This window comes from Netta rufina (assembly GCF_964035555.1).
Source record: "Netta rufina genome assembly, chromosome: Z".
NCBI classification, from domain to species: domain Eukaryota; kingdom Metazoa; phylum Chordata; class Aves; order Anseriformes; family Anatidae; genus Netta; species Netta rufina.
The window spans coordinates 11,092,515-11,144,105 of record NC_140126.1 but is presented as its reverse complement, the minus strand read 5'-3'; the positions used below and the strand labels follow the sequence as shown (position 1 = coordinate 11,144,105).

Below are 51,591 nucleotides of genomic sequence, written 5' to 3'. Positions count from 1 at the left end.
CGAGTACTGTGTTCAGTTTTGGGCCCCTCGCTACAAGAAGGACATGGAGGTGCTTGAGCGGGTGCAGAGAAGGGCGACGAAGCTGGTGAGGGGCCTGGAGAACAAGTCCTACGAGGAGCGGCTGAGGGAGCTGGGCTTGTTCAGCCTGGAGAAGAGGAGGCTCAGGGGTGACCTTATCGCTCTTTTTAGGTACCTCAAGGGAGGCTGTAGCGAGGTGGGGGTTGGCCTGTTCTCCCACGTGCCTGGTGACAGGACGAGGGGGAATGGGCTTAAGTTGAGCCAGGGGAGTTTTAGGTTAGATGTTAGGAAGAACTTCTTCACTGAAAGGGTTGTTAGGCATTGGAACAGGCTGCCCAGGGAAGTGGTGGAGTCACCATCCCTGGAAGTCTTCAAAAGACGTTTAGATGTAGAGCTTAGGGATATGGTTTAGTGGAGGGCTGTTAGCGTTAGGTTGGAGGTTGGACTCGATGACCTTGAGGTCTCTTCCAACCTAGAAATTCTGTGATTCTGTAAATGCTGCTCTGTACCCACAAAGCCATTTAGGAGCCGAGGCTGTATTGACTTGAGCCTTACATTCATTCCAAAGCCTTGAGGCGTCTGAACATCCACATGGAGGCTGGCTGGTGATGTACAGCTAAAACTAGGACGACCAGAGAGTTTCACAGCACAGCCTGACACTGCCATTAACATCTCTGTGCACAGATGTGACAGCAATGCAGGTGTTTTTTCTCCACTTTGGGCAGAAGGAGGAAGAAGAACTGAAGGTGTATGGGGCAAAGGGTTAGCAGCCATGCCTGGTCAGACAGTCCTGCTGTATATTCCAACATCTGAGCTGCAGCTCTGAATGTTACCTGTCTGTCTCTGAGTCACTGCCAAGTGCTGTCAGGAGCATCTGATCCTGATTTGCTAAAGAAAAACAAGCTGTTTGTTCTCCCAGCTCTGCAATGTACTTCAGATTTGACCTAGCAGTTTCGTAGCTGATGGAGAAAAACTCATTCAGCACCTGTCATTTGTCTCTTTTTGTCGTGATAGAGATACCAATCATACAGAAACTGGGGAAAAATAGCCACCAGTTGCAGAGATGAATCAGCAGGGAGCTTGATGGGTATCAACTTACCGACCTTGACCAGTGGTCAAATAAATTAAAATATCTTGCCCCATTACTCCTGATTTATCTATTTTCTTAATGGGCAGTTAAAAAAATAAAAGAGTTTTAAAATGTTTAGTGTCAGTGTCAGTGTTAAATGCAATCTGTATTTTATGGTTGTAGTGAAAAGCTCTAAAATACTTTGTCTGCTGGTGCTCCCTGCTGGTGAGGTTTGCCTGCAGTAAAACTACAGAAATTTTGCTAATGATCATGCAATTCCACATCTTAATTGCTTTAAATAAAAGTCCTGCAAAAAGCCTGTTTGGGGTTGCAAGGTCATTCATGCATACAGTGCTTGAAGGACTGAGCATTTATGCAGCACAGTGCTGCATAAAAATTGGAAAAATGCTCACACCAGCTAGGAAAATCTTTTTTCCTTCTAAACCTTTGTTCCTTTCTATCCTTAGTAGTGACATGACCCAGAAAGCTTTCCCAATGAGATAAGAGACTCTTGTTTCTTTCCCCTTTCTGTATCAGACAAAAGCCAGGTGCTAACACAGCTGGGCAGACTCACAAGCACGGAGGCACAAGGAGTATTTCTGCTCTTAAAACACCCCCTGGGTCGGACCCCTGCAGCAAGTGGAGGAGTTGCCAATGGGGAGGTCACTCCTGCAGTGGGCTTGGTGACTCCTGGCCCATTAACGTGCCAGGCTGGGGACAGGCCATTGCTCAAAAGGACCTTGATGCCTTTCTCTTGGGGTGAACTATCCCAAAATGAGAAACACCTGAGAGAGGAGAGACAACAGCCACAAGTCTACTCCTGCCTGCAAAATACCCATGTGCAGGCCAGCATTACAGGTCCTAAGTGCAGATACACACATGTAGCTGGAGCCAAACATGACCACACTGTCCCTGAGCAAGAGATGTTAAGCCAAAAAAGAGTTTCTTCTGCCCTCATCCACTGCCAGCTGTGCTGCAGGAATTGTTCTGACCCTGAGCCCATGGACAAAGCCTAGCTGAACTAGTAAATCCACACTATCTACATCTCCTCCAGCATGAAAACCCTAAAGCCTTTGGGTTTCCCCAGCACACGCTGGGATTTACACCCACACAAAGCAATGAAAGAATGAAAGAGGAAGTTGGTACAATCTGTAAATCAAGATTTCGTACCTTTTAAATAGATGTATGTTATATATATATATATATAAAGACATACATACCTTTTAAATTACACCAAATAGCACTACTCTCAAACACTAAAGCACAGTGCAATGGTATTGGCGATGGTCCATTAGTCTCCCTTTTTGCAAAAGGCTGATAGCACCCCTGTTATCCTAGAAACTGATGCACCACAAGAAGCCCTCCTGTCCCAGACTGACTTCTGGGTTTGTGGGCGATGCTGCCCTGTCAGCACGGCCTCATGCCTGAGCACAAGTAGGCACAGAGGTCTGATAGTGCAGTATTACTTAAGCCAAGCTGCATTTCTGAGCCTCTTTGGAAGGATCCTGTTTTCTGCTGTGACTCCTTCATCTATCCACAGATGCAGACCAAGTTTCCCAGGAATGCCTCAGCTCTATTCTGGAACACACAGCAATCTAGCAAATTAGCTCTCAGCCTGCAGGACAGACACTAGGGCAGATGTACTTCTGTTGCAAAGCTGATGTGACTGTTTAGATTGTAGTTTTCTTGTTGTTCAGACAGGGCTGGAATGGAAAGCTACCTCTTAGAAGTTCAGTATTGTTGCTGCTCAGCTGTGGGTAACACCACAGCAGTTTCCATTTCATGCTGCCTTCCAGAGACATTTCCTGGTCTTAAAACTGCAGTGACACCTGTCCCATTGCTCCCAACTAATGCAGCTGCACCAGTTCTGAAGCAGCCTAAGAAAAGAAAGGTTGCATTAAACATGATAGCAGATAAAAGTTCTGCTTGGGAATGCTTGGCAAAAGTAATGAAGATTTATCAAAGGGAGATTCATAAGAATCACTTTTAATTAACTGTACTGTAACTAATTTATTTATAATATAATTTAAAGTAATCTCAGCCATATTCTCTCTCTGCTCTCCTGCCTTTTCAGGCAGGATGGCTTTCTCTCCTGTAGCACTCCATATTTCCTGTCCAAATGGATGGAATAATAGGCCAGCAGTTGAGTTCCTTCTTTTGCCTCATTTCAAGTGAAACTCAATTTATGATACGGTAAGCACAAAAACATATTTCTATCCCATCAATTGCTGCAAAAGCCCACAGACATCTCTCTGCCCATGTAATCACATTGCATTTAGACATCTTGATAGTGCAGCTCTGTACTGACTTGTCTTGCAGCGCTCAAGCTAGAAAATTTTATTACTGGATCTTAACTATATAGGAGCTCAGCTGAAATCAAATCAAAACTCAGCACACAAATGACCTGCCTGCATCTCAAATGCATAGCACATGTGTAGGGCGCTTTCAAGTGAAGCACATGCACACGTCATGCCGTCAGCATTATAAGCTGTGAAATGCTCACCAGCCCCTGGTGCTCCCACTGCAGTGCACCATGTCTGCGGGAAAGTGCCACTCTCTTTCACACATACTGCTGAGTTTTCCTCTAAAGAAATAAAATTCACCTTCTTTTCATTACTGTGAAGTGATGGTATCAGAGGATAGAGGCAGCACCAGAGATGAAAGACAGGCTTGTACTGTGGGAGCACCCTGACAGTCACTGTGACTGCCAGGCTGAAAGGAGCTTTGTGGTGGGAGTTGTTCACAGACATCTTCTGTGGAAACACTGCTGGAGGAAAGGCACTGAACGGGTGGGGGATGTTCTGCAGCCTCCACATCACCACCAGGGCCAGGGGGCTGGCCCTCCTGTCTCTCAGGAAGGAAGAAAGGTGGCGGTTCAAACATCACTCCCACCACATCAGCACCTTGTGAGACAGAGGCCCTGCCACTGACCCTGTGAGCAGCTGAACTGTTCCTAGTGCTGACCATATTTTAATCTTTTCTTGCCATATTCTCTGGTGGAATCAGTGCCAGGCCCCCCACATCCTCCACCTTATTCTGTGTTTCAGAGGTGATGGATGACTCCATGTTAAAATTTCTAAAAAGAAAAAAAAAAAAAAAAAGAAAAAAAGAAAAGAGAAAAAAAAAACAGCAAGACATCTGGAAGGACAAGTTTAATTTTTGCAGCTCTGACTCTCAACATCTAAATCTGCCCAGAGTTTCTGGTCATGCAGGGAGGCCCTACTGGGGTTCGCTTCCTACAACTACCTCAAAGGAGGTTGTTGTAGCGGGTTGGGGGTCATCTCTTCCAAGTGACAAGTGATAGGACAGGAGGCAATGGCCTCAAGTTGCACCAGGGGAGGTTTAGGTTGGATATTAGGAAAAATGCCTTCAGTGAAAGGGTTGTGAGACATTGAAACAGGCTGGCCAGGGAAGTGCTTGAGTCACCATTCCTGGAGGTACTCAAAAGACATATAGGGGCATAGGTGCTTAGGAACATGGTTTAGTGGTAGACTTGGCAGTGCCAGGTTAATGGTTGGACTTGATCTTAGAGGTCTTTTCCAACCTAAATGATGTCGTGATTCTATTATGAGCTTTTGTCTGAGGGTAAACATCTGTGTCTCCCCTGATCTTGGGGCTCCAGAGAAGAGAGAAATGTGGTGCTTCACTTCATGGCAGATGAGCTAGAAGCACAAGGAAGCCATGGAAAAGACTTCTGGTTTATTTGGAAAGCAAGTCAATGAAGAAGTTAGAATTTACTGGTGACAGATCTGGAAAGTTTCTGGCCACCTCTATTTAGACTAGAAATAATGCAAAGGGAAGAGTGGAGGATGGGCATGAGAGTGAACCAGCTTAGCTTGTGCAAAACAGAGGGAGCTGTGCCATTTCTTCTCAATTTGAAGTACCTGGTTAAAAAAAAAAAAAAAAAAAAAAAAAAAAAAAAAAAAAGTTTAATTTTGGCATAGAAACACATGGAACAAAGGAAACCAAGACTCATGGAGATGCAGGGAGCTACCTTCTGTGTGTTTAACCACACTTGGCAGAACTTCTCTGGTTAAATAAAGGTGTACCATGGCAAAGCTGTGGGGCTGTCATTCCAGTGGCTATGTTGGAGTGGATTCCTGGTGAAGGAGAGCACAAGTGACGGGTGCCCATCCACTGGCGATGCCGCATGCCGCACCATGCCGCAGGGAATGCCACACTTGTCATCGGGAGGCCGGCGACGGACAGAATAAATGAGATATTTTACAGTTCACTTTCCTTATTGCCAGAGGATCTGTCAAAACAGCTCAGTATTGAAGCTGTTCAGATGGCCTTTTCTGCTTAAAGGTACCTTCATTTTTCTGTTTGTTTCTTTCAGTGTCCCTTCTCATGGGGGACATACAGGGTGATAAAAGTTTAAAGAGGAGGAAAAATACCTACCTGAATTATTGAATGAACTACTAGGTGTGTTTTTGTCCAAGTCCAGACAGATATAAATCTTTAATTTGCCACATAGGGATGAGAGATTTCTTTTGTTTTTCATTTTCAGGAAGATTTTGATTTTTGTCCAGTGAAGTGCCAGTTTATTCTCTTAAAACTCCAGGCTTTGTCAACAGTGAAGGTGAGGGTAGAGAGCTGCAAACACATCTACAATGTCTGTGTGAGATGATGTGTGCTGCTCAGTAAACTGTGGTTCATCACCCAAAGAGCTGGAGGTATGTGGTAACCACCTGCAGTTGTGAATTTTATGGGACAAAATAGTTTTTCCTGTCTCTGCATCTGAGATATCTGGAGAGCACAAGGAGATGACGTTTAAATTTGTGAGGTTTTGACTTCTGCTTTGCTTACCTCCCAGAAGCTCCTGTGGTGCTTTCTTCCTTCCTTCTGCTTTTTCCCCTTTACAGTTTCAGGTTTTCTCCCTTCAGCAGATCTTTAGGGTAAGCCTGTAAGCTGCTCTTGCTCAAGTTAGAGGTTAACTTGGGTGGATAATGTGTTATTTTTTGGAGCAGGAGGAATTAGATAGAGGAAGAAATAGATGAGGTGTGACCCTGTGAAACCCAGCTAGAAACACGACAACCTCAGGCAGAATATTCACTGGCTTTCTCAGCTCCATTTAGGAAACATTTCCCCTTTCTTTGAAAAATTATCTTTTGTAAACACACTGGCAGAGATGAAGGAGTGCTATCTTTGTTTTGCATGAGAAGTATTTCTTGTAGGAATAATGAAATTGAGGTCATTGATAAGTGCATAGGCTACTGTACACTCTCCCAAAGTCTGTATGCTGTAAAATGTCATGGATCTATACACTGACCTCTCTGGGTACTCCCTGCTTTCTTCCAGTTACAGTACTTTGGTCTTCAGGGACTGCTACATCAGCACTCAAGACCAGAGACTTGGTAAGGAGCAGCATCAGATGGATGTGAAAATTGTGAGACTGCAGTCCAGGGGGAAAGTACCTTTGGTGGTGATATATTTCCCCACGAAACTCAGCTCCAGAAGCTGAGTTTCAGCTCACAGTTAGCTTTTTTTCTGTAAGGCTGGAGAAGCCAGACAGCTCCTGTTGGGGGAGCCCACCAGTGCTGCAGGAGCTGCCCTCAGAAAGCTGGAGGTGCTAGGTGTTAGAGGATGCTTTCTGGGAGGCAGAAGCCAGTATTTTTCACACAGCTTTACAAATTCCACCCTGTAGCATCCATGGAGCCAGTGACTATTATTTATTTTGATTTCTTATGACAAGTTTACTTGATGTAATAAGGATCTGGCTGAACATAAGTTCACTAGTTGTCCTCAAGTTGTGCAACAACACTTTCTTGGCCAGAATCAAAAAATGCAACGGCATCTGGAAGCCATCGTGCAGCAGACAGGCTACGACTTGGTTGCCATCACGGAGACGTGGTGGGACCAGTCTCATGACTGGAGTGCTGCAATGCCTGGCTATAAGCTCTATAGAAGGGACAGGCAGCACAGAAGGGGTGGTGGTGTGGCTCTCTATATTAGAGAGTCTTTCAAGGTTGTAGAACTCGAGGCTGGGAATGACAAGGTCAAGTCCCTTTGGGTTAGGATCGGCAGGGACAACAAGGCTAGTGTCCTGGTCGGGGTCTGCTATAGACCGCCGAACCAGGATGAGGAGACGGATGAGGAATTCTACAGGCAGCTGACAGAAGTTGCGAAATCATCAGCTCTTGTACTCGTGGGGGACTTCAACTTCCCTGACATATCCTGGAAGCACAACACAGCCCTGAGAAAGCAGTCTAGGAGGTTTCTGGAGAGTGTGGAAGATAGCTTCCTGATGCAGCTGGTTAGTGAACCTACCAGGGGTGGTGCCCCGCTAGACCTTCTCTTCACAAACAGAGAAGGACTGGTGGAGGATGTGATTGTCGGGAGCTGTCTTGGGCAGAGTGACCACGCAATGGTGGAGTTCACTATTCTTGGCGAGGCCAGGAAGGGGACCAGTAAAACCGCTGTATTGGACTTTCGGAGGGCTGACTTTGAGCTGCTCAGGACACTAGTTGGTGGAGTCCTTTGGGAGGTGGTTCTGAAGGGCAGAGGGGTCCAGGAAGGCTGGGCGCTCTTCAAGAGGGAAATCTTAATGGCGCAGGAACGGTCTGTCCCCACGTGCCCAAAGACAAGCTGGCGGGGAAGAAGACCAGCCTGGCTCAACAGAGAATTGTGGCTTGATCTTAGGAGAAAAAAGAGGGTTTATAATCTTTGGAAAAGTGGGCAGGCCACTAGGGAGGACTTTAAGGATGTAGCGAGGCTGTGCAGGGACAAAATTAGGAAGGCCAAAGCTCATCTGGAGCTCAATCTGGCTACTGCCGTTAAAGATAACAAAAAACGTTTCTATAAATACATCTACACAAAAAGGAGGACTAAGGAGAATCTCCATCTTTTACTGGATGCGGGGGGAAACTTAGTTACAAGAGATGAGGAAAAGGCGGAGGTGCTCAATGCCTTCTTAGCCTCAGTCTTTAGCAGCAATACCGGTTGTTCTCTGGATACTCAGTACCCTGAGCTGGTGGAAGGGGATGGGGAGCAGGATGTGGCCCTCACTATCCATGAAGAACTGGTTGGTGACCTGCTATGGCACTTGGATGTGCACAAGTCGATGGGGCCGGATGGGATCCACCCAAGGGTACTGAGAGAACTGGCAGAGGAGCTGGCCAAGCCACTGTCCATCATTTATCAGCAGTCCTGGCTATTGGGGGAGGTCCCAGTTGACTGGCGGCTAGCAAATGTGACGCCCATCTACAAGAAGGGCCGGAGGGCAGACCCGGGAAACTACAGGCCTGTCAGTTTGACCTCAGTGCCAGGGAAGCTCATGGAGCAGATCCTCCTGAGAGTCATCATGCAGCACTTGCAGGGCAAGCAGGCGATCAGGCCCAGTCAGCATGGGTTTATGAAAGGCAGATCCTGCTTGACGAACCTGATCTCCTTCCATGACAAAGTGACACGCTGGGTGGATGAGGGAAAGGCTGTGGATGTGGTCTACCTTGACTTCAGCAAGGCTTTTGGCACTGTCTCCCACAGCATTCTCCTCAAGAAACTGGCTGCTCATGGCTTGGACTGGCGCACGCTTCGTTGGGTTAGAAACTGGCTGGATAGCCAGGCCCAAAGAGTCGTGGTGAATGGAGCCAAGTCCAGTTGGAGGCCAGTCACTAGTGGTGTCCCCCAGGGCTTGGTGCTGGGGCCGGTCCTCTTTAATATCTTCATCGATGATCTGGACGAGGGCATCGAGTGCACCCTTAGTAAGTTCGCAGATGACACCAAGTTAGGTGCGTGTGTCGATCTGCTTGAGGGTAGGAAAGCTCTGCAGGAGGATCTGGATAGGCTGCACCGATTTGCTGAGGCCAACTGCATGAAGTTCAACAAGGCCAAGTGCTGGGTCCTACACCTGGGGCGCAATAACCCCAAGCAGAGCTACAGGCTGGGAGAGGAATGGTTGGAGAACTGCCAGGCAGAGAAGGACCTGGGAGTGATGGTGGATAGTTGGCTGAATATGAGCCAGCAGTGTGCTCAGGTGGCCAAGACGGCCAACGGCATCCTGGCTTGTATCAGAAACAGTGTGACCAGCAGGGCTAGGGAGGTGATCGTCCCCCTGTACTCAGCTCTGGTGAGGCCGCACCTCGAGTACTGTGTTCAGTTTTGGGCCCCTTGCTACAAGAAGGACATGGAGGTGCTTGAGCGGGTGCAGAGAAGGGCGACGAAGCTGGTGAGGGGCCTGGAGAACAAGTCCTACGAGGAGAGGCTGAGGGAGCTGGGCTTGTTCAGCCTGGAGAAGAGGAGGCTCAGGGGCGAGCTTATCGCTCTCTATAGGTACCTCAAGGGAGGCTGTAGCGAGGTGGGGGTTGGCCTGTTCTCCCACGTGCCTGGTGACAGGACGAGAGGGAATGGGCTTAAGTTGAGCCAGGGGAGTTTTAGGTTAGATGTTAGGAAGAACTTCTTTACTGAAAGGGTTGTGAGGCATTGGAACAGGCTGCCCAGGGAAGTGGTGGAGTCACCATCCCTGGAAGTCTTCAAAAGACATTTAGATGTAGAGCTTAGGGATATGGTTTAGTGGGGACTGCTAGCGTTAGGTCAGAGGTTGGACTCGATGATCCTGAGGTCTCTTCCAACCTAGAAATTCTGTGATTCTGTGATTCTGTGATCTGGAAAAACAGCTTGACTGTTTCTCCTTTTCAAGGATATATATGATGTTGGGTCCCAGAAAATGAACATTGGGTTCCATCCCACGAAGATGATCAGAGAGCTGGAGCTCCTCTCATGTTAAGAAAGGCTGAGAGAGATGGGGTATTCAGCCTGCAGAAGAGAAGGCTCCTGGGAGATCTCTCTGCAGTCTTTCAATACTTAAAGAGGGTCTTATAAAAAAGATGGAGAGCATCTTTTTTCTTGGGCAGATAATGACAGGACAAGGGGGAATAATTTTAAACAAAAAGAGGGGAGATTTTGATTAGACATTAAGAAGAAATTCTTCACTCAAAGGGAGGTGAGGCACTGGCACAGTCTGCCCAGAGAAGCTGTGGATGCCCCATCCCTGGTGGTGCTCAAGGCCAGGCTGGATGGGGCTTTAGGCAACCTGGTCTGGTGGGAGGTGTCCCTGCCCATGGCAGGGGGGTTGGAACCAGTTATCTTTAAGGCCCCTTCCAACCCAAGCTATTTTGTGATTCTGTGAAACAGTGGAATGTGTTTTGAGGACTCTGACTTCTTGACACGTTTCTGCCAGCCTGCTGAGATGAAGCAGGATTCAGTACACTGCTCCCCAGGTGGGTCACATGTCAGTTATCTGGGAGGCTTTGGGTTCTGTTCCAGGCTTTACTTGTTTCTTCAAGGCACACGGCATCCTCTGTGCTGGTCACGGCTGTGTCTGCTCTCTATGGGTCTCAGGTTGGTGCCCATGTGGCCAAGCAGAAGCACTCAACACAGAGCTAACTGTGGGTGGCAAAAGACAAGGAGGCATAAATGACCACAAATGTATTTGGATTTTTGCTTTCTCTCAGAAACCAGCTTTCTCCCCCTAAGAGAGGATGCAGCGTCAGACAGGTATTTTTACCCTGGCCTATTCAGGCTCTCGTTTCCTAGTGAAAGCAATAATGAATTACCAGCATGTGCCAGCTTAACAGATTCTCACTCTTTTGCCTTCAAACTAAGAGCAGAGAGGTGGTACACCTCTATCAGGCTCTGCAAGGAGACTGCAGTGCACTGAGCCATTGTGGCCTAATGCAAACATCTGTATTTCTTCTCATGTTGGGTAGCTAGGAGTGAGGAGAGATGTTCCTGAAATTCTCCAGAAAACACCTGCTGCTGAGGGTCTCGCTGATGGAGAGGCTACTTTGTGCCAACCATTCTCATCACCAGGCTGGATCCGCCCTCAACACCTGCTGCTGAGGGTCTCGCTGATGGAGAGGCTGCTTTGTGCCAACCATTCCCATCACCAGGGTGGATCTGCCCTCATTAACGAGTAACCAAATCAAACAAAACCTCCAACCTTTCATTTTAGAGCCTGCAGCAAACCACACCAACGTTGTGCCAGTCTGCAAAGTTGTCTGGCTTTGCAGCCAGCAGTCTTACAGTAAGTTGATAAGGAAACTTTTAAATAGCTTCAATGCATGCAGTTTAAAGTATGGAGAAGCTTCTGAGGTTTTGATTTGTTTTGTTTATTTGTTTGTTTTCATTAAAAAGTTGAATTTATCTCTACATGCACTTACTTTTATATAGTTGCTGACAGATTTCTCATGTACTGTTTGGCTGGAGCTTTGCTAACAGATGAGAATAAACTTTTTTTTTTTTTTTTTTTTTTTTTTTTTTTTATGTAAGGCACAGTGAAGGAATGAACACAGTACTGGAGAGAGTGTTGTAGGGCTTCTTCATCTCTCTTCTAAGTTGGCACTGTTGGTGTGAGGAGCCAGGAACCCAGGTAAGGAAAAAGATCTTCTACCTGCTCTCCTCTTGGTTCATTGGAAAGATTGTTGATTTCTCTGTATTCAGTTCTATTATACTCTGCTGATTATACTTAAATCTCTGAGAAGCTTTTTAATTGAATGACTGCATAAAAAGTGCAGAGTTCTCACTGCTACAGCTGTGTGGAGTTTTACTGGCTTTCTTTACTAAAGGAGGAAGCTACGTCTTTACTTCACAAAATTTATTTTTCTTAGCAAGATATAAAAGCCATAAGAGCATGCATTACACAGTTAAAAAAAAAAAAAAAAAAAAAAGAAACACTAAAGTAGAAAATGACTGCATGTTTCTTTTCAACATTTTCAAAATGCAATCTTTTAGAATATTGCTTTAAAATAAATAATTTTGTTTTTATATTTCTATTTTTGTTTGTTTGTTTTGAGACAAAACAATGTTATTATGTTCTGCTGTAACATCCTATAAAATATGGTATTGATTCAGTAACAGGATGAGGGGAAAAAGCTTTTGCATTTTTCAGCAAATAAACGGTTTGACTGGAAAACTATTTTCCAAGTCTACTAAATGTTATTCCTTCCCAGAGACTGTCTATAACTTTCTGTCTCTTCAAATAAATTTTGATTGACCACTGGAGTGAGAAATAGGCTAGCTGGTCTCTCTTCAGCTGTTGGTGAAGAATCTGGATGAGGTTTGAACAGTGATGGTTTGCAGTTTCGACAGGCTATTCTAAACTAAGAACAATAAAAAAGATGAAGGAAGGATTCACTGCAGCAAAGCAGTTAGGCAAAGGGGGATCATAGACACATGAAAACAAATTGTTTATTGGCAATAGGTTGGGGCTAGTTAGTTTTAAGTTTCTGTTGTTTTACATGCTCTGTAGGAAAAATGGTCTCATGCTTTTATTTGAATTCCTAGAAAATATTTTTGAGAACACTCAAAAAAAAAAAAAAAAAAAAAAAAGAGCAGTAGCAGATCTTTGTCACATTCAATATGATTGATAAACAACTTCTTAAATAGAATTACCATGCAGTCGTGATTTGTATTCAATAAGTGAAAAACCCTTGATGAATAGCCTTTGACATCTTGTCTCTTCACGTACCACTAATTTATTTCATACCTTCTCATGTGTTATCACCAAATTCCTCGTACACTGCTTAGTAACTTTTTACTGTGAAAATGATTTATAGACCCTGCAAGTCAGAAGAGGCATGTCACTAAGATACAAGCATAGCTGTGAGTGCTACAGCTTACTGAGCTCTTGTTACCTGTCCGTGTGCTGTAGATGAACACCTCCACTATGGACAAGACTTTGCTATTGCATCTGATCCTGCTGAGCCTGGTGGTTGGCAGCAGCCAAGGGTGCTACTGTGAACATTACCCATGGGGGCCATGGTCCAGCTGTTCAAAAACCTGCAATTATGGCACACAGACAAGGCACAGGTAGGGCCAAATTGTCTTACTAGTTTTATGGTTCTACTTCTTGTCTTAAAAAAAATAAAATAAAATAAAATAAAAAAATCACTTTGGGGGAGAATGGACTGTGCCTGAAGCTCCAGCTTCTGTAATATGTTGGGAAAGAAAAGTTGTTTTATCTAAATGTTTAGCAGATTAGTGGATTTTAACTGCAAGGCTTAAAAATTACAAAACTGCCTGTAGAATCCTACAGGGCCTCCAAATGTACCTACTTCTGCCAAGATGCGTAGTGAGGAAAGATCAGCCAGGTCCTACGATGGCCTTGCCAGCAATGGGCATTGAGCAACCAGACCCTGTGAACAAACAGGGCAGGTGTCCAGTGCACTGCAATGCTGTGGGAGGAGAGAGCTCCAGCATGGCGAGCCTACAGAAAGCTGCTCCTTGTACAAACAATTTTGCAATGACCACTAAGTCGACTAAATATTCAGCAGCACCAAACTAGATGCAGTACAGGGGTATACTCTACACTTGCTGGAAATCATCTCTTCAATCCTGACTTTTTCTGTTGCCATTCTCTTGATGGGATGAAGTGAAATTTTCTGCTCTGTATATTCAAGGCATTGTTGAATTTTTTATTTCAATCAGCATTCCACAACTACCTATTGTCATTCAAGTTTTTATTGGGTTCAAAGCATTATCAGCCTTCATCCACAGTTTGAGAACATCTACATTCTGTTTCCTTCCTCTTTCAATTACATTTTTTAGGCAAATAAGAATGGATGAATATTATAACCAAAACTTCTGTGACCGGTTGTGCACAAAGATGGAATCTCGTGCTTGTAACCAGCAAACATGTCCTATCAACTGTCAACTTGGAGACTTTGGACCTTGGTCAGAATGTGACCCATGCATTAAAAAACAAGTAGGTAGAAAATGCATTATGTGGACTAATTACAATAAATGATACCTAAGAACCTTCTTTCTTTCAGATATTCAACTTCAAGAAAATTTGATCTTCAAAATGACAGTTTAAGTTAATATGGGCAACTGGTTATAAATTATAATAGTAGGAGCTGGAAGGAACAAGTTAAAATAAGTAAATCAAAACAGAAAGGAACAATTCAGTAGTGTAAATCCATTCATGAGAAATTCCTTCAAAAGTGCCATTGTCATTATTAAAGATGAGTGAGTTTCCTACATAAAGGATAAATTAAGATAAAGGTTATGTATCTGTTTAAGCAGGACCAAATCATGTGATCTCTAAAACAGCATAGCATTTTACATGTTCTGAAGATGAAAAATAACAGGATCAAATTATGCATTGAAGAGTTAATTGGCAAATCCTAACCAGTACTGGCTAGAAATGCTATATCTTACACTGATGGTCAGGATCTGTCTGAGATTGCTGTCAAGAAATCCAGAGTACCATTTCTCCAAGCCTTTAGCCTACACAAAACTGGTGTGCTTAATATCTATAGAACAAAAATGCTCCAGTGACCAAGTCCCTGGGCCTGCATTTATTCCCTAATGGTAGAGTTAGGAATTAAGTGTATCTTCCCTGGCAGAGAGGGAAAGGGTGAAAGGGCAGGTTCAAGTAGGTTTCACCTAAAGAAACCAAGCCCTGTCAAATATAAGATTATAGGGAGTGGAGCACATTTTGTTTGGGGTAGTTATGTGGCTGGTGGATCTGAGCTTGAAGTTTACCATAAGAGTAGCTTTGAGTGTTCGCGCAGACATAGCCTACAGCTCTTCTGAAGCTTCGGAAATCCACACCTGAAGAGCAATAACAAAATGCCTGTTAGGTATCATAAGTATATCTTTACACATATACATGTATATACGTACCTTGATGCCAGTGCAGGACAAGAAAGACATGGTGTTGGGTGCTCATGAAGAAGCAGTTCTAGATTTGAGATGTGGATCACCCTGTGGGGTTCCCATCCTGCAGTCAGGATGGAGAGTGAGAACAGAATGGGGAGAAATGGTGGGAAACAGCAATTAAACTGCAAGTGTTGAAAATGCATATTGCTCTCATTCAAACTGATTTTTGTGATCAGTATCCTCTTGTTAAATTGTAGAGTTTCTTACCTACACATATGAGAAAGAATTGTTCATTTTTATTAACTTTAAATATTGACGCAAAGTATTAGTTGCTTTTTTTTTCTAAAAAAAAAAGTGCTTTTATGAACTAATCTGTTTTTTTCATCCAAATTATAAAGATCACTGCTTCTGACCTTTATAAATATAAACAGCCATCAGAATAGAGAATGTGACCTCAAGATGAGTATGAAGACTAGTGTAAGCAGGCTCCCAGTGAATGGGAGGGGTAAAGAGGTTAAAGCGCACACAAAGAATATAATGAGTGCTATAGATCCCAAATGGAGTACATGGAGTGGTTATCTTGTTTTTAGATGGTCTGGTGCTGCTCCATGCACCCTCCATTCATAGTCACTGAGTTACTGCTATTTCTTGAAGGTCATTCTGCATTGATTAGTTCAGGGTCCTTCCACAGAAACAGTAATTAAGTCTGGTTATCAAATGGGAAAAAAAGGAACTGGTTATCAAATGGGGAATAAATCCTACCCTTTTTTAGGGAAACAACAGTTCAGTCAGATGCAGATCAGTTTCACTAGCAGGCCATTGAAGTGGAATGAAAATCTGGCATTATTTTTCTAGCAGCCTTCAGCATCATTATTCTGCAAGTGGGGTTCTAATTTGGGGACAGAAAACCAAATGAGCTTGAGATTTTGATCCCATATAAAAACTATAGAAACTCAAGAACAGTTTCTGTCCTGTCCAGTTCTCCCCAGAAAAGAGGTCCTATGAGTGGGGACCAAACCAGCTAGTTTTGGGATAAGGATACATGCTGTTGTCATGGTATTTCTATTTCAACAGAGGTGATAAAAACATGAAAAAAACCTCCACTAGCCTGTTCATACACAACTTCCTACCATACCTCCTTGGCTGAATGTGCTGGAATTGTACTTTTCATTCCTGCTGTGATGTAGCTCATGTTGTCAAATGTTTCATTATTTGTGCTCTGCCATTGAGGCTCTCAATGTATTGGATTTCAGGTGCCTACGTGCCTTACCTGGGATGAGGATGTGGTAGGATGTAAGGGAAAAATCAACCAATGAATTTCGCCAGGTCTCTGATTTCAACGAAGTTTTAGCATCACAGAGACATGTGGCTCTGCCTGAGGGGCAAATCAGCTACAAAAGAGCTCAAACTTTTTTTTTTTTTTTTTTTTTTAAAGTTTAATTTCTTCTGCCTTCCAAAAACGTTTTATTTTCTTCTGCCATCCAGTTTCGTGTTCGAACACTCTTGCGACCATCTCAGTTTGGGGGTCAGGCCTGCTCTGAGCAACTGGTGGATTCCCGCCCCTGCTTTCCAGCGAAAATCTGCAACATAGTGGAGGTCAACTGCAAGAATAAATTCCAGTGTGAAAGTGGTAATGATGGCTTCACAGATTAACTGCTGCATTATTCAATAGTAAATAAACTCTACTTGAGGGGAAAAAGAAAAAAGAAAAAAAAAATAATAAAATGATTTTCCTGCACAAATTCCAGGGAAAGGGGAAGGGAGAAATCTTTATTTGAGGATTTACATTTGTTAGTAGGAGCTTATGTTTGCAGTTTCTCCTGTAACTAAAGGGAATGATTCACAGTAGTGCAATCTTTAGCTTGGGTTGTCAGCACAATCATGGCAGCTAGAAAGTATCACTGTTCCAATGACATTTTTTTGCACATTTTTTTTCCAACACAAACATATCCATACAGTTTGTCTGAACCCAAAATTGCACTATTTTTATTGAAACTGCAAAACGTTGGTATTTCTTACTTGCTTTGGTTTAAGTATACCTGACTAGGTTCTATAACTTTATCCTCATAACCTTTTGCTAAAACTTAACCTAAGCCTTGTGGCTTCAAGCAAGTCAAACTGGTGGAATAGAAACAACTACATTTATTGTAGTAATCTAGACTTTATACTGCTTTACTGTTAATTTCTGCTGCAAGCTTACACCTTTACTAGGGAAAGAAACTGCCTTTCTTTGCATTCAGATGCAATGAATTTTCGCATAAGGATTATTGCTGCTGTTTGTTCTCTGATGCAGGTCGCTGCATTGCAAAAAAACTGGAATGCAATGGAGAAAATGACTGTGGGGACAACTCTGATGAAAGAAATTGTGGGAGGAAAAAGACAGTGTGTGGCAGAAGGTTTGAAAGCATCCCCAGTGTGCAATTAATAGGCAATGGGTAAGCCAGCTTTGCTTTTCATAAACATGAAATTGTTGCTGAGTAATTTACATAAACTAGATAATACCCAAATTCTCATGTGAGAGTATCTCCAAACACATAATGTCTCAAATTAAAACTAGCAAGAGATTACAAGAATGCAACCAAACTGTCAGGCTAGAATTTGTCTGCTGCATTTGTCAGTCCTATTCTGCACTGCTGCTGAGGAGCCATCAGAGAACGTTGCTGTCTGAGGGACCTTGCCTGCCCTCACAGCAACGGGAACATCACATGTTGGCAAATTCCAGCTCAGTTATGTTAAAGAACTTCAGAAATGTGAATGTTCCTCTGCAGATGTGTGACTGTGTGTGACACACCTCTCACAACACTAACCATAATATCTTCCAGCCTACTAACAAAAGCAGTTGGACACTTAAACAAAGAATCACAGAATGGCTTGGGTTGGAAGAGACCTTAAAGATCATCTATTTCCAACCCCCTGTCATGGGCAGGGATGCCATGGACCATGTTCTAGGTCTTCTGGTTTTGAATGAACTTAGTGCACTCTGGAAATATCACTTGTGCTAGAAATGGAGAACTGCTTATTCATTTTTCTAGGCCATTTTTGACCTCTTTATTTGAGTAAAAGCAATTGTCTAGGGAAGTCTTACACTGACATTGGTGTTATCTGGAAGGTTAGGCAATACTGGAAATTATAAAACAGAATTGCTACCATAGCCTGGATGTGTGTTTTTTCAGGTGAAATCAATGTGAATTAGAAATTCTTTTAGATAAATTTCTTTCAAAACAGTAACATTATCTTTACACTCATATTCTCTCATTCAAGCATACAGTATCTTCAACACAGCTGTATTCCAATGAACAATCCAAGTTTATGTCTTCCTGACATGGTTTAATTGTTGTTTTTGTTTGTTTGTTTTTTGTTTTTAAGATTTCACATTCTGTCAGGAGAGAGCCGAGGGGAAGTCCTTGGCAATTCATTCTATGGAGGAGAATGCAGAACTGTGAAGCGTAACGAGACAAGGATATTATATCGTATTCCTGCAAACCTGAAGGGTGTCAGCTTTCAGGTACTTTCTAGCTACAAATACTAGCTGAAAAACCCTTGTCACAATTGTAGTCCAAGTTAAGTGCTGAAGTCTTAAGAAGTACTGCATGTTTTAAGGCAAGATTTCTCAATGTGGTAGGGCCTGAACATGCTTCTGGTGATGTGTAAAAATGGGATGAATTGAATGGTGTTGGGTGGCTTACTTGTGCCTTTCTGGTCTGCTTTTACCTACTCTGCCAGATATTTGACTCAATGTGATGGATTTAGGCTTTTCTCCTGCTTCTCATGACAAGCCTCTGTTGTGACTTGATACCAAGGGTCTTGATCCCAACCTGGACATAATCTAGCCAGAGGTTTGATCAAGTCCAAAACTCATTTCAGCATCACTGCTGTGTCCTTCTTGTACCAACAGCTCTCCGAGCTGCAGCTTCCCTTTCAGTCATCTGCAGCCTTGGGACAAGCTCCTCCTTGAGCAATTTCAGCCCCTCCATCCTGCTTGTTCCCCTTTCAACCCTTCCAACAAGCAGTGAGAAGAGGAGGCAGATACTAAATTTGGCAGGCAGAAAGACAAGAAACACATGGTCTGGGAAGGGGTTTTGCAGGAAAAGCCAAGGACAAAGGTGCTGGCTTATATTTTTTCCAAAATCCCTGAATCTGATTTTTAAATAATATATTTTAGATTTTTAGACACTGTTATTTAGAAAATAGTATGAATAATGTGGTTAGTGCACAACATCTGGCTGCATACATATGACAGGCTCTCTGAAGCAAGTAGCTACTGCGCTGAGAAGTAAGATATGCAGGACACAAAAAAAGGCTCAAGTAATGTGTGAAATCTGAACTGCTAATGTTTGTCACAACTGCTGTCAGATTTTATTATTAGTTTAAAAGAAACAATTTAACAAAGGAGATCCTTTTCATTCTTTTTCTTCATCGGAAACTTTAATGGGTTTGGCTATTCTTCTGTTTTGTTCAGTGATGAAAAATTACTACACGTAGAAATATTCAGTTGAGAAAACAAGTCTTCTTTTGCTGTGGTGGTTTCACACAGATGTTCAATTAAACTTTACCACATGGCTCTCTTACTCCTCCTCCTCCTCAAAAGAAGGAGGGGGGGGGAGGTGGAAAATATGATGGAAAAAAAAAAAAATCATGGGTTGAGATAAGAATAATTTAAATAAAGTGAAAAGAAAGGGAAAAAGAGAGAGAAGAAGAAAAAAAGAAAAAAGAAGAAAAAAAAAAAAAGAAGAAGAAGAAAAGTCCATGTGGAAGCAAAGAGAGTGAAAACAATTATTTGATGTTCAACTATGTCCCAGGAAGCAGGGTTTCAATACACATAGTGGTTGTTCATGAGGACGGATGTTTTCTTAACGAGAGTCCACTCTTCTCCTTTCCCAGCTTTTATTGATTTTTCTACAGCTTTTAGTGCTGAATGTGTCATCACACACTATGAAATATCCCTTGGTCTGTTCAGGTCATCTGTCCTGGTGATGTCCCCTCCCCACCTCTTGCCCACCCCCAGCCTGCTGGCTCTGGGGTTTTGAGGAGAGTCTTCTCAGCAATAGACACAACACTGGTGTGATACCAGTGCTGTTCTAGCTACAGGTGCAGAGCACAGCGCTGTATGGGCTGCTGTAGGCAAACTGAAGTCCACTGCAGCCAGATCTGCCCACACCTCCTTAAAGTTGTGTGGTTAATGTTGTTATTAATGTCCATCAGCAAAAATGTTCAGTGTTTGTGACTCTCACTAGGTTTGCACCTCTATTTTTGAACATTTAGAATTGCCTTTGGTATAGAAAGGTCACGGGATCAGGCTTTCAACTCAGATGCATTTTCATGCAAAAGCATGTGACTTGTTGGAGAACAGAACTGGATCAGGGGAATGAACATCAGTGCTCAGGGTCCTTTGCAGCCCTGTTGGGTGAGCCTAAAAGGAAAAACTTGAATCCTTCTAACACCTGGAGATCTTGGGAGGGGTTTGCCCAAGTTTTGGGAAATTAGTTACTTCTGAACTGATGCTGAAGTCATCTTTGTGATACTGCTTTGCACAACATTACCACTGAGACTTACCAAGCTTATCTGGCAGGTTCATCCCCTGCTCCCCTTCAGCTATCCCTAGTTCATCGTGCAATATGGGTGCTCGCACTGCAGGTGTGCTCTAAGACTCCCCCCTGGATTAAATGTTTTCATTCTTCTAGCAGGCAATGAAGAAGAAACAAAAAAAAAAAAAAAAAAAGGCACCAAGTTCTTTGTGATGTACATTATAAAAGCCATGGGAATGGGACTTACTCCTAGTATCGAAGTAATATGTAGCTCTGAAAGTCTTTGAAAAGTGTGATGAAATATTTGTTGAAAATTATTCCTAAACTTCAGATCAGGGGAGCTAGGGAATTTTGTGAAAAATGTTTTGAAAGAAAGTGATACATGCTTTTTTTTTTTTTTTCTTGTAATGTACATAATTCTACTTATCCTTTATGTATCTCACCTATTAACTCAATTTATTATTATTATTATTATTAGTAGTAGTAGTAGTATTTTCCTTTAAGGACAGCTTTTAGCTTATTGGCAAGTCTAAAAAACATCAGGCTTGTTTCTTCCAGAAAATGTCAAGAATTCATTGTTTAATAGGTTGGCTTGTTTCAAGTTGTTATTTGGGCAAATCCAGTTTGCTTTACTGAATCTCCAGGTAACAAATGAAGAGGATGATGTAAAATCACATTTCTACAAAGATTTAACTCAGCTGAGTGACAATGATCAGCAAAGTAGTTCATCCGCTCATGATTCTCGAAAAGGATTTAGCATCCCAATACTATTCTCAAGAAAGAAACGGGTTCAAGTCACATCATCTTCTTCCTTCAAGAAAGCCATAAAAGCCTCACAAGAAAAGGTAATTGAATGTTGCCTTCAATTTCTTCCTTTCCTTGAGTTTCCACCTGCGTGTTTTGGAGAACTGAGCTATCAAAGGTCACTGTCCATTATCAAGGCACTGGCATTACATTTTACAAAACCGCTAGAATAACACATAAGGAAGGTCAGAAAACAAAATAGGTCAAAAAATAATCTCTGAAATAATATACCAAGATAAAAGTTTCTAGGAATAGACAACCCTCTCCCATAAAATTCTACCCCTTTAGTGCAGAGGAATACTGTGGCATATTAGATGCACGTACTTCTAGAATTTAATGTCAGTAAAGGATCAAGTATTGCTTTGTTTACAATTCTGCCTGGCAGAGGCCATAGAACAGACCACAATTAAGGCTTGTTGAAACCCAAGAGTTGTAATAAAATTAGAAAGCGTCTTTTACAAAAATACGAGTCTAAATTTTCTTCCTATGACAGAAACTTTATTGTGAACCTTGCTAACTTGTCCTAATTAGTAAGTAACCTGACTGCTCAAAAAGTTCAATATTTCTAGTCTGAATTAATCTGTACTAAAGTTCTGGCTACTGGAAACCTGTTTGCTTTCATTCCCATGTAGATACGTATATACAGATCAGGCTGCTCTTTTATAGAATTGGTAAGTTTATTTTGGTAGAGTAGTGTCTTCTTATTGAAGAACCCGTCAGAACTAGATTAATTCAGAAATTATCAGATGTTCCTTTGAATAAAACTGTCATGAGGAAGGTTTCTTGGACTTACATTGGTTTTGACCATTGCAATTTCAGAAACCCACATGAAATATCTGATATCTTAGAGCTGTTGGCTCTAGATGTAACAGGTTAAAATCCGACCTTAGTATGTCCATGGCAAGAGTTCAGACCTTGCCATGAATTCAGACCTATATTTTAAACTGTGTGCACATGGGCTTCACATAACCATCCCAGGATCTCAAGCTCAAGTGACTTGAAAGGTCTTGAACTTTTCCCTGTTAGAATAGATGAAATATGAAAACAATGCTTTAAAGTTTATATTTGTTTGCCATAATTCTTTTGCTAACCTGACCTTTAGGTCCTCTAGTATGCCACTTTGCCATGATTTCTCTGAGGTCTTCTGCTTATGTTAAGGTAACCATCTAGGGTGGTTCATCTTGCATATCTGTAGACAACAGCAGTTCTACAGAGATCTGCCACTCAGATAGTTTCCCGCCTTTTGTATCAATGAAGAGAAACTGTGTGGATTTCTACATGAATGTGTGTTCACTGAATAGTGTCTTAATGGAGCTGTGGAGGGAGCCCAGGTGAACAGCTCCCACTCTTCTCTACTTCCTACCATACAGAAAGACCCTTACAGTGAGGCTGGAACATTATATTACATGCTTCACTATGAACTACTTTATTAATCTTGCCCTTCCTGCTGCATGCTGTTATTTTTATACATTGTTTTCTTCACTTTTTTTGTTACCAAATTCCTACGCTGTCTAATTTGTTGAACTCCATGTTGCTTCAAGATTGGGAAGAGAGTTCAGAAACTGGAACATCAGCACCTGCCTGATAGCATGTGCTCTGCAGTCAGTCAAAGTCACATGGGCCTTGAACCAGGCTTTGTGCCCATCCCCTTAGCTCAAGTTCCTAGTATTCTTGGCTGCAGTTAATTGAGTTTGATGGCTAGAACCACAATTCAAAAACTGAGGGCTGAAAGGTGCGAAGTCTTCCCTATCCTTGGAGATGTCAGGCATCATGGATGGGCATAATTCCATGGCAGCTGTGCTTAAAATACTTGGAATTAAACATCACTTAATTAGCCAGTATATTCTGGTGAAACTCTATTTTGTTAGAAATTGTCCAATTAATTAAAACTACCAGTTTCAACATCAGCCCATCTCAGCTTGTGTTTGGCTGCTTTTTTTTTTTTTTTTTTTTAATTGGAGTAGTTTTTATAGAATAAATAAACTATCTGAGTGCTTACACTTGATTTTGATCATTTCTTTTGGCTGAACATCTCTGGGAATTATACAGCACTATAGTTTGTATTAATAGCTGGTATTAATGGGTCAAGATAGCCACAGACACCAGGGGGTACCAGTATGTTTAGATGTGTGCCCAGAAATAACTGAAGACTTTGAAATCCAGTTTCCTGAATTTCTTCTATAATAGCTTCCAAGTTTGTTCAAGTCTCAGCGGTTTAATACAGAAATCATGGAATAAGGTGAATTGCTAGTAAGAAAAGCACTTAAGATACTTTTAGTAGCAGAAAATGTAAATGTGAGATGTACACTAAGCAAAAATTCTCATTTGGTATGTGGAAGCATCTTATCCAACTGAGCATTTAGACTCAATATTTGCCAAAGTGGCCTGTAATTTTGTGCATAACTGAAATGTTAGCCACCACGGCTGAAAATTCAGGACCAGAACCCAAAGGAAGTCCTTTTCCTATAAATGGCATTACCACAAGGTATTTTAGGAGCTGAGTACAGCCTGGAAACTGTTACATACCCTATTTCTTCCATTCATGCAGCAGAAAGCTGAGCACCCTTAGCTTATCTTCCAGTGTGCAAATGAGATCACTGAAACGAATAGTGTAGAGGTGTGCATAGCTGAGAGCTGAGCTCCAGCTCATGTGTTTTGTTGATGAGTCCTGGCTGGATAAACTCGCTGTTTAGATGCAGCCTTGTGTCTTCTAAGCCAAGTGAGCTTGAAGACTGAAAGGAAGCAGAAAAAAATGTACCAGAAGCAAAATTCAGCAGAAAAACCCATGTATCATTTTTTTTATAATGATTTTTTCTATCTATGTGTTACTCATTTGCTCCAGTTTCCCATCACTCCTTTTGCTCTTGATCTCTTTGCTCCAGCTTTTTTTTTTTTTTTATTATTATTATTATTATTATTGGTTCTCTTTGTCACTTTATAAATTTCTTCATTCAGTATTCTATTTCTCTCCTCTCTTTTTAGTTAAACTCCCACATTAACAACTTCTAGCATTTGGAAAAAAAAAAAAAAAAAAAGGAATTAGCTGTCTCTAAACACGAGATTGCTCAATGTAAGAGGTGACATTTCCAGTTTCTGAACTTTTGCTTTTGCTTTTTTTTCTTCTCATATCATTCTCCAGCCCTTGCCTATTAACAGCCTGACACTTAAACTGAATGAGATCTTTATTCCTGTGGTTGTAGTTTTATCAGACTGATAAATAGTGTCTGAGATTTCATGGCAGTGAGGCACTACACAAAATACCCACTCAGGATTAGTTTCAAACAGCCCACAGACGTTTATAAACTGCAGCCTTTCCTCCTAGCTTTATGGGTGTCTTACCAATTTCAGGTTTATTTGTTACAGCAGGAATCATTTTACTGTTTTTCTAGTGCTTAGGAATTCTTATGTTGGAAAGTTATGTTTTCTAGTGCTTAGGAATTCTTATGTATACTCCCACACTGTAAAGCAGTAATGAGCATTGTCTTCAAGAACTTCACAGGGCTCTTGGGAACTCTATGGCTAGCTTGTGTTCATTTACTCATGGTTAAAGCAGCACAACAGACAGGATGAAATAATTCTTTCAGTGCAGTTCAGGACATACTCTTGGCCACTCTACTTTCTGCAGTCAACTGCCTATTAAGACTCTCCTTTTTTGTTTGTTTGTTTGTTTTTGTTTTTATTTCTAGAATTCCAACTTTGTTAGAGTCCATAAAGTCATCTCTGTTGCAAGCTTCACAATGAAAGAGTCAGATCTGCAGCTTTCAGATGTCTTTCTAAAAGCACTTAACCACCTGCCCCTGGAGTACAACTATGCTTTATACAGCAGAATATTTGATGACTTTGGCACTCATTACTACACCGCTGGGAAGATGGGTGGTTCCTATGACATTCTTTACCAGTACAGTTCAGATGAATTGAAGAACTCAGGTATGTAATCCTCAACAAGAAAATACAGTGATATATGTTTGCCAGCTTTTCTTATCACTGTTTGGTTTTAGGACTTACACCACATAGCAAACTCAACAAAAATCCTTTAGGCTTTCACAGACACAGGAATTATCCACTCTGCCCAAATATAAGGCAAGAAAATTTTTTCCATGTTTTATTTTGAAAAGTCCAAGATTTTCCTTCCTCGGTAAACATCACTGTGTTCAGGGACGCCTCTTAAGACCTTCAGATCAAGGTTCTGTGACACTAGGAAGAGATATTCCAACATACCCCAGTGTGGGACAGAGGTCCAAGAGACATAAGTACTATTTTCTGAGCTGCAGTCATTAAAGCTATAGATATTGATTAAAAATGAGTCTGAAACTGTTCCCATGTCAAAATGAAAAAACAACACTATAGAAGTGGAAATCTAAGGTTAAAAGCTGTGAAACCTAACACCATCACTGTAACTTGTATAGATACAGGAGGATACCTGAATGATGTGGTATAACTCAGTGCAATGTTGTTTGCACCTAGGAAGTGGGCACCTGCAGCAGTGATGACCGATTAGTGCCCTATGCCCAAAGTGCTGCAGGAACAGGGACAGCCTTTTGCCACGACCTCAGAGAAAGGTTTGTTGTTCCCACCACCTCTAACTTCTGCAAACCAGCACCTTGGGAGAGTGTGGTTGGGCTGTGAACAACAAAGGATTGTTCTGCAGTGTACCAGTAGCAAGAAGGAGTGTCAGATACCACAAAAGAGGTGACATGGGAGAAATACCCAGACAGGAATGGGAGAAGGACTTTGGAAGAGGGTGAACATGGCCTGATGTGACTAGGGAGATGAGGAGCAGAAGAGCCACTGGCAGTGGGGTCAGTGGTGCATGAGGAGCTTGAGTGAAGAACAGAAGTCAGAAAGAAACTAGTGAGCAGGGAGACCTGTGGTGACTCAACTTGATGGTGAGACTTAGGGCATGATGTGGTCGTGTAACACAGTTAGGGTCATACAGCTGCTGCTCTGGTATTTCTAGGTCTGTCAGAGGATGAATCAATGGACTGTATCCGAACAGAAACATCGTGGCGTGTGCTCTTCATAAAGAAGAAGAAAGTCAGTAACAGATGCATCACAAACAAGATGACTGTGAAACATGAAGGTGACTGTGCTGACAGGTGACAGGGCTGTTATCCTGTTAGTTACTTTGAGAGATACCACCCCCCTCAACAAGGCACCCCAGGTGACCTCCCAGCTTTGAATTAGCAATGCTCTTCTACCACTGTCAGAGAAACCAGTGTTTCACTGTTTTCCTGAAGCAAGCATCAGAAACATCTTGCTAGCAAAAGAAATTATGATGTAGGAGTGCTCATCCTCTGCTCTGGAGCACTGTCACTTGAGATCCAGTGTCACTGGCTCTTCCCAGCAGTCATGGATCTGACAAACATCTCCCATGAGAGGGATCTGACAAACATTCCCCATGGCCCCAGAGCCAGGTGTGCCAAAGTGGGAAGCGGGCACAACTAGAAACATGATCGCAGCCAAGTCCCTGATCTTCTCTAGGGGTTGTTCAGGGTTGCAGAGATAGTTGGGCAATAATAATGTTCCTTGCCTTTCCCCTCCTACCTTTCTCATGCAAGGCAGACACCTAGGTGTGGGAATGTGTCTCAAACTGCAGACAGCTGGTGCAATTTCTGCAAGAATGGAAAGAGTCACATTCTGCATCACTAAAAAGGATTTCCTAACCTCCACAGTTTTTGCACTTTTTCTATGATCAATCCAGTTACCCAGACATTTACTTCTGGGACTAAAGAGCCTGCCTAGAGAAGCCTGCTGTATCCCATGCAATTTACACAAGTCTTCTGTATGGTTATATCTCTGTGGTGAGAGTCTTGCACATCCTTCTCTGGCAAAATATGACACACCACTGAACAGAACAAGGATTTTTATGAGTTTAGACTCCTTTCTTCCAAGGATAACTTTGTAAAATTAAAGACAATATATTCCTTTCTATCCTTTCTAACACTTTTTGTTGTAATGTTGATGTTACATCCACTTTCTCTGAAAGCCTTTTTCTGACAGTTCTGTGCTGAAATCTCCTTTCAGGTTCCATTCTGCAGTCAGCTGAACAGTCGATCTCTCTGGTCAAAGGTGGCAGGTCAGAATTTGCTGCAGCTCTGGCCTGGGAGAAAAAGGGATCTTTTCCAGGGCACCCAGTCTTCACAACATGGCTGGAATCAACAAAGGACAATCCCATAGTGATTGACTTTGAGGTAAGAAAAACACTGATTTTTCAAAGAGCTATGCAGATGTTTCCTGCCTTTTAAATCAGGATGATGCTGTGTGTGATATGAATTATATGTTCACACACTTCTGGGCATGATATAAAAAATAGTGTGTGCTTTCCTTTGTCATGTATGTAGGCTTTCATGTCATGTATTGTCATGTCATGTATGTTGTGTATTTTTTGTCATGTATGACAAGGGAAATGTATGACAAGGTATGGCACATAGCTAAACTGAAGGTAAATGCTAACTGGCTAGCTGTTTTACAGGTGTCATCCATTGTGGACCTGGTGAAGAACGTGCCGTGTGCCGTGACCAGGCGCCACAACCTCAGGAGAGCCCTGAGGGACTATGCAGCCAGGTTTGACCCGTGCCAGTGTGCCCCATGCCCCAACAACGGCAAGCCCGTGCTTTCTGGGACGGAGTGCCTCTGTGTGTGCCAGGCTGGCACCTACGGCAAGAACTGTGAGATCCGTGCTCCGGGTTATGATTCAGGTGTGTGGAGAGATACTGTCATTGATACGTGTCTGGCCAGGCCCAGAGAGAGGTGGTGAATGAAGTGAAATCCAGCTGGCTGGCTGGATCCAGCTGGTCACCGGTGGTGTTCCCCAGGGGCCAGTGTTGGGGCCCATCCTCTTTAATACCTTTATTGATGATTTGGGCGAGGGAATCGAGTGCACTCTCAGTAAGTTTGCAGACAACTCCAAACTGGGGGGTAGTGTTGATCTGCCAGGGGGCAGGAAGGCCCTGCAGAGGAACCTGGACAGGTTGGATCAATGGGCAGAGGCCAGTGGGATGAGGTTCACATGGCTAAGTGTTGGGTTATGCACTTTGGTCACAACAACCCCGTGCAATGTTACAGGCTTGGGGCAGAGTGGCTGGAAAGCTGTGCAGAGGAAAAGGCTCTGGGGGTGTTGGTTGATGTTCACCTGAACATGAGCCAGCAGTGTGCCCAGGTGGCCAAAAAGGCCCATGGCATCCTGATTTGGATCAGGAATAGTGCAGCCAGCAGGACCAGGGAGGTGATCAAAACCTGAATGATTTTAGAAATGTGTTTATAAATTTATACATGCAATTATTTGCAAAATAATAAATGCATCTATTGATGCACAACTCAAATGTAGCATATAAGTGTTTCATGCAATTGCCATCTAATACCTGAACCTTTCTCTCCCATGTTATTTCAAAATCATGTTTCCAATGCCTATCAAAAATTATTTTTCTTAATACAATATTATGTAGGCCTGAATTTAGAATAACTGAGAAGCTCTTGCCACTAGAGCTGAGACCATTGCAGAAATGTTGAAGGATTCACCCTAAAACAGCCTGTCCTGCTTCTCTCTGGGCTGCTCTTTTCATGGTTCTCAGACTCTGTAGGCAGGACATGACAACCTAAAACCTCAGTGATGTTATCTGTTGGATAGCACACACAGAAGACAGCTGGAGTTTAGCAAGATATTAGGACAAGCATTGGTTTGTTCATTTTCCCTCTAAAACTCCAGGAAGTCTTTGGCCAGGGAAGCATCAGCCAGGTGGGGGAAGAACTGGTCACAGCTGCACTCTGTGACAGGTCCTTGATGTTGTTAACTTTTTTTATCCTTATCATATTTTTCCAAAATACACATGATATCATAAATTCCCATCATACCTTTTACCTGAAAATCCCTTGGCTATTTTGTCAAAGATAAATCTGATATAACGTTCCCTTACTAAATCCATGGCACTTCTTATCCTATGGTGATGGTCAGAAAGTATAAAAATATAGGGAGGATTAAAAATAGAAAAAAAAAAAAAATCATAATGAATAGGCAGAGCTCATCGAAGAAATTGCAAGACATGTTAAAATATTCCTTAGCTACATTAATAAGATAATAGGAAATTAGTTGTTTAGCAATAAGACTGAAAATGAGATCAAAGATAATTGATGCACACATTAATAAACTCATTCGTTAGTTTTCCTATAGCCTATTATGCTTAAGACAAAATAGCTGATGGATATAAGAATTTTTTATTACAGTGTGGGAGGAAAAATCAGTTTAAAATGTCTTAAGGATAGGGATCATAATCATTATTCTCAAAAATAATAAAGAACAATTTCACACAAAAGCAGTTTTTGAATGATTTTGACACTAATGGCATACATATAGAAAAGAGAAGAGACTTTCAGTATATTATTACTACTATTGTTACTGTTATTATTATTATTGTAATACAGAACCAAAAGAGGACAGAAGGAAAAGAAAGTGATACAGGCAACTATAGACCTCAGAAAGAAAAGAACAATTTAAGGTATGCAGTTATAGATATGAATGTAGATAATATATATTATGCAGAAAAGATATAATGTGTAAATAAAAATCCTTATATAATCCTTCATGATGGCACAGACAAAATACCCTGGTGGGTAAAAAAAAGACAGTAGTGTTTTAATTTATCTTGTGTGGGAGGTAGACTTGGGGTTTAGACTTGGTGTTAGAACTCATATCTAATTTGATAGCTCATCATTTCATGGGTTATCTGAAATGGTAGTCGGTACCATGAAAACTCAAATATCTCTGTGTGCAATAGAAGTAGAAAATAAGTTGCTTCTGGGTTTAAATGTGATTTGCAAACAAAACTGAAAGGGAAGGTGTGTTTTAGGCTCTTATGAAACACCTGGAATTTAGCTGAGTCCCCTGGAAATGGCTATCATGAATTTACCCTCATATGTGAACTAAGTATGATACAGATTTATCAAAAGACGGGATTTTCTTTTATTTCTTGCAGATGCTGTAGATGGCCGCTGGAGTTGCTGGTCTGAATGGAGCCCATGTGACACTTCCTTCAAGAGAAGAAGGACCCGGGAGTGTAATAACCCATCCCCGATGAACGGTGGAAAGCCCTGCAAGGGTGAACAGGAAGAAGAGGAGGACTGTCATGTCTCTGTGTTCATGGACAAGTAAGGAGATGGTAGATCAAAAGACCTCTGTAGTCGTAAGGCAGAGTTACAGAGCCCTCCAGGGCAATTTTGTGACTACTAGGGAGAAAGGAGACAGGCATATCTCCTGTGTGAACATCTGTGGGAGGAGCTGAGAGAAGGAAATGTTTGAAAATCATTACAGTTTGCTTCAGGTTTGGATTTATTCATTGTTTATTCATAGAAAATGGCTGATCGGTTACATACTAAAGTATGACTGTAGCTCTCTTAAGCTGTTTTGTATGACTTCCTGTCCAAAGTCATTGAGAATACATCTACTTCCACTCATGGGAGTTTGCAGTTTCTTTTTTTTTTTTTTTTTTAAATACTACATTCTCTTCTCTTAGAAGTTTAGGTCTGAGCTCAATGCCTCAGAGAATTCCACTGAAACTACCAAATTTTTCATATTCCTGCTTTGATTGTGCCTGATGTACCAGTTTCGCAAGTTCTCTACTTGAAATCATAACTCTAGCCTCAAAAGTTGCTGTATTTCTTACCTCTTCAAGAACAAGACTTTGTACGGGTTCATTTTCTCTCTTGGAAAAAAAAAAAAAAAAAAAAAGGCAGAATGAGAAAATGAGTCAGGTTTTTCATCATCCTTGCTGTAATGACTACAGAGGAGATTCTGGAGCAGACAGGAGAGGATGAAAAGCAATGGACCGTGTGATTCTTTTTTACTCATCTCAGACACCAAGCTTTACAGCTCTACACTGATAGAAACCAGCCTCCTTTAACCATTGTCTGATAGCACCAGTTGGGTTATGACCATGCTATCTGCTCTGTAGTTGCTGTTGTTTTTACAGGGAAAATACTCTGAGCATTCCTGTCCAAAGCTTCTGACATTCTGCCATTGTTTCTAGGTGACTGCTTAAAATGTATCCTTAACAGCATTTTTTTACTTTTTAGAGGGGCTCCCTGTATTAATGATGATGAGGCAAGAAGAGAAGAGGACATCATAACTGGTGAACCTGAGTCTGGATGCTCCAGGCCAGACCCACCAGAAAATGGATTTATAAGGGTGAGAATAAAAGATGGAAGGAAAATGCAGTAGTTGCAGAGCTGTCAAATTTTACAGTTTTAATTTAATTTAATTTATTATAGTTTTACTTAGTTAGTTAGTTGTTTGTTTTTTGTTTGTTTTGTTTTGTTTTTGTTTTTGTTTTTGTTTTTTACATAGTGTGCTAGTGAGCATGTTGTATACATGGTGTGTTGTGGGACTGCAGTTCACCAGGGTCCACTATCAACTGAACCAAAGGCAACGTGAAATCCATTTCAAACAGTGGTCTAAGAATACTTCTTTTGTAACCATGGCATTAATTAGTGTAGCCAGACAAACATTCTTTAGGTGAATGGATGACTCCTGTTTCAGAGAAGGAAAAGCAAGCACATATTGTCATTGTTTCTTTTGGCAATGTCTATTTTTATTACTGCAGATTATTTTTTTTTTTTTAATTTTTAAATACTGTGGGCTTTTTACTTTGTTTGTTTGTTCTGGTAGAATGAAAAGAACCTGTATGATGTTGGGGAAGAAGCTGAAATTGCCTGTGTGAGTGGTCATGTTCTCAGTGGCTATCAGTTCCTTCGGTGTCTGCCTGATCAAACCTGGACACAACAAGTAGTCGAATGCCAACGTAAGAAATAGAAAAGTAACTTGTCCCTGCAACAAAACAGGTGGAAGAAATATATACAACATTTGTTTTAACAAGAGAATCTGTAATGATATCTGAAGAGGTAGCATTTTAAGAAGGTATTTTAATCATTCACACTAGACTTGGCAAAAACCTGCTGAGTCACTACATCATTCCTCTTCAATTCAAAAGTGTTGCTGTTATGTGCCTTGTAAGAATATTGCAACGTTAACTGCTTCAGAAAACACTCAGATGTTGCAAGGTCCTTCTCTCATCTAGCTTTAAGTATCTTTGAGAGGACTCATCTCCTGTTTCCAGACTTTCATAGATAATCTTTAAGTTTGACAGTTATGCTGAAGAAAGTGTTCTTGGAGGAACCTTACTATCACTTTTTATATTACATGGATGATGTTTCTAAATCACCTTTACACTGCCTTTAAAATCCCCACAATAAATCAAGGCCTTGAAGTATTTACAGTCCAGTCAACAGTTATGGGTCAGAACTGAGCTGATCTTGTTAAATGGAGAGGTTCCAACAGCTTGCTGGAACTCAGTGTAATTTGATTATTTAGTGTTCATTTTATCAAAATAATTTCCCTGAATATACTTATGAGTTTTCTAATGCCATTCATTTTAATTATTTTGTTTATAACTTCATTTATTAAAAAAAAAAGAAAAAAAATGCTGTAAATGTCAGCCTTATTTTTAACAAACTTTAAAATTAAATTACTCTTACTGGCGTATATTAGAAATTCATTGTAATTATTCAGTTATTGATTGAAAAGTATTTTTACAAAATACACTGACATGACAGTGCACTGAAAATTTCTAGACTTAATTATGATAAATATTAGTTTGGAATGTCAGTCAGCTGTTAAGTGTTATTGTGAGTGCCTTCATGGCTCTTCAACTGAGGCATTATGACTTGCTGTAAATATCCCTACACCATGAAAACAACAAGATTTTTTTTTTCTTGTTTATTACAGCCGCATTATGCCTCAGGCCACCAATATCTGACAGTGTCACAATTTCCCCATTTAAGCAACACTATGACATTGGTGAAACCATGAGGCTAAGCTGCCAAGCTGGGTTTATAGTCACTGGTCAACAACAGTACACTTGTGGAAAAGACCTGTCGTGGATCCCACCTGTTTTGAGACATATTACATGTGAAAAAGGTCAGTATCTCTGCAAATGCATTATCCACAGCATAGTTTATTATAGCTAGCTAGAACTAGGAAGCAACTGGCTGTTTTTTTAGATGTATAGCAACTCTTCGTTAATTTTGCTTTTACTTTTTTTTCAAAATAACACTAAATTATTACAACACTGAATTGTTATTTGCAGTGTACTGTACACTTTAATCATGAAGCTGAGATGTTGACACTATTATTGGAAAAAAAAAAAAAACAGTTGTATTAACATGGCTTTGTGAAAGTAAAGTAGGAGAATTCATTCTGTTGAAACATCTTGTTCAAGTTTTTGCAGCGATTCTTGCAAAGAGCTTTGTTTCACTTTGCTGCTAGTTACAAGAATTCTCCCTTGTTTCAGACGAACAAACTAAGATTAGAGGGTTTTGCGATCCAGGTCAAAAACAGGTTGGATCTGAATGTGTTTGTATGTCTCCAGAAGAGGACTGTGGGTAAGTTAAGTGCTTTCATTAGAAATATAAAAGTCACCGTTTCCCCAGTGACAGACAGAGTCCATTGTGAGCACAAAACAAAAAGTAGCAAAAGGCAACAGCAAACTCAAGGTTACTGGTCTCTGTTCAGATACTAGCCAGTTATGCCTCTATATTCAAATTACAGCCCTCTTTATAGGTCTGTGAAATAAATGCACAGTGACATTAACCTAATGTCACACCATGGTGTGTCCTTTTACTCTGTTGCCACTGTCACCTGCTACTGGAAATTCCCACTCTTTCTTTTCTTCCTTTTTTTTCCTTCAACTTCCTAGGCACTGTCATCACCTCCCTGTAATGGGTCTTACTCCTTGTGCTTTAAATTTACACTTTTCAGATGAACATGCTGCAAAATACATTGCATATTTCAGACTTCAAAATCATATAAAACACGTAAGACTTGGATTTACTGTCTCTCACAGAACACAATCTGCACAGACCTTTGAGCCTTTAAGTTAATAGAGGGTTATCCTGGAGGATTTTTAGTAAATGACTGGCCAGAGTGGAGGTCATGTGGGGCTGGAGATGGAAAGAAGAACATGTATTGAATATGAGCTGGGCTACTATCAGGCTGAGAGCACAGGGTCTGTGGAAGTATCCCGTGCCTTGAGGAGGCAACAGCAACTCCTGTTTTCTCGTGCAGGAATGTCTTTCACTTCCTATCTCTTGGATGGGATCAAAACTTCCCCACCTCACAGCACTATGCTGTATCAGGGGCTTCCCAAGGTCCACATACTGCAGTAGTTGGGATAGCCTTAAGTCTTTAGACAGATACCCAGCTTGGCCATGTTTTTTCTGTGTCTCATCATATGCTGGTGGAGTGTTTAGAAGCATGGACTTGTTCTACAGCCTGCTAAAATAATTTTTCTTTTTTCTTGGGGTAGCCACTACTCAGAAGACATCTGTGTACTACATGCTGTTTCTGAACAGAACGTGACAAAGTCCAGCTGTCAATATTCAGCTGAAATGTGCCTTGGAGAGCAGTCATTTCATTTCTTGCATGCTGGCCCTTGCCTTGGTAATACCAACATACGCTGGGCTATTGAAAGGGCAAAGCTCTCCACAAACAGCATGAAGAAAGTGCCCTGCGGCTATGACACCTGCTATGACTGGGAGTACTGTCCAGGTATGGCTTCTGAATGATGGCATTTATCCCAGCCCTTAGGCACTGAAAATAAAACATGCTGGCTCCTTCACTGCTCTAAGGAGAGAATTTACAGGCATTGCAGTCTATTTCACCAGTTTATGGTGAGAAGAGTATGGAAGTGTGGTCAGTCCCATGTCCCTGCTAATGTGTTACAATTGGGTATGTGCCTTTTCCCTTAGGCACAAGTGGTGTAGTGTTGCCACTTTCCATTGGTAAGGGACAAAAGGAACTTGAAGATTAAGGGAACTTAATCTGTAATCACAGAGATGTAATCAGCAATTTTATCACCTATTCCCTGTGAGGCTACTAAAATCATCGTTTTGTGCTTCAGGAGTAAACCTGAGCCACACCCTCTATACCATATAATTAGATTATAAAATTAAATAATAAAACTACTTAGCAAGACAGGGGCCATCAGTCTTAATGGGTTTTTAATGGTAAAAATTGCAAATACCCATACATGAAAGCTGTGTTTATTAGGAGTTTTAATGAACTAGCTAAGCTGTTTGGTGAAACTCCTAAAAGGATTATTTTATAAACACTGTTGTGCAACTTGGCTATTTACTTTGTAACCGGGTGATAAGAGCAGTGGGTTTTCCTGTAAATGTCTGAGGTGCTGGCTGGCTCCACGCATATCACATGCCTGCCAGGAAAAGTCTGAGTGGCAGCCACGCTCATTCCTCCACTTGCTTCCAGAGACAAACACGATCTCTATCACACCTTGACTGCTCACAAAAAAAAAAAAAAAAAAAAAAAAAAAAAAAAAAAAAAGTCAGCAGTGAGAAGCAATCTTAAAACCCTATTTTGCAAAATTATTTATGCAGCACAGGATTTGAAGTAGGTGGCTTAAAAGTACTGCACAAAATATTGCTCCTTGTGGGGCTGAAGCTGTGGTCAGGACCAGGTGTGCCCCTCAAGGGGCACAGTGTTGTGGAGCCTCCAGGCACTTCAGGCTCCTGGGTAGGTGGCTATAATTTAAAAAAAGCATTGGTTTTATTTCTTCCAGAACCTGTAAGAAGTCTAGATCTGTTCCCACTGTGAAATTGGCTTAAGGCTGGATCCTGTAGCATTACCTCAGTGGTTTTGTTGTTTGTTTTGTTGTTTGTTTTTTTCAAAGACTCACATAGAAGTGCTGTTCAGCAAGCAAAAATGATGGTGAGCAAGAGTACCAGGAGAAAAAATACATTGAGTATTTTATATAAGCTTTCATTGGGGTACTCATGAGGTTGGAACTGGACCCTCCTCCTCACTGTCTTCACGAAAGTCTTCTTTCCCATGAATATGCACAAACATTTAGGAAAAAGAAGTTTTGATGTTCCTGAGAATGAGTAGTTGGTATCAACACAGAGGCAGAAAATACTTCAGTATCATATGAAAGCAGCTAAACTGAGGAAAATGCATGTTTTTCATGTTTTAAAGTAGGAAAGGCAGAAACTTGGTTTCCTGCCTAGGGAATTTCTGGGAAAGAATATAAAGAGTCAGAATCTGATTAGATCAGAAATGGGTAATGAAATAACCGGCAGGACTGAGTTTACCACAGGCCAGCAGCAGGTAGCTTAACATTCATAAAGGGAGCTGTAATGAAATAGGAGCTGACACAATACGGACCTTAAGACTCCATTTCACAGCAACATTGTGTGCAAAGATAATTGGGAACAGAAAGTAAACTTAATATCTTTTTGTTTAGAAGAAAGGTCAGGGAAAACCAGTGGATAAAAATAGTTAGATAGTTCATTTCTGCTCCTGTATAGGCCACTGCTGCAAAACCTGGTATTTAAAACTTCTTTTTACTCTACTCCTGATACCCTATCACCCTATCATATAGTGCATGCACTATAGGTCCTTCAGCTAAGGTATCAATCTGCAATAGCATTGTTCCCTGTTGGTTTCTGAAATGTTGTCACAGTATAAAATGTTTTCAGTTATGACGTTTGCAGCTAAATCTCCAACACATTCATTCCTAGAGACGCAGACCCAGTGTTCCTGCCTGATGCCTTACCAGTGTCCCAAAGAAGACAGACGGCTTCACTGCATCCAGATGGAGTCAACAGGGAGAAGGAGGACAGTTGGTTATTGCATGCTGGCAGCCATGAAGTGTTCTGGCATCAAACTGGAGGTGCTGGAGGAGGGGAGCTGCCGGGGGTAAACTGACAGCTCTCCTGGTGGCCACCACCACCATCCCACTATGCATGGGCTAAACCACATTGGGGAAAACTTGACTAGTTATGAAAGGACAAATAGATCTAAAAGGATGCAAAAAAGGATAGAGCTCATTTAGTGGGAAAATGGTGGCAGTGGGTTTTTTATTTCACGAAGATGATGTGCGGTTTGAGATATGGGGATACTGCTCTCACTGTCATTAACTCTGCATGGGCAGAGGGAGGCAAGTGAGAGATGGGCACAGAAGAAGGGGAATGCTGCCTCTCATTTCCCTGGTGCTGGATTAGACTTTTCCTTTCCTCAGCCATTTGTTGCTCCCTCTCTGCACTGGTGACTGCTCTGCACCCTGGTCATCTTGCTGGCTGAGTGCCCGCTGGGCAAATCAAGCACTTCAGCATCATTGCACATTCCCTCTGACACCTAACAGGTCCATGACAGAGGCTACACGTATGGGCACTCACCATGCAAATTCAGGGAGCAGTACAAAATACTGAAAACCACAAATACACAGTGATTGAGCGAAGTCTTCTTCAAAAGTATGAGATTATTTTTTTTTAATTGGTGTAACTGAAAGGAGGAAGGGTTTGCTTTCTGGGTTTGTTTGTTGGTTTTGAGCCCTAGGCTCAGGATTTTACAAAACAGAGGATTAGAAACCTGCCTTCCAAGCAGGGGAAAGCTGGCTGACAGTTTTTTTCCACCAGCAGTCAGCAAAACAATGAAAATTGGAGTGGGGGGAGGGAAGGGGGGAGCATCCAAACAGTGTCCATCCATGAATAATGTGCCTTATGCATAACTGTCACACCTATCCAGAATCTGGGCAGAGTCACCTGCAAGCAGGGAGTGGGCTGAATGTGAAACGATTATTTCCCCTTCAATCTGGGATGCTGCCAATCTCTCTCAATTTACAGTAGTTAATTTCAACTGGATGGAGCTCAAGGAAGAGAAGCAATGAATCCTTCAGCTAAAAACAATGAAGCATTATAGTTTCTTGCTTAAAATGTACTAAAAATGACTTTAATAAAAAGATAGGTTTGCTCTTGTAGTTCTGTACTTTTTTTTTTTTTTTTTTTTTTCCCCCAATGGAAGATTTATACTAATATGATGGCAATGGTCTGGGGGAGGGTTGCAAATTTGATTGTCCCTGGCTTCTGCTTTTTGTACCCTTATTTCATATTGCTGTTCACATCTTGTAGGGGAATAATCATTCAGAATGACTTCCTCACCCTCAACAAGCACTGAAGATTTCTTGCTCATGGCCTTCTAACCTCAGTACTGGCTTTTCATTACAGGACTCTGACTTCAGTGTAACTGTCTAGCAGTGTTTGCTGCAATGGGGGAGGGGGGGGGGGGGGGGGCGTTCCCTGATGCTTCTCACCACAACAAATTACCAGATTAAATTATTTCCTGGCAAACAGAAGGCAAATGATGGCTCCCTGACTGCCCCTGTTTCTTTGACACCTCTAAGTCTCAGAGAAGTTGTGTGCTTCACATTAAGACTTGCATTGTTATCTCTTGCTGATGGGGATAACTCCCACAGTTTCTGTTTTACAGCTGAGCATTATTGCACAGAGTGGAGACATCATCTGCTGATCACTAATAAGGTGGTGATTCAGCCATAACCTGAATCCAAAGGAAATTTTCAGCTTGCTGAAATTAGTGGGAGTTTTGCTGTTGGTTTCAGTGGGGTCAGGATGGCACTTGCAATGACTTGAGACTCATTGCTACGTTCTGTGACAGGGGTCCCCAACCTTCACATCAGAGACTGCAGCTTTTGAATGTTTCCTGTAACATCCATCTTTTTTATTGGAAAAAGCCTTCTTCTGCTGCTGTGATAATGTGTTCAGTAATGATAGAGCTTTCCTGTTCACTGGTGGTAGGAAATGCCTACCCTCTTCTGCCATTTTAAGCTCCAAGTAACATTATCTGGTTTGATGGATCGTTGCCTTGGGTCATAAATTATAATTGGGGAAGATGAAGCAACACCTGAACTGAATCTGTCAGGGTAACCAGGGTCACATGGACCTTACCAATTCTCAAAGGACAGCTGTTTCAGTAATACAGCTTCTCCACTGCACAGAAAAATCTTGTCTGTTTGTTCTTAATGTCAGAGAGGGAGGCATTATCCAAAATGAATATAATGAGCCTTTTCACTGACGCAAGAAGTTCCATACAACGTCCCAGCATATCTAATTTTTCTCTAGCACAACAGTATGTGAAGTGTACATAGAATACACTTATCACAGCCCAACAGCTGAGGCATGATTCAATGGCTGGACAATTAGCAGCTGCTGTTCTGGGCTTTTGTATAAATAGTCATTGCAATTGTAATGTAGAATGCAAAATTTGACCAAATATAGAATAGAACTGAATATATATATATATATACATATATATATATATAGAGAGAGAGAGAGAGAGTTTGTTCAAGTTTGTCCTTATGCATCTTCAGAAAGGGATAATCCAGAGTTTGCTTCCATGGAGTTGAAGGTGGGGTAGGTGCAGGTTTCAGTTGGAAAATACCTGGATAACTTTTAAGAGTGGAACTTTGCATAGTTATTGCAGTTCCTGTTTCCTATTACAGCTACAAGAGAAAAATAAATAAATAAATAAATAAATAAAGTACTAAATGTTTGTGTCTTGCTGTCTTTATTTCAGCTGTTATATGAGAGGTAAGTATCTCTTAAGAATTTGGTATAAAACAAATGATGACTATTAAACACATATGCAAGATACATGTGCATGGAAAGTTAAGTGCATTAAGCCAGCACAGTAGATTGAGTAACAATGCTTTTCCTAGTGCCATTTCCTAGTGCATCACTGAGTGATAAACAGGAGGTGACATTAGGTGCTTTTTCCTGCTGGGTTCCTGCAGACCTCGCTGCCATCCAACATGCTCCTCAGCTGACACTCAGGGATGCACCTCCTACGGCAGCGTAAGGTATGGTGTTCATGATAGCTACAGTTCAACATATTTGGGAGAAAAGGTCCATCATATATTCTGCTCAGAGAGCCCTGAGTAGTAGGCTTTTGGTAGCTGTTTCAGAAAACAGCCTCTTTGGGTGCATCTGTGACAGAACTGATTCAGCTCTGATGACATTTTATGGGATAAAGATGCTACTAATAACATTGTTTGTCACTTAAAACTTAACTGTATTTAACAAACTCTCTGCTCAGAGGGGTGAGTTTGAATGTAAAGGGTCTTTCAGACAGCTCTAATGGCTCTGAGGGTTTGTGTGTGGGTAGGTCTGAAGACTTCTGTTGTTGAGGGGTTTGGGTAAGCTGATCTTCCTTGATTTCTGGGAGTGAGGTGCCTCTTAAGGTGTATGTCAGATTCTATGGTAGTCGTCTTTGGCCATCCTTTTAATCAGGGAGATTGAGAAACCAACCCTTAGAAGGCATGATTTCTGTTGTCTTAAGCAGACTCCTAAAAACAGACCAGGTAAGTCATGCCCTAAAGGTGCCTGTCTTCCTGAGTTGACTGTAAAGAAGTGGGAATTGACTGGGCCAGATACAATTTTTTTTGGTTGTTGCTGCTATACTTGTCTAAAAGCAGGTTAAATTAAACCTACCTCTTCTATTTTTAAAATTCTGCATGTGTGTATATTTAATATATATATATAAATAAAATCCTAATATTTAATTTCTAGCACTGCACTGTTTGATTTTGTAGATACGAACCATCCATATTGACACTTTTCAGGAATAATGGAAAATGCTTTGGGTTCGATCCAAAAAGAACATTACTTTTTACATAAAGCTTGACTGCCTTTACTTTTTTCTTCCTAGAGACCAGTTACTAAGTTGAGGGTGAAGAAGTCTTTAATGGGACACAAATGAGCTCATAGGAAACCAAGAAAATATTGTAGAGAGTTAGTGTAACATTCCCATTTTGATTTTAGAAATTGTTGCTTCCATAACTTCCAGGCTTTCATCTAGAATAATATTCAGGTGACAAATTAAATCCTCAAAGTGGGCATAAAGGACATCTCAGGTGTCAGGGCCTGAGAGCATCAACAACACTTACATCCCAGGCCAGCCCCACACAGGCCTCCCCCACCCTGCACTTGTCCCAGGAGCCCATTTTGGCCTTCACGGGGCTACCATCAGTGCCTGCTCTGCCTGGCCACATCCCTTGCTGACTGGGACCCTCACCCTTGGGCTGACAACTTGTTCTTGGCCATCCCTGTCCCCATGGAGGTGCCCAGGGCCTGGGCGGTTGGAGGCCATGCCCAGCTATGCCACGGAGCCTCAGCAGGCCCCAGGGAGCCCCTGGCCCACTCTGCACCCTGGCACCAAGGTGTATAAGGACGCATTTAGCTCAAAGTCATAAACATGTCAGCAAGTGCAAAATTCTGGTGCTGTTTTCTGTGTGGGGGATCAAAACCTAGTTTCTGGGGACTTTCTCCCTTTACTGCTCTGTGCTGTCAAGAGCTTGCCAAAAAATAATAAAAATTCTTACGCTTTTAGTAGATCCTTTTGTAAGCATGGTGTAAATAGTGCAGCTGATATGAGAGATTTGTTTTCTGTTGTGATATGTTACTCTTCACAAATCGAAAACAAAAGCTATCACACACACGTGATTGCTGGTAATGGGGCATCAATCAGGAATTTCAGACCTTTAATAAACAAGTGGGTCTGTCAAATGCCTTCTTGGAGACCTCAGGCCCTGGTCAACTTGTCCCTTTCTTAAAAAAACACTGAGGGAAAAAATAAAACCGATTATCTGTTGTTTTCTCAGCCCACCCACTGTTTACTAGTATCTCAGAAAGGCTTTTTGAAACAGCACTGCAAAGCAGCCAAGCTGTAGCTTCAGGTCGTTGGTCTATAGTGACAGAGCTGCAAATAACAGCAGAAATTACAAGATCTGTTCCTGGAAATCAGTTCATCTGGAGAGAAATTCAATGTATAGTGGAACAAGCTATGTTTTTTTTTTTTTTTTTATGTAAATATAAGCTGGTTAAAACCATTTGATATTTCCCCCCAGTTTCCATGTTTAACACTGATGTTGCAATATAATCAGGTTATAAGTATAGGTAAGTACATAGGTGCCATTGTCACGGTCTCTCCAGAAATTAGTCCCTGAATGTGCCACTAGACACTGTGGGGATTGCAAGACTGGCCTCACTGGATCCTATCGATGATCCACACCCATGAGAGCAGCAGATACTATGTTTGTTGCCTCCCACATCCTTATGCCTTGCAGGTATGCTCAAGGGATATGTGTAAATTTGGAAAAGGAGGTTGGATCTCAATGTATCTGCATGACTACAGCTGAAGACTGGTGGTAGGAACACAAGGGGAAATTAAAGTTTTTCCATTCACTTAGATTATTACTGCATGAGATAAATAAAATAAAAATAATAATATAAAATAAAATAATTAAAATTAAATAAATAATAAAATTAAACAAAATAAAATAATCAGAATCCCTGCTGGTGATGATGCAAAATAAAAATTACATTAAAAGTGAACCATTTTTGCAGGGGGGTGACATGATTTCAGACGTGAATGTGTGCTGGGTAGTGCTAATTGCATTACAGAAAATTATACAGAATGATGAAGTTGGTTCACCAGGGCCATGCACCAGAAAAAAAAAAAAAAATCTTTGCTAAAAAATACATCCAAGGACTGAAACAGGAACAGGGACAAGAACCATGACACACAGTAGATGGGCTGCTGATTTTGATGAGCATGCTTTAGATTTCAGGAGGGAGATGAGAACTCACCTTTTATGATTGATTGTGGAGTGAGGATTTTTCCTCTTCATTTTAGGTTTTTCTCTTTTCACTGTTACAGCTCTGGAGATATTTGCATTACTTGCATCAAAGTCCCATAATGGAAGAGAATGAAGCCACTTTGCCAGCATTTAGCTGAAAACCGCTAGATCACTGGTAACTCTGCTTTCCGTGTGCTGATGCCTGTAATTGAGACATTGACACGAATTGGGCTATGACAAAAAGATAAAATCTTCATTGAGGTTTGGAAGGAAACAACCCTGCAGGTATGACACCTGCTACAACTGGGAAATATGTTAGATATAACTTTCAAATGTCTTGATTTAGTTCTGATATTTTCAAAGCTAAATTTGATGGCCCATCTTTGTATTTACCAAAGTTGTCATTAACTGTGGCCATCCAAGAAATAAAAATGACCTAGCAAATGGCACTCCAGATTTGGACCTTAGCAACAAGCTATTTTTCTGGAACTATTTCAGAACTGTTGCTTTATAAAGCAGTTAAGATTTTATTACTCATGTAATGTTTGTTAACTTTCATTGCTCAGGATGTTTTGCAGGTGGAGGATTTTTAATCCTAGGCCCTTAGAAGCAGCAGTGTAGGGTCACTGTAATATGCTGCATCTGACTGAGCATGCTTCTGTCCTCTGTCAAACAGCTTAGTTGTGTCTCTGCTGCTAAACTAAAGACCACCAGGTCATGGGATTCAGGAAAGGGCACATCATTATCCTTCTTGTTGAATTATTTAATGTGGTTTTGGCCTGTGCTAGCTATCTCTCCCTCAAACTGCACTTGGGCTCAGTGCAATAACTCAGATGGACCAAGGGCTCGTTCCAGCAGGACAACTGTTTTTGTGGCAGAAGGTTAGCTGACTGGATGTGAACTGACCCATACCCCCTTGCCTCTGGGGCTATAAAATGAAACCTGACCTGTTTTATTTACTGGTATAAACACTGGTTATTTGCTCTTTCCCAGGAATTCCTAGACTTGATTTACTTTATTTGCACGCCTGTATCTGTTTTGAAACTCTATCATGCACCAGGGATAGACAACAGTCCAAAGGGTCAGTGTTCAGGGCCAGAGAAATATTCCAGGTTTTGAAATATAAATGAAACCTAACAGTAGTGTTTCAGTCATCTGGGATCTCTCAATGAGGTTGGAAAATTTTGAGAAACTGAGATCTCTTTCAAGTATTGGCTGAAACCTCAAGCAATGTTTTATGTGTTCCTTCAGCCTTTCTTAACTTAAATCTGCAAAGGGCGATGTGGGGTGGTATACATGTAAGACGATTTATGATAATTATCTCATATACTTGGTTTATTTTGTTAGGCCAAAATTTCTGCATAAATACATGTGAAATCCCAGTTTATTTTGTTATCATCTCTGAATACAGGGTTGTTTTGTCTGTGAAATTCCTTTGCAAGTTGCTGTGTCAACATTCATTGTGCAACACTGCTATTTACTCTGTAACGGGGTGAGAACAGCAGTGGGTTTTCCTGTAAATGTGAAGTTTTTCTTGGCTGACATGATGTGCAGAGCTCTGCCAAGAAATAGCTGGGTAGCAGCTTCAATTCTTCTTGGCTTAATGGTTGTGCTTGGTGTGTACAGGCATGTATCTTCACACATGCATAAAAACATAAGCTTTTAGGAGAGACTAGATGTGCTTTAGCAGTGGCCAACACCACCATGTGCTCCCACCACTGTTTCACTGTCATGAAAATTGCAGTCCCGTTTTAGGTTGTAGTTAGTCTGTGTTTGTGGGCAGGCACAACAGAGCAATTCTATCAAAGTACTCATAGAATCGCAGAACAGCTCGGGTTGGAAGGGACCTTAAGGATCATCCAGTTCCAACTCCCCTGCCATGGGCACGGACACCACCCACTAGATCAGGTTGGCCAAGGCTCCATCCAGCCTGGCCTTGAGCACCTCCAGGGAAGGGGCATCTACAACCTCTCTGGGCAACCTGTGCCAGTGCCTCACCACCCTGTGAGTGACAAATCCATTGTTCTTGCCCCTGTGTGTAAGAATTCAGGGTAGGATTTTGGCTTGCTTTTTAGCATTACGATACATGTTCTCAATTTCTAAAATTATCAAGACTTGTAAATAGTGAGCAATGTCTTGAGTGCAGGAGCAATTTTGTACAATTTTGTACAAGCAATCAGTCCTTGCTTGATACAGTACTGGCTGTTACTCTGGCTTTTTTTTTTTTTTTTTTTTTTTTTGAGCTACCTCTCTCCTCCTGAATGCTGGCTTAAGTCTCAAAACACTGCCCTGTGCTCAGGTTAATCCATCCTGATCTCCCCAGCACTTATTTGCTCAGCCACTGTATTACCCTAGCAAAGCTACATGGTCCCCAGATCAGGCTATCTTCTGTCTAGACAGCTTAAAGAGCAGGGAGAGTAGGTATGCACAGCCTGAAGCCATCTTTGTGACTTCTGGGGATTTGGGCTTCTTGGAAAAGGCTTTTATTGATGAGCCGCCATAAAATCTAGTAAAAAAATAAATAAATAAATAAATAAAAAGGAGGAAAAAGAAAGAATAATAAAACTCCAGCTACTCTGTAGATTATGTCCCCAAAGTTTTCCATTGAGAGTCACAATGCCTATTCCTCATGCTCAGCCAGTATCTGAAGGATTAGAAGCAGCATTATTGCATCTTGGTGGGAGCTTCATGCTGAAACACAATATCCAGCATTTGTGTGCTAGGAGCATTGGCATGTACTGAAATAAAGGTAGCAAACCTGTTTTGGGGGAGAAGTCAACTTCTACATGTCCTGGGAGATGATCCAAATTAATTCATTGTCGGTCAAGAAATCACAGCATTTGGTGTCTTTTTCTGTTAGTGGAGGGTTTGCAGAAGCCTTTCCTGCTACATGTGCCTAGACTAATTGCACAAGTAGAGTGCTTGTGTGTTGGTTACCTGCATACCAATAAAGGCAGTTTTATGAGTAAGGTCAGCTGGTGTCACACATCGGGTGCATATTCAGGGAGTGAATACTGCAATCACTTTAAGAGTATCAGCGTAATTACTGTCAACAGTAAGATAGAAAAGTAGGATTTTGCTTTACCAGAAGCTAGTGATCCAGTCAGTTTAAATTATCACCCTGCTCAAAAGCAGTAGTTGCAGACCGGCAGGGTGAGCCCAGAGCAGCTAACACATCCCCCGAGTTTAGCTGGAAGAGCAGTGGTGCCAGCACCACTTCTGCTGGTGAGAGACATCTCCTCTGTGTTTTGCAGTACAGAGAGAAAGAAATCAATTGCAGTTTATATTTCTGAATCTTCCGCTGTATACATTAATGCCTCTGCTGTTACAGTGGTGGCTTGTCATGGTGAGTAATGCAGTAGAGCCACAGTGCAATGGAAACAGATCTGATCTGCAATAACATCATGAATATGACAATGCGATGGGTTTAGGTGGTAACAAGACCAGCGCAGGAGGTTAATGATTAAGCTTCTGTTGGGGCTGGAGAAACAAAGAAGAAATGCAACAGCTCCCAGGTTGGAGATCGATGGGTAAAATCATCGGGTTTAGAGATCTGTCCACAAAGAAATTGCAAATGTTTCTCCTCAGCTTATGAACTCATAAGAGTTAATTTGCAAGTTAAGCCCTTTGGAAAAAGGAGTAGAATAGTGGAAGTGCACTTGACCAAAGCTGTCTAGGGAAGACATAAACGGAACAGGAGAGAAGAGGGGCTTTTTAGAGGCAATCTGAAAAGTTTCTCAGCAGTGGGAAATAGTATAACTCACACAAGCTATTAACAACAGCTTTTTAATGCTTTCACGTTATGTTTTTCTTCAAAATGTTTCTTTGTTTTATTTTGTTTTGTTTTAATTAGTGATGTTTTGCTTTATTCAGGCATTAAACTGCTTATCCATTGTCACGTAGGCAGTTCCTGGCCAGGCTGCAGTGCAGGGAAGTGCTCTGGAAACAGCAGCTTCCTGCTCCATTCACCTCACCCTGAGAGCTAGAGGAGACCTATAGCTGCAAGGGGCGAGCTCTGGGAGCTGTAAGAGCACTCTGGGGATATACAGTCTCCAGTGAAAAAGGGTTTTGCAAGTGGTAGCACTTACATTTAGTGCCACCATTATTATTTCAGCAACAGCAGGTTGTTGGACATAACTTGCTTTCCTTTGGTTCATCTCCAAGTGCACATTCATCCCATTCATGCAGACAGGCTGGAATATGAGGGAGAATGTGACCCCCAGTGTCACTATATAGGAAGGCAAAGTATTTGTCATTCTTCAGACATTAATTTTCTACTCCTAGATTAAAAACAGAAAAGCATATCAGAAGAGCTTTATTACAGAATCACAGAATCACAGAATTTCTAGGTTGGAAGAGACCTCAAGATCATCGAGTCCAACCTCTGACCTAACGCTAACAGTCCCCACTAAACCATATCCCTAAGCTCTACATCTAAACGTCTTTTAAAGACTTCCAGGGATGGTGACTCCACCACTTCCCTGGGCAGCCTGTTCCAGTGCCTCACAATCCTTTCGGTAAAGAAGTTCTTCCTAACATCCAACCTAAAACTCCCCTGGTGCAACTTAAGCCCATTCCCCCTCATCCTGTCACCAGGCACATGGGAGAAAAGAACAACCCCCTGGAGCTCAATCTGGCTACTGCCGTTAAAGATAACAAAAAACGTTTCTATAAATACATCTACACAAAAAGGAGGACTAAGGAGAATCTCCATCCTTTACTGGATGCGGGGGGAAACTTAGTTACAAGAGATGAGGAAAAGGCGGAGGTGCTCAATGCCTTCATCGCCTCAGTCTTTAGCAGCAATACCGGTTGTTCTCTGGATACCCAGTACCCTGAGCTGGTGGAAGGGGATGGGGAGCAGGATGTGGCCCTCACTATCCACGAAGAACTGGTTGGTGACCTGCTACGGCACTTGGATGTGCACAAGTCGATGGGGCCGGATGGGATCCACCCAAGGGTACTGAGAGAACTGGCAGAGGAGCTGGCCAAGCCACTGTCCATCATTTATCAGCAGTCCTGGCTATTGGGGGAGGTCCCAGTTGACTGGCGGCTAGCAAACGTGACGCCCATCTACAAGAAGGGCTGGAGGGCAGACCCGGGAAACTATAGGCCTGTCAGTTTGACTTCAGTACCAGGGAAGCTCATGGAGCAGATCCTCTTGAGAATCATCACGCAGCACTTGCAGGGCAAGCAGGCGATCAGGCCCAGTCAGCATGGGTGTATGAAAGGCAGATCCTGCTTGACGAACCTGATCTCCTTCTATGACAAAGTGACGCGCTGGGTGGATGAGGGAAAGGCTGTGGATGTGGTCTACCTTGACTTCAGCAAGGCTTTTGACACCGTCTCCCACAGCATTCTCCTCAAGAAACTGGCTGCTCTTGACTTGGACTGGCGCATGCTTCGTTGGGTTAGAAACTGGCTGGATAGCCGGGCCCAAAGAGTCGTGGTGAATGGAGCCAAGTCCAGTTGGAGGCCAGTCACTAGTGGCGTCCCCCAGGGCTCGGTGCTGGGGCCGGTCCTCTTTAATATCTTCATCGATGATCTGGACGAGGGCATTCCTTTCTAAAGGAATGCTAAATACTTCTCTGTCCTGAAGGAAATACTCCATTTCCTGCTTGGAAATACACCTGCATGATGTTACACCAGCTGAGGTTAAAAAACAAACGGAGTTTTCCCACTGAATTCCCTCCTCACCTTAAAACATCAACTCCTCTTATGCTTAACCTATCTCAAGGGCCACTACTGCTCTGTGCAGTCCCACTGTAGCCTTCCCACCTCTGCTTCTGGGGCATTTTATTCCTCCTTTTCCAGCTTCTCATTTCTCAGAAAGGGAGCCTGTCACAAGGCCATTTGGGCAGTGGTCTGTCTACCAGTGTTATCCTTTCAACAGTGCTTGAATCCCTTGTCTACCTTTTAGCAATGTGTAACTGAAGGCTAGAGGTCTCAGAGGTTTTGGCTCTTTAATAACTTTCATGAAAATGGACAGCTGGACAGAGCAAGAATTCTCCTGTGTATTTCCCAAGGGAAAGGATGCACTGCAGAATAGTTTTTATTTATCTGTGAACCTAAGCAAAGAAACAAATTCCTAGAAAACTCGGATTTGGTATTATTGCTGCTCAGGGGACTGGTTCTTTGCAATGAGGCTACCAAAGCTGATTTTCACTCTGCATGCTGGTCCTGTTTTTCAAATATCATCAGCTAGGAGGAAATTTTCAGTGTTACTGTTTAGTAAAAGTCCCTCTACTGCAGCTCTGCATCAGGCAAACATTTTTACTGAACACCTTCTAACAATATCTTCCAAATCACTGGCCTCAGACAGACCTGTGTGTCTGACTCATCAGTATGGGTAAGTTCACCTCACCTAAATCTCAGTTACATCTGCCACAGCACTGATGAGTCTCCCCATAGATTTCTGTCTCTCAACAGCTTGTTATAGGTGTTCTTTTCTTTGTTGAATAATATCTGCAAAAATTTGCCAGCTTGCTGTGAATTTTTTCCATCAGAACCTTCACACAATGTATGAAACTGTTGGTCCCTCTATGCATCCCTGGAGGAGCTCATGTCATTGACAACAGGGGCAGATATTTACTCTGCTGCATGAACACTGACATCAAGATGTTCCCCCTTGGGATATCTGTGCAATGTAGCTCTCATCGAATCTGGCCTCATAGACTGGGAAATGTGAGAGTGAGATAGAACGATGCTGCCAGCAGATAAAAGAGCCCAGGTCCCATAAAGGCCTGTTGACAGCCACTGAAGTACCCTGCAGCTCTCTATTTTTGCTCACAGCCCAGCTACCCAAAGCTTGGGTGTTCTACACCAGATTCCTATACCAATTCCAAAGGCTTGCCCCAGAGAAGCATGTGGCCATTTAGCCTAGGTGTTAGCAATCTCTCTCGGGTAATTTTACAAAGCTGGCTGTCTCACTGTCCCCTCTTTACTTATTCTTCTTGCCTGACACTAATTCATGTGACTCTGCTCTCTCAGCCAGAGAAAACATCCTGCAGCTGCTTGTTAGTTTAATGCAGCATCACGATGATGAAGAGGGGAACATTGACTGGGGATGCTTCTGTACTGACAGGGCCAAAGTGTTGCCAGCAGATGTGCGTGCACACCATGGGGATGAACAAACAAACAATTAGACAGATAGTCCTCCCAGACACTGGTCCTACATGAAATCAGTTTTCCTCTTTAAATAGTCATGTTTCTTTGAGGAAAACTTCTACCTACTTACCTTACTTCGTCTTCCCTTTCAAGCAGTATTAGGCAGTCAGCTGAATTTTGTTGTTGTTTTGTTCTGTTTTTTAAAAGGACATTTTAATTGTCCTTTTAAATGTCCTTTATGTCTGTTCTAAAATGCTGTAAGGCGTTCTCAGATTTTCAGGAGGGATGAAGTATTTTCTGACCTGGGCAAATACAAGACTTAGAGCAGGATGTGATGGAAGCCCAGGGGAAGAGGACTGTGGGGTCATGGCACAAAGTGGGGCAGAGCTGTGCTGGACACCTGTGGACATGAGGCTCAGAGGGAAAGGGTCTACAAGGTGGCTACAGTGAAGGAGCTGGGTGTGAGGAGCAGGAGGGGAAGAGGCAGAGTGAGTAATTATCTTAGGGATATGGTTTAGTGGGGACTGCTAGCGTTAGGTCAGAGGTTGGACTCGATGATCTTGAGGTCTCTTCCAACTTAGAAATTCTGTGATTCTGTGATTCTGTGATTAGAAAAAGAGAGGAGGGGCAAAAGAGCCCTGTAAAGATTTGGATGTGTCAGGTAAACAGTGAGATGTAAAGGACTAGATGAAGCTTTTGAAATGCAGTTGTCATCAATATTTTGTCTATCTTATCTTGGACTACATCATTTCATGGATGTGAAGAATTGTTCCTGCTGGTTGTGTCAAGATGAATATCAGGTAACCTTACTTTTTTTTTTTTTTTTTAACTGTTTCTTAATCAGGAATTCTGAGGCACTGGCACAGGCTGCCCAGAGAAGCTGTGGATACCCCTTCTGGGGGTGTTCAAGGCCAGGCTGGATGGGGCCTTGGGCAACCTGATCTGGTGGGAGGTGTCCCTGCCCATGGCAGGGGGTTGGAACTAGATGAGCCTTAAGGTCCCTTCCAACCCAAACCATTCTGTGATTCTCAAAATTCCTTGATGCTCTATACCTTGACAGGCTTTCTACATTTTCCTCTTTGAAGACATGAATCACCAAGTCACTTTTCTTTCAGTGCTCTCTGTCCAGAATTTTCCAGATGATTTTCTCTTGCCTGCAGCAGATACGTAGGCCATTGCCACCTAGTGGGCTCGTTGTCAAATCATGTGCTGTGCCTGCTGCCCAAGGAAAAAGGCTAGAAACTGTGAAGAAAGTTGGGAGTAAACAGGGGGGCAAATATTCAGCAGCTCCCCCAAAATCCTTCTCCTTCATATTCAACAAGTAATTCGGAGAAAATAACTAATTAACTTGGCTTTTATTCTACTTATTTTCATCTATAAGCTGTCTGCAAAATGTATAGTTTTCTAAAAAAAGAAAAAGAAAAAGAAAAAAAAAAAAAGAAAAAAGAAAAAAAAGAGCCATTAAGTTCCAGAGAGCATAAAGGACAGCAGGTCCTCTTGATCACTGCTGTGAAAGCCTTGTCCTCCACCAAAACTGCCCTTGGAAGCAGAAGTCTCCACAGAAAAGCAGACCATTTTTGCTCTGGCTTAATTCTCATTACCACAGAAAGCAAGCTTTTATGATTCAGCATAGGGTTTATGTGAGAAAGCTACAGGTACAAACATAAAAACTGAGAGAGATGTTTCATCCGGTAGGCATTTATTAACAGTAAGAAGTAAAATCTGTTAATTACAAAGCATAAAATCTTCTTGGTGGTAGTACTGCACTGGCTTGATCACTTGCTATCCAGCCCTTGTCATTATTTGCATCTGAGAATAGTCAGGAGGAGATCATACTGCCAGGATGGGCACCTCAGCTTGCAAGATACATCCTATGTGAGCCAAGAAGTTGTTGCCTCATTATACTAGACAGTGTGCTTAGGTGTATAAGGAAAGAGTGTCAAAGACTCCTTTTGTTTAGGAACAATCTTAGGAG

General features: G+C 41.9%; 1 protein-coding gene across 1 annotated transcript; it reads left to right on the top strand.

The window, feature by feature from the left end:
* Positions 1-12,737: 12,737 nt before the first annotated feature.
* C6 (complement C6) lies at positions 12,738-36,779 on the top strand (the record flags this gene model as incomplete). Its single annotated transcript, XM_084304846.1, has 17 exons — positions 12,738-12,895; positions 13,634-13,790; positions 16,175-16,319; positions 16,983-17,124; positions 18,056-18,194; positions 20,859-21,059; positions 24,705-24,945; positions 25,976-26,098; positions 27,043-27,209; positions 27,491-27,716; positions 29,988-30,159; positions 31,084-31,195; positions 31,676-31,808; positions 32,792-32,983; positions 33,357-33,447; positions 34,371-34,612; positions 36,598-36,779. 17 exons carry the CDS (start codon positions 12,738-12,740, stop codon positions 36,777-36,779), a joined length of 2,823 nt encoding a protein of 940 aa, XP_084160972.1.
* Between the last annotated feature and the right edge of the window lie 14,812 nt (positions 36,780-51,591).